Here is a 66,965-nt window from a genome sequence, read left to right as displayed (position 1 = left end):
ATACTGTACTGCCCCTCTGTAACTAAATATGACACAGCACCCTGTACTGCCCCCTCTGTAACTAAATATGACACAGCACCCTGTACTGCCCCCTCTGTAACTAAATATGACACATATACTGTACTGCCCCCTCTGTAACTAAATATGACACATATACTGTACTGCCCCCTCTGTAACTAAATAGACACAGCACCCTGTACTGCCCCTCTGTAACTAAATATGGACACATATACTGTACTGCCCTCTGTAACTAAATATGACACAGCACCCTGTACTGCCCCTCTGTAACTAAATATGACACATATACTGTACTGCCCCTCTGTAACTAAATATGACACAGCACCCTGTACTGCCCTCAGTTACTAAATATGACACAGCACCCTGTACTGCCCCTCTGTAACTAAATATGACACATATACTGTACTGCCCCCTCTGTAACTAAATATGACACATATACTTATGTACCCCCTCTGTAACAATATGACACAGCACCCTGTAATGCCCCTCTGTAACTAAATATGACACAGCACCCTGTACTGCCCCTCTGTAACTAAATATGACACATATACTGTACTGCCCCCTCTGTAACTAAATATGACACAGCACCCTGTACTGCCCCTCTGTAACTAAATATGACACATATACTGTAATGCCCCTCTGTAACTAAATATGACACATATACTGTACTGCCCCCTCTGTAACTAAATATGACACAGCACCCTGTACTGCCCCTCTGTAACTAAATATGACACATATACTGTACTGCCCCCTCTGTAACTAAATATGACACAGCACCCTGTACTGCCCCTCTGTAACTAAATATGACACATATACTGTACTGCCCCTCTGTAACTAAATATGACACATATACTGTACTGCCCCCTCTGTAACTAAATATGACACAGCACCCTGTAATGCCCCTCTGTAACTAAATATGACACATATACTGTACTGCCCCTCTGTAACTAAATATGACACATATACTGTAATGCCCCCTCTGTAACTAAATATGAACACAGCACCCTGTAATGCCCCTCTGTAACTAAATATGACACATATACTGTACTGCCCCCTCTGTAACTAAATATGACACAGCACCCTGTACTGCCCCTCTGTAACTAAATATGACACATATACTGTACTGCCCCCTCTGTAACTAAATATGACACAGCACCCTGTACTGCCCCTCTGTAACTAAATATGACACAGCACCCTGTACTGCCCCTCTGTAACTAAATATGACACATATACTGTACTGCCCCCTCTGTAACTAAATATGACACAGCACCTGTACTGCCCCTCTGTAACTAAATATGACACATATACTGTACTGCCCCTCTGTAACTAAATATGACACATATACTGTACTGCCCCCTCTGTAACTAAATATGACACAGCACCCTGTACTGCCCCTCTGTAACTAAATATGACACAGCACCCTGTACTGCCCCTCTGTAACTAAATATGACACATATACTGTACTGCCCCCTCTGTAACTAAATATGACACAGCACCCTGTACTGCCCCTCTGTAACTAAATATGACACAGCACCCTGTACTGCCCCTCTGTAACTAAATATGACACATATACTGTACTGCCCCCTCTGTAACTAAATATGACACAGCACCCTGTAATGCCCCTCTGTAACTAAATATGACACATATACTGTACTGCCCCCTCTGTAACTAAATATGACACAGCACCCTGTACTGCCCCTCTGTAACTAAATATGACACATATACTGTACTGCCCCCCTCTGAAACTAAATATGACACAGCACCCTGTACTGCCCCTCTGTAACTAAATATGACACATATACTGTACTGCCCCCTCTGTAACTAAATATGACACATATACTGTACTGCCCCTCTGTAACTAAATATGACACATATACTGTACTGCCCCTCTGTAACTAAATATGACACAGCACCCTGTACTGCCCCTCAGTTACTAAATATGACACAGCACCCTGTACTGCCCCTCTGTAACTAAATATGACACATATACTGTACTGCCCCCTCTGTAACTAAATATGACACATATACTGTACTGCCCCCCTCTGTAACTAAATATGACACAGCACCCTGTAATGCCCCTCTGTAACTAAATATGACACAGCACCCTGTACTGCCCCCTCTGTAACTAAATATGACACATATACTGTACTGCCCCCTCTGTAACTAAATATGACACAGCACCCTGTACTGCCCCTCTGTAACTAAATATGACACATATACTGTACTGCCCCCTCTGTAACTAAATATGACACAGCACCCTGTACTGCCCCCTCTGTAACTAAATATGACACAGCACCCTGTACTGCCCCTCTAACTAAATATGACACATATACTGTACTGCCCCCTCTGTAACTAAATATGACACATATACTGTACTGCCCCCCTCTGTAACTAAATATGACACAGCACCCTGTACTGCCCCTCTGTAACTAAATATGACACAGCACCCTGTACTGCCCCTCTGTAACTAAATATGACACATATACTGTACTGCCCCCTCTGTAACTAAATATGACACAGCACCCTGTAATGCCCCTCTGTAACTAAATATGACACATATACTGTACTGCCCCCTCTGTAACTAAATATGACACAGCACCCTGTACTGCCCCTCTGTAACTAAATATGACACAGCACCCTGTACTGCCCCCTCTGTAACTAAATATGACACAGCACCCTGTAATGCCCCTCTGTAACTAAATATGACACAGCACCCTGTACTGCCCCTCTGTAACTAAATATGACACAGCACCCTGTACTGCCCCTCTGTAACTAAATATGACACATATACTGTACTGCCCCCTCTGTAACTAAATATGACACAGCACCCTGTACTGCCCCTCTGTAACTAAATATGACACATATACTGTACTGCCCCCTCTGTAACTAAATATGACACAGCACCCTGTACTGCCCCTCTGTAACTAAATATGACACATATACTGCACTGCCCCCTCTGTAACTAAATATGACACAGCACCCTGTACTGCCCCTCTGTAACTAAATATGACACATATACTGTACTGCCCCCTCTGTAACTAAATATGACACAGCACCCTGTAATGCCCCTCTGTAACTAAATATGACACAGCACCCTGTACTGCCCCTCTGTAACTAAATATGACACAGCACCCTGTACTGCCCCTCTGTAACTAAATATGACACAGCACCCTGTACTGCCCCCTCTGTAACTAAATATGACACAGCACCCTGTACTGCCCCTCTGTAACTAAATATGACACATATACTGTACTGCCCCCTCTGTAACTAAATATGACACAGCACCCTGTACTGCCCCTCTGTAACTAAATATGACACATATACTGTACTGCCCCTCTGTAACTAAATATGACACAGCACCCTGTAATGCCCCTCTGTAACTAAATATGACACATATACTGTACTGCCCCCTCTGTAACTAAATATGACACATATACTGTACTGCCCCCTCTGTAACTAAATATGACACAGCACCCTGTAATGCCCCTCTGTAACTAAATATGACACAGCACCCTGTACTGCCCCCTCTGTAACTAAATATGACACATATACTGTACTGCCCCCTCTGTAACTAAATATGACACAGCACCCTATACTGCCCCTCTGTAACTAAATATGACACATATACTGTACTGCCCCCTCTGTAACTAAATATGACACAGCACCCTGTACTGCCCCCTCTGTAACTAAATATGACACAGCACCCTGTACTGCCCCTCTGTAACTAAATATGACACATATACTGTACTGCCCCCTCTGTAACTAAATATGACACATATACTGTACTGCCCCCTCTGTAACTAAATATGACACAGCACCCTGTACTGCCCCTCTGTAACTAAATATGACACAGCACCCTGTACTGCCCCTCTGTAACTAAATATGACACAGCACCCTGTACTGCCCCCTCTGTAACTAAATATGACACAGCACCCTGTACTGCCCCTCTGTAACTAAATATGACACAGCACCCTGTACTGCCCCTCTGTAACTAAATATGACACATATACTGTACTGCCCCTCTGTAACTAAATATGACACAGCACCCTGTACTGCCCCTCTGTAACTAAATATGACACAGCACCCTGTACTGCCCCTCTGTAACTAAATATGACACATATACTGTACTGCCCCCTCTGTAACTAAATATGACACATATACTGTACTGCCCCCTCTGTAACTAAATATGACACATATACTGTACTGCCCCCTCTGTAACTAAATATGACACAGCACCCTGTACTGCCCCTCTGTAACTAAATATGACACATATACTGTACTGCCCCCTCTGTAACTAAATATGACACAGCACCCTGTAATGCCCCTCTGTAACTAAATATGACACATATACTGTACTGCCCCCTCTGTAACTAAATATGACACAGCACCCTGTACTGCCCCTCTGTAACTAAATATGACACAGCACCCTGTACTGCCCCCTCTGTAACTAAATATGACACAGCACCCTGTAATGCCCCTCTGTAACTAAATATGACACATATACTGTACTGCCCCCTCTGTAACTAAATATGACACAGCACCCTGTACTGCCCCTCTGTAACTAAATATGACACAGCACCCTGTACTGCCCCTCTGTAACTAAATATGACACAGCACCCTGTACTGCCCCCTCTAACTAAATATGACACAGCACCCTGTACTGCCCCTCTGTAACTAAATATGACACATATACTGTACTGCCCCCTCTGTAACTAAATATGACACATATACTGTACTGCCCCCTCTGTAACTAAATATGACACATATACTGTACTGCCCCCTCTGTAACTAAATATGACACAGCACCCTGTAATGCCCCTCTGTAACTAAATATGACACATATACTGTAATGCCCCCTCTGTAACTAAATATGACACAGCACCCTGTAATGCCCCTCTGTAACTAAATATGACACATATACTGTACTGCCCCCTCTGTAACTAAATATGACACATATACTGTACTGCCCCCTCTGTAACTAAATATGACACAGCACCCTGTACTGCCCCTCTGTAACTAAATATGACACATATACTGTACTGCCCCCTCTGTAACTAAATATGACACAGCACCCTGTACTGCCCCTCTGTAACTAAATATGACACATATACTGTACTGCCCCCTCTGTAACTAAATATGACACAGCACCCTGTACTGCCCCTCTGTAACTAAATATGACACATATACTGTACTGCCCCTCTGTAACTAAATATGACACATATACTGTACTGCCCCCTCTGTAACTAAATATGACACAGCACCCTGTAATGCCCCTCTGTAACTAAATATGACACATATACTGTACTGCCCCCTCTGTAACTAAATATGACACATATACTGTAATGCCCCCTCTGTAACTAAATATGACACAGCACCCTGTAATGCCCCTCTGTAACTAAATATGACACATATACTGTACTGCCCCCTCTGTAACTAAATATGACACAGCACCCTGTACTGCCCCTCTGTAACTAAATATGACACATATACTGTACTGCCCCCTCTGTAACTAAATATGACACAGCACCCTGTACTGCCCCTCTGTAACTAAATATGACACAGCACCCTGTACTGCCCCTCTGTAACTAAATATGACACATATACTGTACTGCCCCCTCTGTAACTAAATATGACACAGCACCCTGTACTGCCCCTCTGTAACTAAATATGACACATATACTGTACTGCCCCTCTGTAACTAAATATGACACATATACTGTACTGCCCCCTCTGTAACTAAATATGACACAGCACCCTGTACTGCCCCTCTGTAACTAAATATGACACAGCACCCTGTACTGCCCCTCTGTAACTAAATATGACACATATACTGTACTGCCCCCTCTGTAACTAAATATGACACAGCACCCTGTACTGCCCCTCTGTAACTAAATATGACACATATACTGTACTGCCCCTCTGTAACTAAATATGACACATATACTGTACTGCCCCCTCTGTAACTAAATATGACACAGCACCCTGTAATGCCCCTCTGTAACTAAATATGACACATATACTGTACTGCCCCCTCTGTAACTAAATATGACACAGCACCCTGTACTGCCCCTCTGTAACTAAATATGACACATATACTGTACTGCCCCCTCTGTAACTAAATATGACACATATACTGTACTGCCCCTCTGTAACTAAATATGACACATATACTGTACTGCCCCTCTGTAACTAAATATGACACAGCACCCTGTACTGCCCCTCAGTTACTAAATATGACACAGCACCCTGTACTGCCCCTCTGTAACTAAATATGACACATATACTGTACTGCCCCCTCTGTAACTAAATATGACACATATACTGTACTGCCCCCTCTGTAACTAAATATGACACAGCACCCTGTAATGCCCCTCTGTAACTAAATATGACACAGCACCCTGTACTGCCCCCTCTGTAACTAAATATGACACATATACTGTACTGCCCCCTCTGTAACTAAATATGACACAGCACCCTGTACTGCCCCTCTGTAACTAAATATGACACATATACTGTACTGCCCCCTCTGTAACTAAATATGACACAGCACCCTGTACTGCCCCCTCTGTAACTAAATATGACACAGCACCCTGTACTGCCCCTCAGTTACTAAATATGACACAGCACCCTGTACTGCCCCTCTGTAACTAAATATGACACATATACTGTACTGCCCCCTCTGTAACTAAATATGACACATATACTGTACTGCCCCTCTGTAACTAAATATGACACAGCACCCTGTACTGCCCCTCAGTTACTAAATATGACACAGCACCCTGTACTGCCCCTCTGTAACTAAATATGACACATATACTGTACTGCCCCCTCTGTAACTAAATATGACACATATACTGTACTGCCCCCTCTGTAACTAAATATGACACAGCACCCTGTAATGCCCCTCTGTAACTAAATATGACACAGCACCCTGTACTGCCCCTCTGTAACTAAATATGACACATATACTGTACTGCCCCCTCTGTAACTAAATATGACACAGCACCCTGTACTGCCCCTCTGTAACTAAATATGACACATATACTGTACTGCCCCTCTGTAACTAAATATGACACATATACTGTACTGCCCCCTCTGTAACTAAATATGACACAGCACCCTGTAATGCCCCTCTGTAACTAAATATGACACATATACTGTACTGCCCCCTCTGTAACTAAATATGACACAGCACCCTGTACTGCCCCTCTGTAACTAAATATGACACATATACTGTACTGCCCCCTCTGTAACTAAATATGACACATATACTGTACTGCCCCTCTGTAACTAAATATGACACATATACTGTACTGCCCCTCTGTAACTAAATATGACACAGCACCCTGTACTGCCCATCAGTTACTAAATATGACACAGCACCCTGTACTGCCCCTCTGTAACTAAATATGACACATATACTGTACTGCCCCCTCTGTAACTAAATATGACACATATACTGTACTGCCCCCTCTGTAACTAAATATGACACAGCACCCTGTAATGCCCCTCTGTAACTAAATATGACACAGCACCCTGTACTGCCCCCTCTGTAACTAAATATGACACATATACTGTACTGCCCCCTCTGTAACTAAATATGACACAGCACCCTGTACTGCCCCTCTGTAACTAAATATGACACATATACTGTACTGCCCCCTCTGTAACTAAATATGACACAGCACCCTGTACTGCCCCCTCTGTAACTAAATATGACACAGCACCCTGTACTGCCCCTCAGTTACTAAATATGACACAGCACCCTGTACTGCCCCTCTGTAACTAAATATGACACATATACTGTACTGCCCCCTCTGTAACTAAATATGACACATATACTGTACTGCCCCTCTGTAACTAAATATGACACAGCACCCTGTACTGCCCCTCAGTTACTAAATATGACACAGCACCCTGTACTGCCCCTCTGTAACTAAATATGACACATATACTGTACTGCCCCCTCTGTAACTAAATATGACACATATACTGTACTGCCCCCTCTGTAACTAAATATGACACAGCACCCTGTAATGCCCCTCTGTAACTAAATATGACACAGCACCCTGTACTGCCCCTCTGTAACTAAATATGACACATATACTGTACTGCCCCCTCTGTAACTAAATATGACACAGCACCCTGTACTGCCCCTCTGTAACTAAATATGACACATATACTGTAATGCCCCCTCTGTAACTAAATATGACACAGCACCCTGTAATGCCCCTCTGTAACTAAATATGACACATATACTGTACTGCCCCCTCTGTAACTAAATATGACACATATACTGTACTGCCCCCTCTGTAACTAAATATGACACAGCACCCTGTACTGCCCCTCTGTAACTAAATATGACACATATACTGTACTGCCCCCTCTGTAACTAAATATGACACAGCACCCTGTACTGCCCCTCTGTAACTAAATATGACACAGCACCCTGTACTGCCCCTCTGTAACTAAATATGACACATATACTGTACTGCCCCTCTGTAACTAAATATGACACATATACTGTACTGCCCCCTCTGTAACTAAATATGACACAGCACCCTGTAATGCCCCTCTGTAACTAAATATGACACATATACTGTAATGCCCCCTCTGTAACTAAATATGACACATATACTGTAATGCCCCCTCTGTAACTAAATATGACACAGCACCCTGTAATGCCCCTCTGTAACTAAATATGACACATATACTGTACTGCCCCCTCTGTAACTAAATATGACACAGCACCCTGTACTGCCCCTCTGTAACTAAATATGACACATATACTGTACTGCCCCCTCTGTAACTAAATATGACACAGCACCCTGTACTGCCCCTCTGTAACTAAATATGACACAGCACCCTGTACTGCCCCTCTGTAACTAAATATGACACATATACTGTACTGCCCCCTCTGTAACTAAATATGACACAGCACCCTGTACTGCCCCTCTGTAACTAAATATGACACATATACTGTACTGCCCCTCTGTAACTAAATATGACACATATACTGTACTGCCCCCTCTGTAACTAAATATGACACAGCACCCTGTACTGCCCCTCTGTAACTAAATATGACACAGCACCCTGTACTGCCCCTCTGTAACTAAATATGACACATATACTGTACTGCCCCCTCTGTAACTAAATATGACACAGCACCCTGTACTGCCCCTCTGTAACTAAATATGACACATATACTGTACTGCCCCCTCTGTAACTAAATATGACACATATACTGTACTGCCCCTCTGTAACTAAATATGACACATATACTGTACTGCCCCTCTGTAACTAAATATGACACAGCACCCTGTACTGCCCCTCAGTTACTAAATATGACACAGCACCCTGTACTGCCCCTCTGTAACTAAATATGACACATATACTGTACTGCCCCCTCTGTAACTAAATATGACACATATACTGTACTGCCCCCTCTGTAACTAAATATGACACAGCACCCTGTAATGCCCCTCTGTAACTAAATATGACACAGCACCCTGTACTGCCCCTCTGTAACTAAATATGACACATATACTGTACTGCCCCCTCTGTAACTAAATATGACACAGCACCCTGTAATGCCCCTCTGTAACTAAATATGACACATATACTGTACTGCCCCCTCTGTAACTAAATATGACACAGCACCCTGTAATGCCCCTCTGTAACTAAATATGACACAGCACCCTGTACTGCCCCTCTGTAACTAAATATGACACAGCACCCTGTAATGCCCCCTCTGTAACTAAATATGACACAGCACCCTGTAATGCCCCTCTGTAACTAAATATGACACATATACTGTACTGCCCCCTCTGTAACTAAATATGACACAGCACCCTGTACTGCCCCTCTGTAACTAAATATGACACAGCACCCTGTACTGCCCCCTCTGTAACTAAATATGACACAGCACCCTGTAATGCCCCTCTGTAACTAAATATGACACAGCACCCTGTACTGCCCCTCTGTAACTAAATATGACACATATACTGTACTGCCCCCTCTGTAACTAAATATGACACAGCACCCTGTACTGCCCCTCTGTAACTAAATATGACACAGCACCCTGTACTGCCCCCTCTGTAACTAAATATGACACAGCACCCTGTACTGCCCCTCTGTAACTAAATATGACACAGCACCCTGTACTGCCCCTCTGTAACTAAATATGACACATATACTGTACTGCCCCCTCTGTAACTAAATATGACACAGCACCCTGTACTGCCCCTCTGTAACTAAATATGACACATATACTGTACTGCCCCCTCTGTAACTAAATATGACACAGCACCCTGTACTGCCCCTCTGTAACTAAATATGACACAGCACCCTGTACTGCCCCCTCTGTAACTAAATATGACACAGCACCCTGTACTGCCCCTCTGTAACTAAATATGACACAGCACCCTGTACTGCCCCTCTGTAACTAAATATGACACATATACTGTACTGCCCCCTCTGTAACTAAATATGACACAGCACCCTGTACTGCCCCTCTGTAACTAAATATGACACAGCACCCTGTACTGCCCCTCTGTAACTAAATATGACACATATACTGTACTGCCCCCTCTGTAACTAAATATGACACAGCACCCTGTAATGCCCCTCTGTAACTAAATATGACACAGCACCCTGTACTGCCCCCTCTGTAACTAAATATGACACAGCACCCTGTACTGCCCCCTCTGTAACTAAATATGACACATATACTGTACTGCCCCTCTGTAACTAAATATGACACATATACTGTACTGCCCCTCTGTAACTAAATATGACACATATACTGTACTGCCCCTCTGTAACTAAATATGACACATATACTGTACTGCCCCTCTGTAACTAAATATGACACATATACTGTAATGCCCCTCAGTTACTAAATATGACACAGCACCCTGTACTGCCCCCTCTGTAACTAAATATGACACAGCACCCTGTACTGCCCCTCTGTAACTAAATATGACACATATACTGTACTGCCCCTCTGTAACTAAATATGACACAGCACCCTGTACTGCCCCCTCTGTAACTAAATATGACACAGCACCCTGTACTGCCCCTCTGTAACTAAATATGACACAGCACCCTGTACTGCCCCTCTGTAACTAAATATGACACAGCACCCTGTACTGCCCCTCTGTAACTAAATATGACACAGCACCCTGTACTGCCCCTCTGTAACTAAATATGACACATATACTGTACTGCCCCCTCTGTAACTAAATATGACACAGCACCCTGTACTGCCCCTCTGTAACTAAATATGACACATATACTGTACTGCCCCCTCTGTAACTAAATATGACACATATACTGTACTGCCCCCTCTGTAACTAAATATGACACATATACTGTACTGCCCCTCTGTAACTAAATATGACACAGCACCCTGTACTCCCCCTCTGTAACTAAATATGACACATATACTGTACTGCCCCTCTGTAACTAAATATGACACATATACTGTACTGCCCCTCTGTAACTAAATATGACACATATACTGTACTGCCCCTCTGTAACTAAATATGACACATATACTGTACTGCCCCTCTGTAACTAAATATGACACATATACTGTACTGCCCCCTCTGTAACTAAATATGACACAGCACCCTGTACTGCCCCTCTGTAACTAAATATGACACATATACTGTACTGCCCCTCTGTAACTAAATATGACACATATACTGTACTGCCCCCTCTGTAACTAAATATGACACATATACTGTACTGCTCCTCAGTTACTAAATATGACACAGCACCCTGTACTGCCCCTCTGTAACTAAATATGACACATATACTGTACTGCTCCTCAGTTAATAAATATGACACAGCACCCTGTACTGCCCCTCAGTTAATAAATATGACACAGCACCCTGTACTGCCCCTCAGTTAATAAATATGACACAGCACCCTGTACTGCTCCTCTGTAACTAAATATGACACAGCACCCTGTAATGCCCCTCTGTAACTAAATATGACACAGCACCCTGTACTGCCCCTCAGTAACTAAATATGACACAGCACCCTGTACTGCCCCTCAGTTACTAAATATGACACAGCACCCTGTACTGCCCCTCAGTTACTAAATATGACACAGCACCCTGTACTGCCCCTCAGTTACTAAATATGACACAGCACCCTGTAATGCCCCTCTGTAACTAAATATGACACAGCACCCTGTACTGCCCCTCAGTAACTAAATATGACACAGCACCCTGTACTGCCCCTCAGTTACTAAATATGACACAGCACCCTGTAATGCCCCTCTGTAACTAAATATGACACAGCACCCTGTAATGCCCCTCTGTAACTAAATATGACACAGCACCCTGTACTGCCCCTCAGTAACTAAATATGACACAGCACCCTGTACTGCCCCTCAGTTACTAAATATGACACAGCACCCTGTACTGCCCCTCAGTTACTAAATATGACACAGCACCCTGTACTGCCCCTCAGTTACTAAATATGACACAGCACCCTGTACTGCCCCTCAGTTACTAAATATGACACAGCACCCTGTAATGCCCCTCAGTTACTAAATATGACACAGCACCCTGTACTGCCCCTCTGTAACTAAACATGACACAGCACCCTGTACTGCCCCTCAGTTACTAAATATGACACAGCACCCTGTAATGCCCCTTAGTACCATCAGGGTGTCCTGTCACATTCTGCTCACCGTATCCGACAGTGGGCAGTCCCAGGTGCTTCATGCGGTTCTTAACCAGCTCAGACAGCTCCTGTCTCTCTGAGCGCCGGTACAGGTTGAGGCGCTGCTGTGAGAACCGCTCGGAGCGGCTTGGAGGTTTGGTGTTCTTACGGCTCAGACGCCGCGCCCACTGGAGGCTCTTCTTCCTCAGTAACGGGTGTTCTGATTCGCTGGTGGTGGACATCCGGTGTGTTCTGGTCTTCTCCTTCCATGACTCGCGTCTGTTGTCCCTCTGATCGTCACCGCCGGTGTCCTCTACATTGATGGAGACTTGAGACTAGGGGGAGGGTGAAGGGTTAATACCATATCAACTGTGATGAGAGTACAGGGAAGGTGAAGGGTTAATACCATATCAACTGTGATGAGAGTACAGGGAGGGTGAAGGGTTAATACCATATCAACTGTGATGAGACTAGGGGGAGGGTGAAGGGTTAATACCATATCAACTGTGATGAGACTAGGGGGAGGGTGAAGGGTTAATACCATATCAACTGTGTGGACAGTATGAGACTAGGGGGAGGGTGAAGGGTTAATACCATATCAACTGTGTGGACAGTATGAGACTAGGGGGAGGGTGAAGGGTTAATACCATATCAACTGTGTGGACAGTATGAGGATCCAATAGGATGTTTTGTTAACACTTTCCATCAGCGATAGAAGTTCTATAAACTGGAAGCATTTATAATGCATTATGAATAAGCACTTGGGTGACAGAGTGTTTAATGCTGTGTTTAATGCTGAAGAAAACAGAATAGCTACATGTATGCTGTTCTTTTTTGATGCACTGCACATTTCAGCAGATAATGACAGTTATGTGACCATAATGCCATCTTACCTGTGGGTACCCATCCTTTAACTAGGAATGAGACAGACCAAACAAACAAAAACACACCATGGATGAAATAAAAAAAAATGAACAGAGTAGCATTGACAATAGTAAATATCATTTACTTGACCAAGAATGTTTGTGTGTGTGAATTGCAGCACCAAATAACTAATTGACGCGTATGAAGCATCATTACAATGAATAGCAGCACAATTATAGCACAAATATATTGGCCATAATCTATGGATGACTCAGAGGCGGGCTTGTTCAAATACTTTTTCAGAATGAATCCTTCCTTTTTTCTCACCCTTGAGACAATCACTGATCATTATGTCATTTGACAAGTGAAAGCAAGGTTACTATCCCTATTGCTTTCACTTACCTCAACAAGGAAGGGAGAAAATAAGGGATACTTGGGGATTTTGGCAACCAGGCCCTTTATCTACTTCCCCAGAGTCAGATCAACTGGTAGATACCATATTTATGTCTCTGTGTTCAGTATGAACAAATCCTGAAGTATCCTTCTAAGGCCAAAAAGGAAGAAAGAAAGAAAGAAAGAAAGAAAGAAAGGAAGGAATTAAGGTAGGAAGGAAGGAATTTAGGAAGGAATGAAGGAAGGTAGGAAGGAATGAAGAAAGGCAGAACGGAAGGAAGGATGCATCTTTAAAGTATTTGAACAGGGTCTGTGTCCATTCTGTCTTACCTCAGAGGAGGAGAACATGTGAGACTCTGTACGGTAGATGCCTATAGGAATCTCAGCACTGGAGGAACACAGCTTCTGGAACAACCTGCCATACGTCCTGATCCACAGGTCCTCCTCTGTCACCTTCATCTGGGGAAGAGCAGGGAAGTAGACACATTCAGTGTATAGACACACACACACACACACACACACACACACACACACACACACACACACACACACACACACACACACACACACACACACACACACACACACACTCGCACGCACACACACATGGCACAAACTCGCACGCATGCATGGATGCGCACGCACGCACCCACACACTTACAGTACACACATCCTAACATACTGTAGATATCCATACTTACTGCACACAGGTAACCCGACCCTGGCGTGGTGTCCAGGCCTAGTAGAAGTCTTGCTATGGGAATCATATAGTCCTTCACAAATGACTGTAAAAAACAAGAGAATGCATTAACAAACAGGAGGAACCATAGACTGAAAATACTCATTTCTAGTCCGAGGAAACATTATAGAGTAGGGGTAAGAAACTACTGAATGATCACATAGCTCTTAAACATACGGTAGGTCTCTCTCTCTCTATTTTTCTGAATAGTATTGCCTTGAGACACTGATCTAAGATCAGTTTTGAGGTTCTCCACCTAATAGTTCAGATTTAGAGAAGGTAAGCTGATCATAGATCTGTGCCTAAGGGAGAGATTAAGCTGATCATAGATCTGTGCCTAAGGGAGAGACTAAGCTGATCATAGACCTGTGCCTAAGGGAGAGACTAAGCTGATCATAGATCTGTGCCTAAGGGAGAGACTAAGCTGATCATAGATCTGTGCCTAAGGGAGAGACTAAGCTGATCATAGATCTGTGCCTACGGGAGAGACTAAGCTGATCATAGATCTGTGCCTACGGGAGAGACTAAGCTGATCATAGATCTGTGCCTAAGGGAGAGACTAAGCTGATCATAGATCTGTGCCTAAGGGAGAGACTAAGCTGATCATAGATCTGTGCCTACGGGAGAGACTAAGCTGATCATAGATCTGTGCCTAAGGGAGAGACTAAGCTGATCATAGATCTGTGCCTACGGGAGAGACTAAGCTGATCATAGATCTGTGCCTAAGGGAGAGACTAAGCTGATCATAGATCTGTGCCTACGGGAGAGACTAAGCTGCTCAAACAGTCCATTTACACTCTGCTGGCTGAGACAAGGTGACACACCGCGGACAAACTCCCAAGCTAAGTCCCAAATGGTATCCTATTCCCTACATATTCAGAAATGTCTTCAGTCCCTATGGGCCCTGGTCAAACGTAATGCACTACATATCGAAAAGGTTGGGGATATAACCCCTAATACCCACCTGGTAGAGCAGCGTATCCAGCATACTGATACTGAACACTCTGCCTGCAGCGAACGGCAGACGGAACATGAAGGCCAGGTTGGAACCCTTATCACGCTCTATCTGTAAGGGGGAGAGGGAGGAGAGAGCAGAGAGAGATAGGGAGGGAAGGAGAGAGAAAGGGAGGGAGAAGAGAGAGAGAGTGGGAGGATAGAGCAGATAGGGGAGAGGGAGGAGATAGAGGGGGGGGAGAGGAGAGAGGGGAGAGGGAGGAGATAGAGAATGAGAGAAAGAGGGAAGGGAGAGAGAGCACATGAACTGTCATCAGCTGGCTTGTTAACCCAGTCCAGAGCTTTATATCTTCATGTCTGAGTCTGTGTAACAGAGTTCACCTCCCACATGACATCCACACAGACAGAGAGTCAGTAATGAGGGCTGAAGCCTCAGATCTAAAGATGGAGGAGTTACATGCCCCCACGCTGAACTCACCTTCTCTAGTTTGGAGAGAGCCAGAGAGTAGCAGTCCTTAGCTCTGAACTGCATAAATCTCATGTTGGAGGGGTGGGTCAGCTCAGTGATGATACTAAGACTGGGGAACAGCCTGGAGGGATAGATGGTTAGATAGAGAGGGAGAGGGTGGAGGAAGAGGAGAGAGAGAGAGAGAGTAGGAAGGAAGGAAGGAGTCAAAGAGATTCCATGCTTTGGGCTCATGGGTAAGTACCAATCTAGCAGTGATGCATGGTTTCAGTTTTGGGATGTTGAATGAAACTTTTCTACCCTGATAGATGCTCTGATAGATGCTGTTTAATATAGTTTCACCCAATGGTTTATTAATTTTACTTTCATGAAAAACAACAACATCTGACACTTTCATCTGACTGTCATCTAACACCTTCATCTGACACTTCATCTGACACTTTCATCTGACTGTCATCTAACACCTTCATCTGACACTTAATCTGACACTTCATCTGACATTCATCTGACTGTCATCTGACACCTTCATCTGACACCTTCATCTGACACTTCATCTGACTGTCATCTGACACTTTCATCTGAGACTTTCATCTAACTTCTATAAAAAAAAATAAACTTTGATCTGAATTTCATGTGACTTTCATCTGATACTTTCATCTGATACTTTCATCTCATACTTTTATCGGAATATAGTCGGAATTTCAAATGACTTTGAATTTCCAGAGTGTATTTAATTGTTTAATGTCATGCTTGAAAAATGATTTTCCCTCTTGAATTTTAAAGACAGAGTATTTATAATGATTTACTATACTGCAAGTAGTCCACACTGTGCTGTAATACTGTACATCATTAAACATAGAAGCAGGCATCTCACAGCATACCTGAACATGGTCTGTACGTTGACTATGGTTTTGGCGTCTGCCATATAGTCTTCCTCAGCACTCATGGTGCTCTCCTTGTCCACCACCACCAGGTTATCAGCATAGATGATGCCACACTGCAGAAGATTGTCCAGGCTGCCACAAAGAGAACCCATCATAACACAACACATCGTGACAAGCTGCCACAAAGAGAACCCAACACAAAATATCATATTATGACATTCATGACTTTTACCTGCCCTATAATATGTCATTAATGACACTCGTTAATTGCAAATCCCCTGGATAGTAATGATATGTGATATAATATACAGTGCATTCGGAAAGTATACAGACCCCTTGACTTTTTCCACATTTTGTTACGTTATAGCCTTATTCTAAAATGGATGAAATAAAAATAATTCTCATCAATCTACACACAATACCCCTTAACATAAATAGAAAGCGAAAAAAGTTTTGGTCATCGTGTTTCCATTGATCATCCTTGAGATGCACACAGCCAAGACAACGCAGGAGTGGCTTTGGGACAAGTCTTTTAATGTCCTTGAGTGGCCCTGCCAGAGCCCGGACTTGAACCCGATCGAACTTCTCTGGAGAGACCTGAAAATAGCAGTGCAGCGATGCTCCCCATCCAACCTGACAGAGCTTGAGAGGATCTGCAGAGAAGAATGGGAGAAACTCCCTAAATACTGGTGTGCCAAGCTTGTAGCATCATACCAAAGAAGACTCAAGGCTGTAATCGCTGCCAAAGGTGCTTCAACAAAGTACTGAGTAAAGGGTCTGAATACTTATGTATATGTGATATTTTTTTTATTTAAAAAAAATAAATTTGCAACAATTTGTGTTTTTGCTTTGTCATTAGGGGATATTGTGTGTAGATTGATTCGGAAAAACAACAACTTCATCAATTTCAGAATAAGGCTGTAAAGTATACTCTCCAAATGCACTGTATAGCTAATTAATGTGTAAATGAGGGGGGCACTGCATAATGTCATTGGGATGTCATTGGAATTGACCAGGGTCATTGGAATTCTGTGAAGTGAGGCATTCCAGTAATGAAAGAGTAATGAACACCTACTTATCTATAGTTCCAGCCATGAAGTAGACCATTGGGAAACAGCAGATGGCTTCTAGGAAGTGGTTGTCAGGCCTGCAGGAATTACAACACTACATCAATAGGGTGTGGTAGAATTACAACATTATGTTAATCACATTACTTTTATATTAGAATGTATTCATATTAGTATTTTCACAATGTCTGTTCTTCTGAAATGAGTCTCTGAGGCTTAACGCTGACAGTTGATTTACGATGCCTTGGTGATAAAACCTAAGGGCTGCATTCCATTCCATGATTAGTGTCTGTGTGCCTGTCTGCCGGTGCCAGGCAGAACCTCCCTCCAGTTTATTTCTCCCACATGGCAGATGAATACTGGACTTCATAAATTAAGGGAAGGACCTAGTGTCCTATGTTGCATTAGTATTTTTGTATAATTTGTAGAAACAAGTAGTAAACGACCTAGAGACAGAAACCTGGTGCAATGTAAATCTTGCTGTCTATTGCATGAGAGCACAATGTACCTTAGTATAATTTCACAAATCTGTTGCTTGTCACGTATTCAGGTGGATGTGTCTTAACCATAAAATGCTGTGGCTTAGTTCTGCTCGTAGAGTTCTCAGTGATTACCTTAAGGATGGTTACCAACCAACTCCATTACTGCAGTAATGAAATAATAAAGTTTCATTGTTTTGAAGAAATCTAAAAGTCTCTCTCCTTTGATTCGAATAATTCCACGACAATTTGGCGACGAGGATGGGATGATAATCTTCATTTTGCTGTTTGTTCCCGGGGAAATCCAGGTTAACCGTGCTCGGGAGTTGCATTAGATGCAGCCGGGGAAGCCATACTCCACTAGACGGAGCAGATCGGATCCCCACCTGGCTGGGAGCATCAGCTGAATGGAAATGTCATTTTGAACAGAATTAGATTTAGGTTGAGACTGATTTCTTTCAATAATTGAACTTGAAAGTGCACAGAATAAATAGTACTAATTGAACATTAACGAACATTGTTAATGTTGAGTGGGCAGTTTAGGCGTAAATGTTGAACATTAATTGAACATTGTTAATGTTGAGTGGGCACTTTAGGCGAAAATATTGAGTGGGCAAAAAAAAATGTCACGTAGCTAATGATGTATTTTTCTTGAAAAACATGTTAGCCTTATCCTAGGTTGTGGGGTAGGTTGGAAAAGAGAAGTATAGTCTCTTATTTACCTAGGTAGGAAGTGGGCAGTTATGCGAAAAGGGTGTTCATTGTCTTTAAAGTATTCCTGAGGGACGTGGAGTAGGTTTGGAAAAGATAAATAAGTATCTTATTATGAACCCTAGGAATGTAGGCGCTCTTCAATTGAAGTTTATGAGAAATCCTGTTTGAAGAACAGGTTGCACATACCGGTGTGTTTGTATGATGTCTAGACATTCTATTTCGGCCAGTCTTTTAGGATGTGGTCCGGCCATTGTATCTCAGTGGGACGATCCTTGCAGGTTTCCCAAATTTGGAAACCTTAGAGGTGTTGGATTCGGGGTAAACTTTGAACATTGAATACTAAAGACTTGATAGATCTTGGAAACTAACAATGTCACTGAGGGAGAGAGGGTAATGTATAACGTTTACATTGTCAGGATATGTTATTTTTTGCCATCAGGGATACTCTGGGAGGAGAAGAGACACAGTCTGGTATCAATAACCATGGCAGCCTTGAGTTGGGGAGGTGTGAGCACTTTGGGGTAGAGGTCAGGTTGATGAAGTGAGGAAGAACAGATATCACTGATATTACAGATATCCCTGTTCTGTCTAGCAACAGAGATGCATTGGCTGTTCAGTTGTGGAGGAGGAGACTCAGCCTAGGAGAAAGGGTTAAATATCAGTGGTTGTGTGAAATGTTTTTTTTGTCTTCCCTTTGGGAAGAATTCAACTTGGTTAAGCTTCTCTAGTGTCAGTGAGTTATTTACTCTGAAAAATAAGAACCTAACAGAAGGAATTTATGATTATGGAAAAATTGGTTAGGGTAAAATTTTAATGTAATAGATTTGACATTCCAAATTTGGGCCTCGTTATAGAAGAAAATATTCCTGCAAGTTATACAAATATTGATTAAGTGTGTTTGGGAATAGCATTGTGTGAATGTGTTATCAGTTTGAAGTTTGGATAATAAGATACAGAAATGTGTATAATAAACTGATTTAAATATGGATAATAAGTTTAGCTATGTAGCATAATAGTTGGGTTCCGTACATCACTGCCCATCATAGAATATCACAGGGTGGTATTGAGAGCGGGATGTTATTTTATAAAGTAGAAGCAAGTCTATAGTTTCTGGGAGGCTAGACTTTGCCGTGGTTTCTGGGAGGTTAGAGACCCATTGAGGATCCCATGACACGCCGGGCAGCATTCGGGAAACTTGGGTTTTGGGTTCCGCTGGGAGTAGGGCGATGGAGAGTTGTTGGAAACGCACATGGAGTGGTTAATTCATGTGAGTACTTAAGATTTCTAATGTTCTATATGGATTCTGTGAATATACGAAAATATAATGAATGTTATGTAATCAATTACTAGAGAATTGATAAAGTAATAATTTGAATAATATTCATATAGTAACTTGCGCACCCAAAACGTAGATGTACGTCAGGGATGGGGGGAAAAATTACGTTTTCTGAGTTGGTCCCTTTTATGGATAATTTGATAAATATGAGGTTTAAGCATTTCTGACTGTCTACAAAGTCTGGGCAATAGTCTCAGAAACTGATTGGCGTATGTCCACTTTTGGTTAAAATATGGGAAATTGACCCTAACCGACGTAACTATAAAACTGCCCATAAGGCCTGCTTTTTTAAATTCATTTTTCACAGTATGAGAGGAGTTGCTATATTTATCGAATAAACCCTTTCCCCATAAAGTTACAGCGAATTAAGATGGAATCTCGACGTAACTTATAACATCGTACAAAGCCAAATTAGGGTTTCCATCAAACTAATTATCATTGCAGAGCTAATGTGATATAGTAAAGCAATTTAAATATGTTGCATGAGAAAAGATAATCCGCTTTTATTACAAGGCGCAAGATCTAGTTTTACATCAATGGATGTTGATTTTATTTATTTGACTACTATGACGGTGAATAAATCCCCTTTGTGCATGTGAAAATCTCTGCGGCGAAACACTTGGACGAACTGTAAGGCTATTTTCTGGGAATTGTGTCGTTATTATGTGCCAGATGTTAAGACTATAAACCATTACGCTTGGGTTATTTGCGGGATTTCTTTGTCATTTCAATAGCATCGGGTCTATGGTATTGACTTAATATTAATATTAATACTATGGATATGAATTGCCAGATGTTAAGACTACAAACCATTATGCTTGGGTTATTTTCAGGATTTCTTTGTCATTTCAATAGCATTGGGTCTATGGTATTGACAAAATATTAATACTATGGATATGAATTCTATATACGCTTGTCAAAAACAGCAAGTGTTTGTTTTATTACCTGTAGTCTAATCAGAATGGACTGTTACCTATATCTAATGCATTCCAATAATAGCAGATAGTGTGAGGTTCTGAGTTATACACTATAGCCCTTACCATATCATATGTGATGGAATATTATTTGCTGTTGGCTTGTGTGGATGTATGTGTTATGCAACATAGCTGACTTGAGACATTGTTAACAGTTTCAAGGCCATGGGCCTTTCTCATGATGGAAAAATACAAAATAACATGAAGACAGGAACTGTGCAATGAGTTGGGGGGGCACATTCAGAACGTAGTGTTGCGAGAACAAACGGTCTTTTGTTAGATAACAGGAGCCAGGTGCCTGATAACTGTATATTCTACACAACTACAACGACTGACCGCTGGAGCGCCCGGGGGCTGGTACCAGCTCGTGCGCCAACAATCAACGATAGGCTGGGTGAGTCTAAACCACGCCCAGTCTCTACTCTGTGACAGGCCGGCTCGGAAGCAGGAACTACCTCTGTCAGAGTATATTATAATATCTTTGTCAGGAACAAGTCAGTTCTCTGTTCTGCCCTGCGAGGTGATACAGAGAGCCCGTATATACGAAAATTGCATTTACCATTTATCGCTTGAGTTTAATAAAAATACTTAAAGTATATTCGGTGACTCTGAATCACATTTTGTCCTGATACCAGATTGAATTGACGCAAATCCCTTATATGGTGACCCCGACGTGATCTGGTGAAGGACAGCCAATTGACCATTGCTGTCGTCAGACGGTGTCTCACAACTACAGACCGGTCAACTAAAAAGGTAAGCAGAAACCTATTGTGGAAAAACTAAAGTTCTGCACATTGGCATTATCCAAATTTAGTGTTGTGAGACACCTGTTTGATGTAAGTAACCAAATTGTATTAGTTTATATTGGTAAAAAATCATAAGGAAGACATAGTGGTGAATGCAATTTTGACTGGCCAGGTATTCTATGATATAACGAATAAATGTGATGTACTGGGTGAGATGCCAAGCGTGAATGAATAATGGTGAGATGCCAAATGGGCTATATGCTCAAAAGTATGAATGAGGGTGGGGATTAATGCAACAGTGAATGAAGTGTATTAAGGTGAGATGCCAAGTTTGTATGAAGTAAGCTGAGACCTTACTGGCGTGAATGAAGATTTGTGAGACTCAAATCGTATGTATGAAATACACTTGATATTCAGTCGGGGACTAATATCGGTTTGAATGAGGTCAGGGACCTTCAGATGAGATGTCTACGTTGCATTAACTGAAACTGCCAAGCGATTGCAGTACATTAGGTATTTCAGTTGGAGCTGGTACCGGTGAGAATGTTTTGAAAAAGTCGCGGACTTGCAGATGAGACTTCTGCACAGAGTTATATCATTGAATATTGAGGAGGTGTGCATGAAAAACGAGAAGAGTTATACAGACAGTACGTTAAGATTGGCCCTGAATGTATACAATTTATACACTCCCTATTGTGTGTGACTGTGATTAATTTGAATACATATTTGATAACATTTCTTATATTAGGGATTGTTAATTAAATGTAGTAATAAGTACTATAGTTGAGTTTTTAATTTAAGAGAGCAAAAGTGTGAATGTATATCCATATGTAAACGCATACCCTGATTTGAACTGTACTAATCTATTTGATAAAATTACTAAACCTGTATATTCAACATTTGACAATAATTGCCAAATCCGTATATTTAACCACAACGTTGAATTTAGCAAAGGGTATTATACGGGGAACGGGATACAATTTGTACTTTCCCCACCGGGTGTGGCCGTAATAAATTATACAGAGAATGGACAGAAGAGGGCAGTATTGCCGCGCCCAAACGGGCTCCCAGTCGAAGGGGAGCCTGGTTGAATGCTGGTGACATAATGAAAAACATAAAACCAATTCGGAGTAGAGAGAATAAGGAGAATCCTCGCTGGGGGAAAGCTTGGACCTTTGAATTGTAATATTTTCTGGGAATTGTCTCGGTGTCGGAGTTTGCGAATACAGACAATTATAATAATATGCTTGTTGGCGGGGAAACTCAAGCATTTCAAAAGCGTTGGTGGTTCAGCGGTAAAGTTTTTGCCTTCAACGCGGGAGACTGGAGTTCGTATCTCAGCCTTGACATCGATAGACTAAAATTCATTCTGATTGTAATTCAAATATTTATAGGTTTTGCCCGGAAAGATACGGTTGTTAGTGTTTGTTCAAGATATGAACTGAACGTTTTAATAACTTGTTTAGGTTAAATTTAAAGACTAATGTTATTATTGTTATGGATTGACTGACATGCGATATAAATTTAGCGAGGTACATGGTGTTTTAAAAGCTTGCGATAGACTTAAAGGTTTGGTTGTTGCTAACTAACGTTGTGATATCATTGAGTTCTAACGTAAAACTGTTTCATAAAGTAGAATACACCATAACGGTATTCAAATTGATTTGACAGTTGTTCGGGTACAGCCGGTGGAGCTGATTTCATGTTAAAGGGACAGTTATAATTACTAGGTTTTGTTTGTAGTAAACGTTTGGGTTAGAGGGGATTCTAAATATCTTAAAGGGACACACTCGCATATGGAATATTTGAAGTTTTGTTTTCTGAGTTTTCATAAATACGTTTTTTTTTTAGATAAAGGGTTCTTTATTTTGTATAATATAATAAATAACACTTCTTTGAAGTGGTGGTATGGCTGATGGCTTCTGAGGTGATACAAAATTAATATTGTGGATATTGGTGGAGGATGAAAAGTCACTTGAGGGCGCCATTGGTCAACTTATGGAGGTTCATGTTATTGTTAGATAAAATACAGTAGACTCCTGAAGGAGATATTTCATTAGTACAGAAAGCATATGATATGGTTAGCATTCGTTTTGGCCTATTTGATCATAGTGTGAATAGTATAAAGTGGCGAGCTATCTGTGGTGATTCAGGATTATTGACAGGATCGAGATAACCTTATTTAACCTATGTAAGGACTTTAGAAATTGCCACCATAGACATGTATTTTTTTTTTTTTTTTTTGTAATTCCATGGGTTCAGATAACAGTGAGACACTTAGTTAATGTTTGGGACCAAGCTACAGACAGATAAGGGAAAGGGCAGACAGAGGGGCCCTCCCCACACTGCTGAGACCTTGAGGGTTGGAAGCAGAGAGATGGGAGTAACACAGACTGGGTCACGGTTACTGAGGGGAGACAGAGGGAATGAAAACTTAGTTGGTTTCAGGAACTAAGGGGCAGCACAGATAACTTTTAAAGTAGATAAGACACTTAACAGAGAATTGTTAGATTTGCGCCAGTATTGATTCAAGGGCGGGGCCATGTATCAAAAGGGGGATGGAATAGGATAATAATGGAGGACATTCTAGATAATCAGATAGAATAAATGAGAAATTGTTTGTTAACCTCTACTTCCTCAGAAACCCGAGTCCGGGAGCACCCCCCACCACCCCCACCAGTAAAAAAGCTGACTAGCATAGCTAGCATAGCGTCACAAGTAAATAGTAGCATCTAAATATCATTAAATCACAAGTCCAAGACACCAGATGAAAGATACACATCTTGGTAATCAAGCCATCATTTCTGATTTTTAAAATGTTTTACAGGGAAGACACAATATGTAAATCTATTAGCTAACCACGTTAGCAAAAGACACTTTTTTTTTTACTCCACCAGTTTTTGACTCCATCAGTAGCTATCACAAATTCGACCAAATAAAGATTGTAAATAGCCACTAACCAAGAAACAACCTCATCAGACGACAGTCTGATAACATATTTATTGTATAGCATAGGTTTTGTTAGAAAAATGTGCATATTTCAGGTATAAATCATAGTTTACCATTGCAGCCACCATCACAACTCGACTAGAATAACTACAGAGAGCAACGTGTATTACCTAATTACTCATCATAAAACATTTCTTAAAAATACACAGCGTACAGCAATTGAAAGACACAGATCTTGTGAATCCAGACAATATTTCAGATTTTCTAAGTGTTTTACAGCGAAAACACAATATAGCGTTATATTAGCTTAGCACAGTAGCAAACCAAACAACAGCATTGATTCCAGCCAAACAGTGATAACGTATTCACCACCAAAAATATTAATTTTCACTAACCTTCTCAGAATTCTTCAGATGACAGTCCTGTAACATCATATTACACAATGCATATAGAGTTTTTTCGAAAATGTGCATATTTAGCGGCACATATCGTGCTTATACAATGAGAAAAGTTGCCAAGCTGCCCAGAAAAATGTCGGTCGCCATCTTGGAGAGTCACCTAGTCTAATCAATAAATAATCATAAACTTGACTAAAAAATACAGGGTGGACAGCAATTGAAAGACAAATTAGTTCTTAATGCAATCGCTGAATTACATTTTTAAAATTAACCTTACTGCGCAATACTGGGTGCAATACAGGGTGCGATAGCGCAACGCTACACGGAAAATAATGGCGTCTTATACATTTTACTTTTTCAACAGAACAACGAATTATCAGCATAAATAGTACTTACTATTAGCTGAACTCCCATCAGAATCTTGGGAAAGGTGTCCGTTGGCCAAAATAATCGTTGCTGGGTTGGAGAATGTTTCCTTCGACGTTGCAATTAGCAGTACAGAATGGCATTCGAGAGAGAGATACCCAACTTCCTACAACGCCAGAAAATGAAATGCCCGAAAATCGCAATATACTGACATAAACTGATATAAATCGGTTTAAAATAACAAGATTATGATGTCTTTAAAGCCTATATCGAATAAAAACAGAGCCGGATATATCTAGTTTCTAAAACCAGAGCTTCTAAAAAGACATTCCAAGACCCTCTCTACGTCAGCGCGAAGGTCCAAAAGGGTGGACACCTCGGTTCCAATCAATTTATCAACTTTCTGAACTACGTAGAGACTCCATTTCAACTCTCCCTATTCGCTAACAACCAGGGGAAGGCGTATGCAGTGCATCTCAACCAATAGAAGACAGTCAGGGTTATCTACAGATCTGGGAACAGCAAGCAGATTTCACCATTTTCAAATCCTCATAGGAGAATTGCTCTAAGTCGAGTTCTGTTTCACTTACAGACATAATTCAAACGGTTTTAGAAACTAGAGAGTGTTTTCTATCCAATAGTAATAATAATATGCATATTGTACGAGCAAGAATTGAGTACGAGGCAGTTTAATTTGGCTACGAATTTGTGCTATGTCGAAATGGCACCCCCCTAGTGGCAAGAAGTTAACCAAACCTGTATGTCCAAGATTTTATGCACTACAGGTGAATTACAGGAGAATAGGTGGAATGCAGCCATGTTGGGAGGGGCCAGACCAAGTATTCCTGGTGACAGCCTTTGCGGTGAGAATAGCTGAAAGAGCTACCTGGGGGCATATCACACTTGTAGGAGGGTAAGACACACTGACACTGTCGAACAACCACAGGGGTAGGAGCAGAACCAGAACCAACAGGGTACTGGGGGCCAACTCCTACTGAAGATTCCCTTATACCCGACATTTCCCCGCTGTGAGCGTTCATAGAAGTGAAAGTGTGGCTTGGCCTCTGGCTGATGATGTGTTCTCTGGGAGAGGGTGGGGCTTTACAGGACTGCTGGTCGTTCTGAGCTATCTGATTTAATAAAAATACTTAAAGTATATTCGGTGACTCTGAATCACATTTTGTCCTGATACCAGATTGAATTGACGCAAATCCCTTATAATAGGCAATTGCAATAGAGCTGTGACCATGATCATAATTGATAACTAAACATGGGTATTCATTATTGCACGATAATAGGCTACAACAGCAATGTATTGATGTTGTGGGCAGAAAGAGGCTCCAGCATTGTGAACTATTTGAGTTCCCTCCGAAATGTATCTTCTTCCTTAAGTATTTTATAAATTTGGCGCATTACATGTTAATTTTAAAGTCTTGGTCATTTAATAAGTGTGAAGCCGAAAGGGAAGAGAAAGCTGTTAAGTTTGTTTTCACCTTACGATAGAGATATACACAGCATGTTGTTTGAGACTGGTTTATTTAAAATATATATATATACTGGTAAGAATAGAAGAGTTTCCCAGTTTTAGTCCGCGGGTGTAAGCGACTGGTGCTCGCTGAACTCGAGCGGGCTGTAAGGGACGAAGTGGGTTAATTTTGTTGAATGCAGAGATGTTCTTTGACAATTTCTAATTATTATTACTCAATTCTATAGTTTGGGTAACACCAGTGATTTAAGAGAACAGTTAATGTATTCTAAAACGATAATCTGTTTACATGACGTGGAACAGTGTAAAGTAATTGAAGTGGATTGCAGTTAGTTTTGACTATTATGTTGATAAGATATCACCAACTTTTTGAAGGTTCTAGATTTGTTAAACAATAGGTTTATATTTTACTACATCAATGCAACAGGTTGCAATGATAAGATCACCAGAAAGGGGTTCTGGGTTTAGAAGGTGTTTATTCTGCTTAAAGGGACGCTGTATCATCTAATGTGTTTTAAGTTTACCCTATGGTTTGCAAATACCCACACACAACACACTTGTTATGAATATTTGTTAGTGGTGTTAATACCGTGTTTGACTTATTGTGTGGGGTCATTTCATTTGGTTTAGTGGGTTTTTCACGGGTTAGACAGACTGCACCTTAAAGGGGCACACACAGAATTTTCTTAAGTTTTTATTTTGTGAGTTTTAATTCAACATGTGAATTATTTTGATAATGACCTGGATAAACATACTGCAAACCTGGGATATTAAATATATTAAATATTTGACTGTTTTTCAATTATTAGTCTAAAATAGAAATAAACACTTAATTGAAGGGTTTGTATGACCTCTGACCTCCTAGTGTGGTTTGATCGCCCTCACTGGAAAGCTGAGAGACATTGGATGATGATTTAAAGGTCATATGTAATACTGATTTGAAGGTAATTTGTAATACTGATAATCATGGAGAAGTTTATAATTAATAGTTATATGTGTGATTCGGACCATTAGAAGGATAGACCTGTCTCTAGTCTATTTTTCTATTCCTTGAATCAAGTATGGGTCCAATTTTTTATTTAAGGAGTTATTAAGGATAGTGATTCTAACTCAATTTGTTATTTTACATTGTTTGATTTTTATTTAACCAGCAGTGGTGTTGTTTGTTTTACACATTAATCACGTTGGGAGTCGTGTCAAAATGGGGGAATTACCAGTCCTCCAAAGGTTTTTGTATTGAAGTTTATACCCCTCCAGTGATATGTAGGATTGCATGGAGTGATATATGAAGGAGTGTATTGTTGTGTTGTTTATGCTGTTTTGTTAGATATAAATCTCACCAGATTGGGTCTGCTGGATGATCGAGATTAGCAGTCTAACTTTCTGATACTGTGACTCTGCAATGAGGTCGACAGTGTGATAGGGGAGTATAAGCCAATATGAAAAACAGAATGTCTAGTTTTTTTAAACTTTTGTTTTAGAAATTTGTATTAAGAATAATTGGTAAAAGTAATAATTTGTCATACAGTCAATGCTTGTCTGGATTTCCTGAATCAGACATGCCCTGAACTAAACTGTTGTTCTGATCTGTCCTCTCTCAAGGTTATAGTGAAGGTGACTACAAATGGTGTCTTGATGCATGGCAGGGATAATTCGGTCCAAGAACGATGTGAACCTCAAAACCTCCTCTGACCAGCTGAAGAAGAAAATGGCATTCAATACGGCCCTGTCCGCACCACTTCTACCGAGAGACCGGAGTCAGAGCCAGCAACCTGTACACTGCATCCAATCGAAGCTATCAACTGCTTTTTCTCTCAGGCCTTTTCTCCCAGGAGTGTGACAGGAGTCCACGTGGAGTGAGGATGGAGAGAGATCTGTTCCAAACTTCTCTCATGTTGCTGGTATACTGGTTGGCAAATGAACAAGACATAATGGGTGGTAGAGGTGGTGGTGGTTCAGGTTAGACATTGAGCTTGGGACATTATCATGTGCCATCCACTTTGAACTGTAAAGCTATCTGAAGAAGAAAATGAAGAGATGCCAGAAGATTGAGTGCCGGGAAAGGAAGGAGTTGGTCAACTGTTGCTGTAATTGATTTAGCCTTGTCCAAAATTGTTTATTTGGGGTATCAGGTTGATTGTGGAGGTCTATACACTGCTAAATGTATAGTAATTTAGAATAAGAATACATTGAGATACTGATCTGTAATTATAATCGTGATGAGAAAGTTGATACTACAATTATGGATAATTATACTGTATGTTAATATAAATTTACATTCTGCCTGTTTATGTGTGTTAAAGTTTTAACTTTGAGTGATAGAACCAAAGAGAATCACTGAAGCATTGTCATTCTAAATTTGGGTTGGATAATTCATTGAGTTTTGATTATGATTTGGAAGCTGAATGATTTTTTGAAAACTGACTAATTGATTTGAGTAAGTTTTTAGTATGATAATAACTATAAGTGGATTGTTTTTGATTGTTGTTTTACTAATTGTGACATGAGTAAAGAAGTTGTGTACTAAAGATGTTGACACTATTCTCAGCATGCCTTGGTGAATGGAGAGAGTGAAACTGATCCTAATCTATTTGATTACATTTTTGATGATACTGATAATACTCAGGAACTATAGCAGGTTTAAGCTAATGGGAACATAGAGTCCATAGGCACTGCCTTATAAATAGTGAGATCATGATGCTTGTCCTGGGTCATGTTCATTAGGCACTAAACTGAATAAATTGTAATTAAACCAGGAGTCACTACCTGGATTTGTCCAACAATATATGCTAATTTTAGTTTCTACAGATGGGGATAGAAATAGTTATTTCCACTATGCTGACCAATGGGAGTGTGCTCAGTATCAACATGAGGATTGTGTTTCGTACTGATGGTAAAATGTACTCCGATTTAGATTGCTGAGAATTTCTTAACGATATTTTAATGTTTATATTATTCCCAATGAAGGATAATTTTATGTTGAGGTTGAAAAACTCAATGAACTAACGGATGGTAATTTACAATGGTAGTATACTAGTGCAAGGATTATTTTCCTATATGTTTGAGTTAGAGGTTTGATATTTTATTTTTATTCATGTATTTTTTAAAAAGTTGTAATTATCTTTTAAGTTGCGACTAAGTCTCAAAATGGGGGAATGTGGTAGAATTACAACAATATGTTAATAACATTACTTTTATATTAGAATGTATTCATATTAGTATTTTCACAATGTCTGTTCTTCTGAAATGAGTCTCTGAGGCTTAACGCTGACAGTTGATTTACGATGCCTTGGTGATAAAACCTAAGGGCTGCATTCCATTCCATGATTAGTGTCTGTGTGCCTGTCTGCCGGTGCCAGGCAGAACCTCCCTCCAGTTTATTTCTCCCACATGGCAGATGAATACTGGACTTCATAAATTAAGGGAAGGACCTAGTGTCCTATGTTGCGTTAGTATTTTTGTATAACAAAGTAGTAAATGACCTAGAGACAGAAACCTGGTGCAATGTAAATGTTGCATGAGAGCACAAAGTACCTTTGTATAATTTCACAAATCTGTTGTTTGTCACATATTCAGGAGAATATGTCTTAACTATGAAATGCTGTGGCTTAGTTCTGCTCGTAGAGTTCTCAGTGATTACCTTAAGGGTGGTTACCAACCAACTCTATTAGTGCAGTAATTAAATTGTAAAGTTGCGTTGTTTTGAAGAAATCTAAAAGTCTCTCTCCTTTGATTAGAATAATTCCATGACAATGGACAGGACATAGACAACTGCAACCACACATAAAGTACAGTACATACACACGAATGGGTATTAGACTATTAGAAGCCATAGCAAATTTTGCAGCCAAACAATTTTCCTTTGGCTATGCATTAAATTACATAATGTCCTAAAATACTGTACATATGCAGCAAATATGTATTCTGTTAATAGTTTTTTGATTCTGCGACAAAATACTGCTTCCTGATAACTCCTCCAGATATGCAATATAGCCTGTTGCCATGGTAACTCCTCAGGAAGTAGGTAGCTGTATAGTGGGACTAGGAAAGATACGCAGACAGTGTGAGATGTTAGTCTCTGCCCCAGACTATATGGGATTACAGAGCTCCATGGCTTTCTGTTTAGCTACACACGCTTCCCTGGAGGGTGCTCTGAAGTTACTGTAATGAAATCCACACTGAATTATTATAGGCAAAAACATAACACACAAACACACACCCCTGAAGCTTCCCGGAGCTCCATTTATCCAACAGAGAGGCACAGCCAGCGATATGAATAATGCAGAAATGATTTCTCATCCTGCAGCAGTTAAGTTAACTTCAGGCTGCAGCTGTATAATCACCTTTCTCTCTCTACAATTACTTTATGTCACTAGATTTCATTAATCTTCATGCAGCCCAACACTAAATCTTGGCAAAACTTTATATTACAATAACCATCTGAGTGTAATGCATTGAAGTCCTATACCAAGTCCTATAACAAGTCATATACCATAGCATATACCAAGTCCTATACCAAGTCATATACCACATCCTATACCAAGTCATATACCAAGTCCTATACCAAGTCATATACCAAGTCCTAAACCAAGTCATATACCAAGTCATATACCAAGTCATATACCACATCCTATAGCAAGTCCTATACCACATCATATACCAAGTCATATACCAAGTCATATACCACATCCTATACCAAGTCCTATACCACGTCATACACCACGTCATATACCAAGTCCTAAACCAAGTCATATACCAAGTCATATACCACATCCTAGAGCAAGTCCTATACCACATCATATACCAAGTCATATACCAAGTCATATACCACATCCTATACCAAGTCATTTACCAAGTCATATACCACATCCTATACCAAGTCCTATACCAAGTCCTATACCAAGTCCTAAACCAAGTCATATACCACATCCTATACCAAGTCCTATACCACGTCATACACCACGTCATATAGCTTTTCAAGTCTTAAACAGCAAGTGTAATGCATTATGAAAACATGTATAGGTGTTATTATGCATTTAGTCTGTTTACATGCATTAAACACAGGTGGATACATGATATGTTATCTAAAACCATTATAAAGAGGCACAGACCAGTCATGTGGTTGCTTATGGGGTAACCTCACCCTCAAGCTATTGCGCCCAGTGCAGTCCGGTGCGTGAAACTACTTACGGGTAGTCTAATAGCAGGACGATAGGGTTGAGCTCTTTCCTGGGGCGGTAGTAGGCCCGCAGAGGGACGATGAAGTTATAGAGGCCGTTCCCTGCCATCTCTGCAGATACTATAATCAGCTTGTTCTTAAAACCATAGGCCTTGGCATCCTCAAAACTGTTGTGCCTGCAACCCTGGATGTCATGGAAAGTTAAGTAAAAGGTAATTATGTTTCAGGTTTGTTATAATGACTTAAATGTTTGTCAGTGTTACTGAGTGAAGTCTAAGGCAAGTTTTTTTGTCCATAAACATATGATATTCCATGAACTATTGTGACAACACTAAACAGTTAGGTTTGTCTGCTGTATTCTATAATTCAAAGATACATACACTTTCTATTCATACAGTCAAGTTTACAAAGAGGAGCTAATGTACAATACAATTGTTAAGACATGGTGCAACCAACACAGCTCAACACAATAAGATATAATAAATTGTTTGCTGTCTTTGGAACAAGACTGTGTGGCTTAATAATTACTACATGAGAGAACAAAACCATCCTTGTCTCTACTCACCTTGTCCAGACGAAGGCAGCAGAACGAGGCTTTCTGGGGTAAGAGATGGCACAGGGTTGGAGAGCTGCCAATGTAGGGCGAGTTGGGAGGATATCCTTTCACAAAACTGAGGTGAAAAATGTAAATGAACAACAAATACACACACGTTCAGTCAGAGAGACTTCAGAAGAGGCAATGAACCAAAAACTTTAGCGACAAGGCAATCTATTGAATAATGTATCAATGTCAATCATTGACACCGTCTATTTGTCATTGTGTCATTGACACAGCTATTCGTCATTGTAAAGTATTGCACACATGTTGAAGGTTAACACAAAGGATTGATGGATTGTTACATACAGTAGTATCGAGACCGAGTGTAGCCTTTTCTCAAAGGCTTGTATTTCATGACCACACAGGGGCACTGTGGGACTCCAAGAGATGACTGTATGGCTCATAACCAGAACACATTATACAATTCTCTCTCTCTGTCTCTCTCTCTCTTCCAGGCAGCAGTCTGGCATACCACAGTGTGTTACTTATGTAACTGTTGTCTAAGGGCTTCAATGGTATGCATTGAAAGATGTAAAGAAAGGGAGAAAGAAATAGAGAGAGAGAAAATAATAAAAGAAAGAAAGGATCCACTCTAACCCCTCCCACACATCTTCTCTTTCCTTTGGTGATGGAATGGATAGAGTAGCTGTGTGACTCAACATTTAGCTGAACAGACATTATAAAAGCCGACTAGACATTATCATATTGACTGTCAGTTAATGAAAACAATAATTCTAGCTACAGCCCAGCCATAAGCCATGGCCTGTAGCGTAGAAACCAGCGAGTCCTGATCCACCATTTCGGAAACACTGCCCAAGCCCTTCCAACTTCCCTTTGCCCTCCTCTACATCTCTGATTGGACACTCACTCGGACACCGACGAGCTCTCCTCGTCTGATTGGTTGGTCTCGTCCTCTGATTGGTCACTGAGCAGGTCGCAGGGCAGGATGGAGGAGGAGTCAGCGATCTCCAAGACGGGGGCGATGCTGGGCCGTCTGCTTCCAGACCCGTTCTCTGTGGGCAGGGTTAGCTTGCTGCTGTCCTCTGGGGGGTCCGTCGGGTTCTGGAGGTCGATGGCTACCGTCCCTGAAAGAGGTGGTTGAATGGTTGGTAAGATAGTTGGTCGGTAAGACAATGGGGCGGGATTGGGCACCACAGATAAGTTGCTGTAATTGTTTACAGAAACCTTAAGTTGATATACTATGATTTCCTATGAATACTCTATACTCTATATTGCAGTGTAAGCACATTTTATGTTGCCTTGCATGATTCATTATCTAATCATCTTTTCGTGTGAAATGAGCCAGTACAGCTGACGTGCTAACTGCACTGTCATTGCTTCTGTGTGAATTAGTAAAGTCCCTTAGTCTTTTGTCCTTTCCCAAAGCAGCACACTCATCCATCAAACTCATGTGTCCTCAATGCACTGAATTTTATTAGACTTTACAGACGAATGTCCTCAATGTTATCTTTTCAACACTATCCGATCTACCACCCATCTAATTGAACAAAAAGTACATGTATCCATATATGACAGCTGTACTATACAGTACCTGGACAAAAAGTACATGTATCCATACATGACAGCTGTACTATACAGTACCTGGACAAAAAGTACATGTATCCATATATGACAGCTGTAATATACAGTACCTGGACAAAGAGCAGTTGAATACAACATGTTTTTAATAGATTGTGTCTGTCACGGCCGTCAAATGAAGAGGACCAAAGCGCAGCGTGGTGAGCGTACATATTCCTTTTTATTAGGATGATGCCGACAAAAACAATAAACAATACAAAAACGACCATGAAGCTTAAGGCTATAGTGCCACAAACAAAGACAACTTCCCACACTGAAAGGAGGGAAAAGGGATACCTAAGTATGGTTCCCAATCAGAGACAACGATAGACAGCTGTCCCTGATTGAGAACCATACCCGGCCAAAACATAGAAATACAAAATCATAGAAAACAAAAACATAGAATGCCCACCCCAAATCACACTCTGACCAAACCAAATAGAGACATAAAAAGGCTCTCTAAGGTCAGGGCGTGACAGTGTCAACTGAATGAATGTCCTTGAGGTTATTGTCCTCATGGTAAATGACATATTCTAAAGCCTTCCATCCATTTAGATGTGTCTACCTTGTATCTCATTTCTGAAAGGTTAAACATCGGGCATATCTTAATCTTGTTGTAATGGGAAGTAGCAGCATCCAACGCAAGTACAAGTACATTAAATGCATTTTTGATAAACAGAACTAAAACGATGCAAAACTATGTGCAAAAACCCTGCAAAGAACTAATTAACAGCAAATCACAGGAGGTTGGTGGCACCTTAATTGGGGAGGACGGGCTTGTGATAATGTCTGGAGCGGAATAGCTGGAATGGCATCAAATACAGCAAACACATGGTTTGATGCCATTCCATTGGCTCTGTTCCAGCCATTATTATGAGCCGTCCTCCCCTCAGCAGCCTCCACTGCAACACATTTACGGAAAACATCAAGCCTATACCAATACAACAGAACAGCTGTGTTGACAGAAATCCTTCACCAACTACACTACGGTGTTGCCTTACAACAGGACAATTCAATAGTAGCAACATGCACAAACTTACCATACGAAGTGGCCTGATCAACTTTAACACGTCGTAGTAAAACAACAACAACAAAAACAACAACAACAACAGAAACCAAGTCAGCCCAGAAAAGGAAAAAAGCCAATAGAGTCAGACAAGAACACATGCATGAAGTCACATACAAAACAACCATCACCACCAACATGTCAATGGCAACATTGCACTGTGAAAGGTAACATTGCACTGTGAAAGGTAACATTGCACTGTGAAAGGTAACATTGCACTGTGAAAGGTAACATTGCACTGTGAAAGTTAGCATTGCACTGTGAAAGGTAACATTGCACTGTGAAAGGTAACATTGCACTGTGAAAGGTAACATTGCACTGTGAAAGGTAACATTGCACTGTGAAAGGTAACATTGCACTGTGAAAGGTAACATTGCACTGTGAAAGATAGCAATGCACTGTGAAAGGTAGCGTTGCACTGTGAAAGTTAGCGTTGCACTGTGAAAGGTCGCATTGCACTGTGAAAGTTAGCAAATACATAGCAGTGACAAGTGAAGAATCCCTCCTCGCTCCCATTCTCTCACGCCCTTGCAACACTGGGCTCACTCCTCTGATTTTCCCTCCCTCTGTCTGATCTTTATAAGACTCTGCCATCCCTCCCTCCCTCCCTCCCTCCCTCCCTCCCTCCCTCCCTCCCTTCCGATCATTTTAAGACTCTGCCATTCATCCTCCCTCCCTCCCCTCTCCATCCCTCTAACACTCTGATCTTTATAAGACTCTGCCCTCCCTCCCTCCCTCCCTCCCTCCCTCCCTCCCTCCCTCCCTCCAACACTCTGATCTTTATAAGACTCTGCCATTCCTCCTCACTCCCCTTCTCCCTGATCTTTATAAGACTTTGCCGTTCCTCCTCACTCCCCTTCTCCCTGATCTTTATAACCCTACTCTGAAAATATAGTTTACCAAGCTACCAATTACTTTACACTGGAATAAGTTAAGCTACAATAAAGCTACCCTTAAGAAAAATAATCAAAAATGTCATAGACTAAAAATTGCAAGAACAGATCACTCTGTAGTCAGATGTCAACATAATGTGTGATTTAGCCTAAAAAACACAGGAAGTGAGAATTAGGCAGCCCCGATGCCAAGAAAAGTTGTGTGTAGTTAGCTACACCACTACATGGCAAAACAAGTTATTCATTACTGAACAAAACTCTACAAAGATTAGAATTTAGATCAACTACAACCAAGCTAGTGCAAAATGTACTGTAATTCAATTACTAGTTGTTACATTACATGTAGTTCATTACCTCCCAACACTGAGGCTCCCCCATCCCTCCTCCCTCTCACCTTCTCCCCTTTACTAAGCTATCCCTCCCTCCCTTCCCTTCGTTCCTCACCCATACTGGCGATGATGCTGTGTACAGGCAGCCTGGAGGGGGCGTCGTACAGCCCGGCCACCGGCAGGCCCTTGTTGTCCTTCTCCTCCTGTTTAAAGATGAAGGCGCTGTTCTCCTCCTTGGTGATGTTGATGTAGTAGCAGGTGTCTGGGGCGGCCATGATGTGGCGAGGACCAGGGTTCAGCAGGATGCTCTTGTTGTCCTCCCTCTTCACCCCGATCAGACACACACCATACCTGAGGGGAGACGGAGCACAGCCATCTGGTATGCTGTGCTTAGTGTAATCCAGTGGTGCATAACTCTGGTTCTAAAGGGCTTCTGGCTACAGGCTATGCCGGTTTGCCTTGGTTTGACAGAGAGTGATTAACCTCGAAGCCATGAACCAAGAGACAAATACCTAGGGAGCCTATCTAATCGAAACCCAAGAATATGCCACATATTTACAGATGTATTAATCAAGTGCCAGGGGAAACGGACACTAAGACTGCTGTCCTCAAGGTTTGCAGAGAGTCAGAGAACAGCAAGAAGGTCTTATACAAGCCATGGCAGGAAGTCTACTCACTTCTTGTGTGCGTGGAAGGAGGCATAGGTGAAACTCTTCCCATCATACTCCCCAAAGAACTTGCTGTCACAGAGGCGGATATGGTAGACCTCGTTCCCCGAGCACCGTCCGTACGTCCTCTGCCACTGTTCTGGAGACAGCTGGCCTTCCCTGTAGTCAAAAACAGAAGAAGTGGAGAAAACACATTGTGGCCTTATGTCCCAAAGGGGAGGAAGATGACTGATGACGTAAGGTGATGAAGATGACTGATGACGTAAGGTGATGATGATGACTGATGACGTAAGGTGAGGAAGATGACTGATGAAGTAAGGGGATGAAGATGACTGATGACGTAAGGGGATGAAGATGACTGATGAAGTAAGGTGATGAAGATGACTGATGATGTAAGGGGATGAAGATGACTGATGACGTAAGGGGATGAAGATGTTAAAGAAACGTGAAGGACTGTTAGAGCAATGTGAGGGCCTGTTAGGTCAATGTGAGGGCCTGTTAGGTCAATGTGAGGGCCTGTTAGGTCAATGTGAGGGCCTGTTAGGTCAATGTGAGGGCCTGTTAGGTCAATGTGAGGGCCTGTTAGGTCAATGTGAGGGCCTGTTAGAGCAATGTGAGGGCCTGTGACAGTGATGAACTACTAGCTATCATGAAGAGACTCTGATACCCTTTTCACATTACTGTCTCCACCTGAACCGTAATGTGCTGGTTGAGATATTTTATTTTCACATTGTTCTTTCCAGCACAGTTCCAGAAACTATAGTCAGAGAGGTCATGCCCATATGGGGCGTAGGGGCATGTGCCCCCTCAAATTTGTCCTGTTAAAAACGTTAATGTAAAAATATATATATATTTTGGTATAATTTTTTGTTGTTGTTTCTCTGTAATACTACAAGCCACGTATCAATTGTATGAAGTTGGCTTTAGCTAGCCCAGATTGGTTACCAATCTCCCAACCTCATAACTAGCTACCAAGAAGTCACTCTCACTCAGTTATCTCCCCTCTCATTGTAATTCCCTGACTTGATTTGCAACTCAGCACCTTTCCTTGTCTTGATTGACAGCTCCATCTGGCTAAACAAATTGTATCTGACCTTTTATGAGCTTGTAACTCCCGCCATCTAAATCTCCAACCAATAATTACCTTGTAAGGTCATCCCAACACAGCAATTACTCTCTCTCTCTCTCTCTCTCTCTCTCTCTCTCTCTCTCTCTCTCTCTCTCTCTCTCTCTCTCTCTCTCTCTCTCTCTCTCTCTCTCTCTCTCTCTCTCTTCTCTCTCTCTCTCTTCTCTCTCTCTCTCTTCTCTCTTCTCTCTCTACCTTTTAACCTTTTTAATCAATCTGATGACTTCAGAGAAAACGAATTTATTGGAGTTGTCTTTTCCCAAAAACCTGTCACCATGTAGGACATAGTGTCACGCCCTGACCTTAGTTATATATGTTTTCTGTATTATTTTGGTCAGGTCAGGGTGTGACGTGGGTGGGTATGCGTGTTTTGTATTGTCTAGGGTTTTTTGTAGATCTAGGGGTTTTTGTAAGTCTACGTTATTGTCGGTCTATGGTGGCCTGAATTGGTTCCCAATCAGAGGCAGCTGTTTATCGTTGTCTCTGATTGGGGATCCTATTTAGGTTGCCATTTTCCATTTAGGTTTTGTGGGTTATTGTCTATATGTAGTTGCATGTCAGCACTTGTTATATAATAGCTTCACGTTCGTTTTGTTATTTTGTTAGTTTGTTTAGTGTTTCTTCGTTTGATTAAAAAGTATGTATTCATATCACGCTGCGCCTTGGTCTCCTCACTACGACGAACGTGACAGAATAACCCATCAAACAAGGACCAAGCAGCGTGATAAGGAGGAACAGCGCTTAATGGGGAAATGGACCTGGGAGGAGATATTAGATGGAGCAGGACCCTGGACGCAGCCGGGGGAGTATCGCCGTCCTAAGGAGGAGATAGAGGCAGCGAAAGCGGAACGGCGATACTACGAGGATAAATACCGGAGAATAGAGGAACGGCGACAATATGAGGGTACACGGCTAGCACGGAAGCCCGAGAGGCAGCCCCAATAATTTTTTTGGGGGGGGGGCACACGAGGAGATTGGCTGAGTCAGGTAGGAGACCTGAGCCAACTCCTCGTGCTTACCGTGGGGAGCGTGTTACTGGTCAGGCACCGTGTTATGCGGTGGAGCGCACGGTGTCTCCAGTGCGTTATTCTAGCCCGTGCGCTCCATTCCAGCTCCTCGCATTGGCCGGGCTAGAATGGGCATCCAGCCAGGAAGGAGGGTGCCGGCTCAGCGCTCCTGGTCTCCAGTGTACCTCCTTGGACCAGGATATCCTGCGCCGGCTTTGCGTACTGTGTCTCCGGTGAGTCTGCACAGCCCAGTGCGTCCTGTGCCAGAGGGGCGAAAATAAACATCCAGCCAGGACGGGTTGTGTCAGCTCTACACTCCAGACCTCCAGTGCGCCTCCAGGGTCCAGTACACCCTTTTCCTCCTCCCCGCACTCGCCCTGAGGTGCGTGTCCCCAGCCCGGTATCACCAGTTCCGGCACCACGCACCAGGCCTACAGTCTATCTAATTATTTCCATAAAGAGGATAAGAATGGATTCTCTGCTGCGTCAAGCTGTTGATATTAGAACGATGCTGAAAAGATTGTATCACCTTGGCTTGGTGTTGATGGCAGTGCACAGTGAGATTGATGAGTGTGGAGGCCCATGGTAAAGTTTATGGCAACGCAGTAGAGTTCAGGGAGGAGTCATTAATTAGGTACATGCCTTAGACTAATGACAAATGTGCCTGTTGTTGTTGTCGTAGCAACTTGGGACTTGTTTACAAAGGAGGACACCTCAATCACAGGAGGTAGTGGCACCTTAATTGGGGAGGACGGGCTTGTGGTAATGGCTGGAGCGGTATGAGTGGCATGGTATCAAATACATTAAACACATGGTTTTCATGCATTTTATTTGTAGAACGCTTTCTCACAAACCCAAAGATTGAGATTTATGGTTTCAATAGTGATACCTCATTGTGGAGTTTTCAGTAGGAGGAGAGAATCATCAGTGTTTTAATGGGTGTACTCACTGTCCTCTGGACGTGTGCACCAGGAGTGTGACCAGGGTGGATGTGGCTGGACACACACAGTTCAGGGCCAGCATGGCATACTTGAATTCCTCCTCACAGACTACGTGATCTAACAAATAAAACAGAATACTGCAAGTCAGAGCAAATAGGTGATGTAACAACTTTGTTTTTGAAAGGAATGCAAAGAAGGAGAGAGGACGGACAGAGATGGAGAGCGGGAGCTGGGGATTGGGGGGACTGAGGGGAGGGAGCAAAACAGAGAGTTGGAGAAAGAGAGAGAGGGACAGGGAGACTGAGAGAAAGAGACAGAGAGGGACAGGGAGACTGATAGAAAGAGACAGAGAGGGACAGGGAGTGATAGAAAGAGACAGAGAGGGACAGGGGGACTGATAGAAAGAGACAGAGAGGGACAGGAAGACTGATAGAAAGAGAAAGAGGAACAGGGAGACTGATAGAAAGAGACAGCGAGGGACAGGGAGACTGATAGAAAGAGACAGAGAGGGACAGGGAGTGATAGAAAGAGACAGAGAGGGACTGATAGAAAGAGACAGAGAGGGACAGGGAGACTGATAGAAAGAGAAAGAGGAACAGGGAGACTGATAGAAAGAGACAGAGAGGGACAGGGAGACTGATAGAAAGATAAAGAGGAACAGGGAGACTGATAGAAAGAGACAGAGAGGGACAGGGAGACTGATAGAAAGAGTCAGAGAGGGACAGGGAGACTGATAGAAAGAGACAGAGAGGGACAGGGAGACTGATAGAAAGAGACAGAGAGGAACAGGGAGACTGATAGAAAGAGACAGAGAGGGACAGGGAGACTGATAGAAAGAGACAGAGAGGGACAGGGAGACTGATAGAAAGAGAAAGAGGAACAGGGAGACTGATAGAAAGAGACAGAGAGGGACAGGGAGACTGATAGAAAGAGAAAGAGGAACAGGGAGACTGATAGAAAGAGACAGAGAGGGACAGGGAGATTGATAGAAAGAGTCAGAGAGGGACAGGGAGACTGATAGAAAGAGACAGAGAGGGACAGGGAGACTGATAGAAAGAGAAAGAGGAACAGGGAGACTGATAGAAAGAGAAAGAGGAACAGGGAGACTGATAGAAAGAGACAGAGAGGGACAGGGAGACTGATAGAAAGAGACAGAGAGGGACAGGGAGACTGATAAAAGAAACAGAGAGGGTCAGGGAGACTGATAGAAAGAGACAGAGACGGACAGGGAGACTGATAGAAAGAGACAGAGAGGGACAGGGAGACTGATAAAAGAAACAGAGAGGGTAAGGGGAGACTGATAGAAAGAGACAGAGAGGGACAGGGAGACTGATAGAAAGAGACAGAGAGGGACAGGGAGACTGATAGAAAGAGACAGAGAGGGACAGGGAGACTGATAGAAAGAGACAGAGGGACAGGGAGACTGATAAAAGAAACAGAGAGGGACAGGGAGACTGATAGAAAGAGAGAGAGGGACAGGAAGACTGATAGAAAGAGAGAGAGGGACAGGAAGACTGATAGAAAAAGACAGAGACGGACAGGGAGACTGATAAAAGAAACAGAGAGGGACAGGGAGACTGATAGAAAGAGACAGAGACGGACAGGGAGACTGATAGAAAGAGACAGAGAGGGACTGATAGAAAGAGACAGAGAGGGTAAGGGGAGACTGATAGAAAGAGACAGAGAGGGACAGGGAGACTGATAAAAGAAACAGAGAGGGTAAGGGGAGACTGATAGAAAGAGACAGAGAGGGACAGGGAGACTGATAGAAAGAGACAGAGAGGTACAGGAAGACTGATAGAAAGAGACAGAGAGGTACAGGAAGACTGATAGAAAGAGACAGAGAGGGACAGGGAGACTGATAGAAAGAGACAGAGAGGGACAGGGAGACTGATAGAAAGAGACAGAGAGGGACAGGGAGACTGATAGAAAGAGACAGAGAGGGACAGGGAGACTGATAGAAAGAGACAGAGAGGTACAGGAAGACTGATAGAAAGAGACAGAGAGGGACAGGGAGACTGATAGAAAGAGACAGAGAGGGACAGGGAGACTGATAGAAAGAGACAGAGAGGGACAGGGAGACTGATAGAAAGAGACAGAGAGGGACAGGGAGACTGATAGAAAGAGAGAAAGGGACAGGGAGACTGATAGAAAGAGACAGAGAGGGACAGGGAGACTGATAGAAAGAGACAGCGACAAAGAGAGCAAGGAAAGCTCACCAGCAAACTTCACATGGAATTTGTTCTCTGGTTTGAGTATCTGGACATACAGGGGGCAGTTTGGGGCAAAGTCCTTCACAGCCCAGGCTCTGAGGATGGTCTGGTGGTCCTGCAGGACAAAATAGCATTCATTTCCATCTGCTACTTCTAACACTTTCACCCTCACTCAACCGGAAATGTAATTCCGATTTTATGAGTCCTGAGAATTGGCCAGCTGGACTGTTATGTGCACTCAATATGAGTTTATAAATCCAATACTTATTTTTCATTTCTGTCCATTTTGTAAAATCAGCCGAGTGGAAAAGTAAAATAGTTTTTAAGCCACAGGTCCAATACGCACAATCTCACTGAGTTACAGTGGAAAAATTCAGTTCATTGCAATCACAACTCAATGAATGTATTGAGTGATGATTGCAATGCGCTAAATATGAAGTCATGAGTCTGATAATGAACTTACAGCCGCAGTGCGGTCCACCTCATTCCTACTGCTCAGGATAAAACAGGCTTCTGCATCATCCATCCTGTAGGAAACAAACTGATTTAACAGAAATACACGCACGCACGCGCACACACACACACACACACACACACACACACACACACACACACACACACACACACACACACACACACACACACACACACACACACACACACACACACACACACACACACACACACACACACACACACACACACACACACACACACACACACACACACCAGGGCCAGGGAAGCTTCAGACAGGTAATATTAGTGAGAACTGTCCGAGATAAAAGCTAAGAGGCTAAAATCTGCATGCTGTTGTAATGTTCACCGTATTGTCACACTGTATTACTGTCATGGTTTTCATCAGAGTATTTTCATGTGTGAAAACGGCAGAGTGGAGGGGTGAGCTGCTGGGTGAATTTATGACTGTTATCACTGAACGACCATGCAGTGCTGTGCTGTAGTGGACAGGGTAAATTTCATGCCATCCCAGTTTCCTCTCATGGGGACAAGCAGTATTACCACAATTCAACCATCCATCACCACCCCTTAGCATCCACCCTACGACTACAATAAAATCAGAGCAGCTGCATATATCAATGGCTACCTGTATTGTGTTCCTGACAGGGCAGCCCCTGCCACTGCCAACACGGTTTGATATGATCGATCTCAGCTATGATTTGTGTTGATGCCTATGAACTTGGCTGTTGTGATGAGAGTGAGCCGTACTGAGAAAGCCCATTACACTGATATACTAGGAGAGGACAGCCAACTGAATTAACACCTTTGGCTGACCTTTCCTGACTTTACCACTCTCTTATCTGTCAGCAGCACAAGGTGCACAAACTCACTCATAGACTCTAGATTCATATCTGAGATCAGAAAGCCTATCAACCAGTAACTGAACTGTGAGGACTCAACAACAGGCTCATTAGAGGTTTGTTCTGATCTGCGATTACCAACTCAGGCATCTGTGACCTCAACTGATGGTGTTATGAACTTCTCTGATACCCCTTGCTTCCCTTTACACTCGTAGAAAAAAATTTGCTTTTTAGAACTTGAAAGGGTTCCTCGGCTGTCCTCATAGGAGAACCCTTTGAAGAACCCTTTTTGGTTCCAGGTAGAACCCTTTTGGTACCAGGTAGAACCCTTCTGAGTTCCATGGAGAACCCTTTACGCAGAGGGTTCGACATGGAACACAAAATAGTTACACCTGGAACCACAAAGGTTTCTAACTGGAACCAAAAAGTGTTCTCCTATGGGGACAGCCGAAGAACCCTTTTGGAACCCTCTTTTTGCAAATAAAAATGTTATAGAATGGAGCTGTCAAAGAGATGTGATATTTCTTTCTAACTATTCCACAACATGTTTCCCTGCGGAACACTGCCCTTCTCTCCCATTGAGACTCTTTAGGCCCAGTGGGCGGTGGGTCACTCACTTGGCCCTCATGAGGTCTGTGTCTTTGAGCGCTGATCCCTGGAGATAGATGACCCTTTGGGACCACAGGGGGATCTGGAGGACACGACGAACCTGGATGTCCATCTCCGTAGGGCACAGGATCACCACATAGTAGTCCTGCAGGGTAAACACCTGTTAGATACCTAACATCAGGAGAGCAGGGTAGATACCTGTTAGATACCTAACATCAGGAGAGCAGGGTAGATACCTGTTCGATATCTAACATCAGGAGAGCAGGGTAGACACCTGTTAGATACCTAACATCAGGAGAGTGTGGTAGATACCTGTTAGATACCTAACATCAGGAGAGTGTGGTAGATACCTGTTAGATACCTAACATCAGGAGAGTGTGGTAGATACCTGTTAGATACCTAACATCAGGAGAGCAGGGTAGACACCTGTTAGATACCTAACATCAGGAGAGCAGGGTAGATACCTGTTAGATACCTAACATCAGGAGAGCAGGGTAGATACCTGTTAGATACCTAACATCAGGAGAGTGTGGTAGATACCTGTTAGATACCTAACATCAGGAGAGTGTGGTAGATACCTGTTAGATACCTAACATCAGGAGAGCAGGGTAGACACCTGTTAGATACCTAACATCAGGAGAGCAGGGTAGATACCTGTTAGATACCTAACATCAGGAGAGCAGGGTAGATACCCTGTTATATACCTAACATCAGGAGAGTGTGGTAGATACCTGTTAGATACCTAACATCAGGAGAGCAGGGTAGACACCTGTTAGATACCTAACATCAGGAGAGCAGGGTAGACACCTGTTAGATACCTAACATCAGGAGAGCAGGGTAGATACCTGTTAGATACCTAACATCAGGAGAGCAGGGTAGATACCTGTTAGATACCTAACATCAGGAGAGCAGGGTAGATACCTGTTAGATACCTAACATCAGGAGAGCAGGGTAGACACCTGTTAGATACCTAACATCAGGAGAGCAGGGTAGATACCTGTTAGATACCTAACATCAGGAGAGCAGGGTAGATACCTGTTAGATACCTAACATCAGGAGAGCAGGGTAGATACCTGTTAGATACCTAACATCAGGAGAGCAGGGTAGACACCTGTTAGATACCTAACATCAGGAGAGCAGGGTAGATACCTGTTAGATACCTAACATCAGGAGAGCAGGGTAGATACATGTTAGATACCTAACATCAGGAGAGCAGGGTAGATACCTGTTAGATACCTAACATCAGGAGAGCAGGGTAGATACCTGTTAGATACCTAACATCAGGAGAGTGTGGTAGATACCTGTTAGATACCTAACATCAGGAGAGCAGGGTAGATACCTGTTAGATACCTAACATCAGGAGAGCAGGGTAGATACCTGTTAGATACCTAACATCAGGAGAGCAGGGTAGATACCTGTTAGATACCTAACATCAGGAGAGCAGGGTAGATACCTGTTAGATACCTAACATCAGGAGAGCAGGGTAGATACCCTGTTATATACCTAACATCAGGAGAGCAGGGTAGATACCCTGTTATATACCTAACATCAGGAGAGCAGGGTAGACACCTGTTAGATACCTAACATCAGGAGAGCAGGGTAGATACCTGTTAGATACCTAACATCAGGAGAGCAGGGTAGATACCTGTTAGATACCTAACATCAGGAGAGCAGGGTAGATACCTGTTAGATACCTAACATCAGGAGAGCAGGGTAGATACCCTGTTATATACCTAACATCAGGAGAGCAGGGTAGATACCTGTTAGATACCTAACATCAGGAGAGCAGGGTAGATACCTGTTAGATACCTAACATCAGGAGAGCAGGGTAGATACCTGTTATATACCTAACATCAGGAGAGCAGGGTAGATGCCCTGTTATATACCTAACATCAGGAGACCAGGAGAGATACCTGTTAGATGCCTAACATCAGGAGAGCAGGGTAGATACCCTGTTAGATACCTAACATCAGGAGAGCAGGAGAGATACCTGTTAGATGCCTAACATCAGGAGAGCAGGGTAGATACCTGTTAGATACCTAACATCAGGAGAGCAGGGTAGATACCTGTTATATACCTAACATCAGGAGAGCAGGGTAGATACCTGTTAGATACCTAACATCAGGAGAGCAGGGTAGATACCCTGTTATATACCTAACATCAGGAGAGCAGGGTAGATACCCTGTTATATACCTAACATCAGGAGAGCAGGGTAGATACCCTGTTATATACCTAACATCAGGAGACCAGGAGAAATACCTGTTAGATGCCTAACATCTACACTGAAGGTTTGCATATTTTATTATATTTTGCAAGCTAAATGCACATTTTGTTAGGAACCAGAGTGGATTGTCTAAATGACTTGTGCGCTAAATAAAACATCAATATTGAGGTCTGTCCTTTAGCGCTGTCTTTGGAGTACACACCAAATAACATAGTCCTGAACAAGGGCTCTATTCCTGTAGAGACCTACCAAATATCATAGCCTTCCTCTATTCCTGTAGAGACCTACCAATATCATAGCCTTCCTCTATTCCTATAGAGACCTACCAAATATCATAGCCTTCCTCAATTCCTGTAGAGACCTACCAATATCATAGCCTTCCTCAATTACTGTAGAGACGTACCAAATAACATTGCCTTCTTCTATTTCTGTAGACCAACCTGTAATCTAGGATGAGCGTAGAACTCATTGAGGAAGTCCATGAGCAAGTCTATCTTCAGAGAGCTGACACACAGGACGGCGTGTTTCTCTGTCTGGGCACGGTGTCTGCTGTAGTTCCCTCCTGACTTCTGACGCTCCATCCACAGATAGGCCAACTCCTCAAACTGACACACACACACACACACACACACACACACACACACACACACACACACACACACACACACACACACACACACACACACACACACACACACACACACACACACACACACACGAGGTTACAACAACCTACTGTACGCTTTGTAATACACTTACGGCATAACATGTTAGGAGGGTGACAGAGTTAGGAGGGTGACAGAGTTAGGAAGGTGACAGAAAGAGAAGGGTGAGAGAGTGGGGAAGGTGACAGAAAGAGAAGGGTGACAGAGTGGGGAGTTAAACTGCTGATGCTGCAGGAAGGTTCATCAAATGGATTTCTATGGATTCTATTCATCAGTTCATTTATACTGTGGGCATTTAGTCCACATACTGTATAAAACGGTTTAATGAGGAGGGCTGCTGCTGGAACTAAGATATAGGAGGATAACTAACAAGGTGTTGTTGTGCCTCACTCTCAGCGAGAACAAAGCTTTGAGTTGTGTTCTCATTACTGACGATGGACGGTGCATATGAGGTCGGAGCATGACAAGCAAATTATGTTCATTCTCAGAAAGTGTTTGCCGTCATACGTTGGCATTGTTTACACCTGACGTCTACGTCTGTTTGTTCTCGAACATGAAGTTTGTTCAAGCAGTCTTAGCATTGAGGATGTTACCTCATGACTGGTTACTACTACAGGTATACATCTATCATTTCAAAACACTTCTTATCAGGCCATTCTTTTTTTTACCTTTATTTAACTAGGCCAGTCAGTTAAGAACTAATTCTTATATTTAATGACAGCCTAGGAACAGTGGGTTAACTGCCTTGTTCAGGGGCAGAACAACACATATTAACCTTGTCAGCTCGGGGATTCGATCTTGCAACCTTTCGGATACTAGTCCAACGCTCTAACCACGAGGCTACCTGCCGCCCCGACCTTTCTAGTCCAGAACAGACTATGGGAGGCACACAGTACTACCTAGAGCATGGAATTCTATTCCATATCAGGTAACTGAGGGAAGCAGTAGACTCAGATAAAAAAAGATAAAAATACACCTTATGGAACAGCAGCGACTGTGAAGAGACACACACAGGAACAGACACACGCATACGCACACACACGCTAGCACCCACACTCTACACACACGTTCATTGTAATATTGTTGTATGGTGGTATTATACCTTTTGTATTGTAGATATGTAGTGGTGTAATAATGTTATATGATTTATCTTGTGTTTTATAAGTAATGTAAGTGCCTTAATGCGTTTGGACCCCAGGAAGAGTAGCTGCTGCCTTGGCAGGAACTAATGGAGATCTATAATAAACCCCAGGAAGAGTAGCTGCTGCCTTGGCAGGAACTAATGGAGATCTATAATAAACCCCAGGAAGAGTAGCTGCTGCCTTGGCAGGAACTAATGGAGATCTATAATAAACCCCAGGAAGAGTAGCTGCTGCCTTGGCAGGAACTAATGGAGATCTATAATAAACCCCAGGAAGAGTAGCTGCTGCCTTGGCAGGAACTAATGGAGATCTATAAGAAACCCCAGGAAGAGTAGCTGCTGCCTTGGCAGGAACTAATGGAGATCTATAATAAACCCCAGGAAGAGTAGCTGCTGCCTTGGCAGGAACTAATGGAGATCTATAAGAAACCCCAGGAAGAGTAGCTGCTGCCTTGGCAGGAACTAATGGAGATCTATAATAAACCCCAGGAAGAGTAGCTGCTGCCTTGGCAGGAACTAATGGAGATCTATAAGAAACCCCAGGAAGAGTAGCTGCTGCCTTGGCAGGAACTAATGGAGATCTATAATAAACCCCAGGAAGAGTAGCTGCTGCCTTGGCAGGAACTAATGGAGATCCCTAATAGATACAAACACAAATGAAATCTTGTGATAACGTGTCTGAGATTCTTTTCAGCCTCAATTATCCTTGGAAAACGGCTGTGGTAATAGGCTATTGTGTAAGCACTGTTATATACAGTGTCATACCTGTAGCGGGAGGACCACGAGGGCCACACAGATGAGAATAACCACCAGCAGCTGAGAGGGCCAGATATGAGGTGTGACGTCACCGTAGCCCACGGTAGAGAAGGTGACGATGCAGAAATACAGAGAGTTGAACAGAGTCAGGTTCTGATTGGATGCTCTCTCAAGATGCTGGATACCACACGCCCTGGAAGGAAGAGAGGGATTTCACATTTAGGGGTGACATTTTGCACAAGGTAGTCTCGCGAGCATAGACGATTGACATCGTACGTTGCTGATTTTGCATTATGGAGAACCACTATAATGCCGGAACTCAGAGCTTCAGATGTCGGATCTTAACTTGATCGATCCTTTTGTCACAGGGAATTTTCCAGATGCAATTCTAAATGAGCTCCGTGCGTGGCTGAAAATGAACATTTCTCTTTCTCTCCATGCGGGGGCAGTCGAGTCATTGGGATCAGGGTTTGCTATCAAAATTATGTTCTCTCTCCCTCGCTCAAACGCTAACCCTAGCTAGCTCCTAATACTGCAACATTCAAACGTATAAAATCTATCTGAAACACAGCCATACACATCAACAACCGTCGTTTCATATACAGTGTCAAGTGTATCTTAAAGTTACGAATGACCTGTCAAAATGTAGTTCAATTGTGGCCTGGGGTGGTCTAGCAGTTAGGGCTGCTGCCTTCAGTGCGAACATATAGGCCTACTGTGTCGGCGTGGGTTTGATTCTGGCCCACGGGCCTTCTGGCACAAATAACTCAATCCCCAGATAGACTTGATGTAGTTACACATTTCAAATATGGACAGTCCAGGGTTATTTTACCCTAGATCTTGATAAGAAATGACCATATCAGACACTGTTGGGTAACTTAAATAGGGAACGAATAGAATGATAAGAGTCAGTAGGCTACACCAACATTAGTTTCCTTTCACACAAAGTGTTAAAATGATTGCCCAGAACCAGGCGTGAACTTCTGATACTCAGCACTGAAGCTTGCTGCTCAGAACACTGCACTATGTCAGGTCACAATGCTCTAGCAAGCCTTGAGAATACTGGATGGTATGAGGTCGGTTGGTTAGCGGAGCCTTCCCCGAACCATAGCCCCCTAGGTACGCTACTGCATTGTATGGCCTACAAACACTGCTTCCAGTTGCCCCCTGGCTGTGATTATACTTTTAAAATATTTATTCAAATCCTCCTGCAGCAGGATTATTTTCCTCCTGTGAGGAAGATCCGATATCTGTATGCATGAGAAAAGAGCAGTGAGCTTATTTGAATAAGGTTCAATTAAAACATGGACACATTGAATGATCAATGGCTCCCGAGTGGCACAGCGGTCTAAGGCACTGCATCTCAGTGCTTGAGGCGTCACTACAGACACCCTGGTTTGAATCCAGGCTGTATCACAACCGGCTGTGACTGGGAGTCCCATAGGGTGGCGCACAATTGGTCCAGCATCTTCTGGGTTTGGCCGGTGTAGGCCGTCATTGTAAAAAATAATTTGTTCTTAACTTACTTGCCTAGTTAAATAAAGGTGAAATAAAATTAAAAAGTCTAAGAGAAAGGTGAATTATACATGATGATGATCCAATGTAACCTAACTTACTGTTACAACTTGGTCTGAGTCCTACTGATCTCATCACTTGTGATATTTAAACAGACAGTTTGACATACATATACTATCCACATTGAAATTCAGCCTGGCAGATTAAGGATCAAAACCCTACATTCCCAACGATCGATGCACCACAACACTTCTGCTCTGACCTGTTGAATCAGTGAGAATCACACCATTGATTCTGCTCTCTGTTCTGCCTGACTTCCTCAGTTCATTTCCTGTATTGGATAATGAGGAGTCAAAATGTCAGTGGATGGAGGAGAGGGTCCCAGGGAGCACCAGGGATGAAGGGGGGAGATCAGGGGCTGTATTTCATTCCAGAAAGTTGTTTCCTCCTAGATGCCCTTGTTCACTCCCCTTCACAGATCTGAAACAACTGGGCATGAGAAAACTATCTGTGGGCCAAGCTGGTTGTTGATGTTGTCATTACAACCAAGTCCACCTCCTTTTTTCAATGTTGCTTACCCTTAACCAGATTCTATCAGATCTGTGAGTGGGAATGAAAAAGGGCAGATGGCAGGGAACAGCTTTGTGGAATGAGTTGCAGCCAATGGGCCCAGATTTAGGGATCTCCAGGGAAGAGAGGCTGAGATCAGAGGACACATACCCAGTGAAGACCAGACAGAGTAGGGTGCAGATGAGGATGAGAACCTGGTTGAACATGGCCGAGTGGGTCCTCTGAATGGCACGATGGAGATCATTCTGAGGATAAAGAGGGGGGAGGGATAGAAGCAGAGCGAGGGAAGGAGAGATACAGAAAGAGGGTTATGGTTCATGTTAAATCGGTTGGTCAGTCAGTTGGTCTGCTGTGCCGGTTAGTCTGTCAGTCTGTCAGTCTGTCAGTCTGTCTGCTCCATCTACTGCACCATCTATCTGTCTATTTATCTCGCTTTAAAACCTATCTGCCTTGCTGGTTACTTTGATACTGATGCGGTCAACCTTTCATACAGCATACAAGCAGTGAACGAACATGCGGTCCATGTCACACCTTGTTAATGTTTCTGATTGGCTGAAGCCCCGCTTCAGTCTCTTCAAGCTACCTACCCACCATGTCCCTTGATAATGTTTCTGATTGGCTGAAGCCCCACTTCAGTCTCTTCAAGCTACCTACCCACCATGTCCCTTGATAATGTTTCTGATTGGCTGAACCCCCACTTCAGTCTCTTCAAGCTACCTACCCACCATGTCCCTTGATAATGTTTCTGATTGGTTGAAGCCCCACTTCAGTCTCTTCAAGCTACCTACCCACCATGTCCCTTGATAATGTTTCTGATTGGCTGAACCCCCACTTCAGTCTCTTCAAGCTACCTACCCACCATGTCCCTTGATAATGTTTCTGATTGGCTGAAGCCCCACTTCAGTCTCTTCAAGCTACCTACCCACCATGTCCCTTGATAATGTTTCTGATTGGCTGAACCCCCACTTCAGTCTCTTCAAGCTACCTACCCACCATGTCCCTTGATAATGTTTCTGATTGGCTGAACCCCCACTTCAGTCTCTTCACGCTACCTACCCACCATGTCCCTTGATAATGTTTCTGTTTGGCTGAAGCCTCCCCTTCAACCTCTCCAGGCTGGACCTGTTCTCCCCCTCAGAACTGGTCTCCTTAGCCCTGGACCTAACCATCTGTCCACACAGATACATGCAGGCTCTGGCTCAAATCTATACTCATTGATGGTCTGCCTTCCTAAAACATTTTTTTTTAACTGACAGGGAATCTACAGACTATTCATAACCAGGGAATTCTTACCAGGGTTCTTCTACACCCACACAATGCAGAGTTAAGTTATTCTATAGCAACTATTCTGCAAGCAGGCTATATACAGCATAATCTGAGAGCTGGAACATTTTAATAGGAAGAACCCATGTATTCCCTGCCAACAAAACTACATAATTATGACATCATTGCAACCAGTTCTGTCCAGTTTTGACTGCTGCGTTATGGCTATAGCATATACTCACAATCATATTCTCCAGGGCACACTTGGCTAACCAGCAGTTGAGAAACACTGGGATGAAGATGTTTCTCAATGGAGGCCAGAAGATCTGAAGAGACAATTGGATTCATTCATATGCACAGTGTGCAGTGTACGCTCCCATCATCGAGTTTCACCACTCACAGTCTCACATTACCATACTCCCAGGTCTCTAGAGCTATACTCATAATATAAAACATAAACATTGCAAAAGTCATATGTTGTCTTCTACCCCCAAGCCATAAGACTGTTGAAAAATTAATCAAATGTCCCCCCCCCCTTTTTGTTTTTACACTGCTACTACTCGCTTTTTATTATCCATGCAGTCACTCTACCCCTACCTACATGTGCAAATTACATTGACTCAGTACCGGTACCCCCTGTATATAGCCTCGGTATTGTTATTTTATTGTGTTACTATTTATTTTATTTTTTACTTTAGTTTATTTAGTAAATATTTTCTTAACACTATTTATTGAACTGTATTGTTGGTTAAGGGCTTGTAAGTAAGCATTTCACAGTCAGGTCTACACCTGTTGTATTCAGCACATGTGACAAAAACAATTTGATTTGATTTGATGTTCACTAATTGGCCTCGTTTGCTTTGTGGAATATGGTTTGAGCCACTGAAATGAATCTATTTGTCAGCACCACATTCCTCATGGTGTATCCTGTCACCTTTCTCTGTTGGACGTTGTGGGCCTGCTGCTTGATGAATACACAATGTCAGAGGGACGCCACACACTGTGAATTCACAAAGACCAGAGCCATTCCAATACCAATATAAATGTATTATCAGCATGCCTGAAGCCCATTCATATTACAAGGTATCTAGACTATTTGAAATAATTTAATATGGCACAGATGGAAAACAAGGTGTGTGTGTGTGTGTGTGTGTGTGTGTGTGTGTGTGTGTGTGTGTGTGTGTGTGTGTGTGTGTGTGTGTGTGTGTGTGTGTGTGTGTGTGTGTGTGGGTGTGTGTGTGAGATCAGGTGGAAGAAGACTCACAGTGATTATAAACGGCACGGTATTGATCATCTCCAGGATGAAGGAGATCTGGAACATCTGCTCCCAGATATTCCCCTGAAAGAGAGAAACACAATCAATGTGTGAGTCAAGGTAATAAGCTACTGGCTCATTGTAATTAGTCTGCGGACTAATTACAATGATAGTGATATGATACGAATCCCCCAAAAACGAGGTCAATATTGTTGGAATAATCAGACCTCGGTTCTAAGTGTGCCTGGCACAATGGAACTAATTCTGCAAATCCCGCCCATCTGGCGCTCCAGGCAGGCGAGAACATAATGACAGGATTCGTTAAAACAATTGGGGATCTGCCAAAACGAAGCAAAACAAAAAACACACTGTCTTCCTAAAGTAAAAGTAAAACAGCCTAATTAATCAAAGGGAAGTAGCACTGCAGCACTAATGAGTTATTTAAGGAAAGAGCCCAATTTAAAGAAAAAAGTAGGACGGACACCTCATCTTTTATTCATTTGTAAAGTGTATTAATGACCTGTTCTTCTGGCTCAGGCTAGAGCTGAGGCTCGCGGTTAAACCATATGCCAGAAAGTTCGGCAATTAATTGCAATCTCACACAGACACGCCACACGACTCTGCCTGATAGAATGAATGAAATGACTTCCTTTGTGGCGTTGATTTTTTTCTGTGATCAGTGTGAAAGGAGTAGAGCTGAGGTGTCTTACTTTGTAGCTGAGATATGTAAGGAGCATCGCTTCCAGGAAACTGATTAAGGCCACGATCACCTGGAGCAGAGCAGAGTGGAGGCACACACATTACCAGGGCTGCAATCTGGCCACATAACCTCTCAGGCAATCTACATATCACTGGGGAAAATATGTGCTGTAAAGTGTCTTCTGTTGTCAAATATTTTCATATGGGATGCTGTGAGTGTTAATATGTCTTGTTTTTCTAATGTATTGGCCACAGGGGAAGGGGGAGATTGTCAATGAAATGTTCACTTGTTTGACCCATAGTGGCTACTGTTGAATGGAAGACTTGAGAAGCCAGTACTGTATTACCAAAGCAGTGTTAGTGAATCTCAGTCTTCTTTTACCTGTATCGCCCATACAGGAACCCTTCTGTTCACCCAGAAAATCAAATCCCTTTCACAAGACAAAACAATGATATTGATTATACTCTATATATTGATTATTTGACAAAGATGATTCCAAATAACACAAGATAGCTATGAGATTAACAACTCCCTTTCAAAAGACAAAACAGTGTTATTGATGATGAATCACACTGTATGGGTTAGACAAGAGTCATTTCAAACACCACCTGATAGCTATGAGATGAACACAATCAAAAACACATTCGAAGCCCGGGACAGCACGTCAATGTTAGACCCTCATAACTCACCAGTTGATTTCTGTGCTTTCTGTAGATTCTGCTGTGGTGCTTGTTCGGTTGTGACAGTTCACACTGCAGAGGAAATCCACAGCAAAGGGAAGTCGTTCAGACAGAATGTGTGGTGAAATATATACCCTGTGGCTAATAGGCACCTTCACTCACTCTGCATGTTGCCATGGTGACGGACGGGAGGCAGAGGGACAATTTCTTTAAGAGCTGCCGGTGGCATTGTATACAATAAAATCCATATGCTGCTTCCATATCACTACACTGAGAGAGAATGCCCCTTCACCATCGCCACTGCTCTTTAAAGCCTTTTGTGTCTCAGACAGATACAAAATTAATTCCAAACTCTGGATCTATCTTATCTTGACCAAATGCAATTTTATTTTCAACTTTGGGTAAAAGTTAGAGGTAGATTCTCTGACTCATACAATACCTGAATAGATACCATCTTTTTAGAATTGATCTGACTACTGAACAAAAATATCAACGCAACATGTAAAGTGTTGGTCCCATCTTTCATGAGCTAAAATAAAATAACCCAGAAATATTCCATTGGCACAAAAAGCATATTTCTCTAAAATGTTGAGCACACATTTGTTTACATTCCTGTTAGTGAGCATTTTTCCTTTGTTAAGGTAATCCATCCACAGGTGTGGCACATCAAGAAGCTGATTAAACAGCATGATCATTATACAGGTGCACCTTGTGCTGGGGACATTAAAATGTGCAGTTTTGTCATACAACACAATGCCACAGATGTCTCAAGTTTTGAGGGAGCGTGCAATTGGAATGCTGACTGTCTAACAGAGCTGTTGCCAGAGAATTTGCCAGAGAATGTTAATTTCTCTATGTCACGCCCTGACCATAGAGAGCCCTCGGTTCTCTATGGTGTTTAGGTCAGAGCGTGACTGGGGGGGTTATCTAGTTTATAGATTTCTAGGTTGGTGGTTTGTGTGGTTCCCAATTAGGTAGGCTTTTTCCCCACCTGCATTTGTGGGATATTGTTAATTTATTTCAGTTGATTTCCTTATATGAATTGTAACTCAGTAAAATCTTTGAAATTGTTTCATATTGCGTTTATATTTTTGTTCAGTATATATCAATATATCAGAGAAATGTTTTATTTCCATATTATTGTCCATATTCTAATACGAGATGCTGATGTGCTTATTCTGCCCTCAATCTCAAACACCCAAATTAGAAATCACAGTTTAACAAATGCTACGGTCACTAGTAAGACATGAAATAACAGGACTTTATCAGGAGGTTACATTAGCAGTTACTCACCATACACCAGTGACCTGTTCGGGGTCGTCCAGAGACACTCTGAGGACGTATAGGGCACACGTCAACAGCTTCAAGGAGAAGTTAAACAGACGGATCCTCAGGCCTGCATGGAAACAAACGCAATAGAGAACACTAAAGGCCAGATTTACTAAGTAATTACATTGGGAGTAAATCTTAACCTGTTTCCCATTGAACAATTATAGTTGACAAAGGTCAAATAAAGCTTATGGGAAGGAATAACATACCATGGTAAAGTAAAGAGTAACTGAATTTGTGCTGAATTATCTTGAAAAACAAATCTGTTTAATCAGGCTCATATGAGTAAATGTTTGCAGTCATGTTTTTGTAATGCAAGACACATTGGTATGGGAATGTCTAGAAAGTTTGTTTTTAACTGCCCAGAAACGGAACTTATCGCAGACCAATGAAATGAGCAGGCTAGTGAGTCTGACAGGTAAAGCATCTCTCCTCAGAACTGGTGTTTCTCCCCTACACCGGACATCTCTCCTCAGAACTGGTCTCTACCCTACACCAGACATCTCTACTCAGAACTGGTGTCTCTACCCTACACCGGACATCTCTCCTCAGAACTGGTGTCTCTACCCTACACCGGACATCTCTCCTCAGAACTGGTGTCTCTACCCTACACCAGACATCTCTACTCAGAACTGGTGTCTCTACCCTACACCAGACATCTCTACTCAGAACTGGTGTCTCTACCCTACACCGGACATCTCTACTCAGAACTGGTGTCTCTACCCTACACCTGACATCTCTCCTCAGAACTGGTGTCTCTACCCTACACCGGACATCTCTACTCAGAACTGGTGTCTCTACCCTACACCGGACATCTCTACTCAGAACTGGTCTCTACCCTACACCGGACATCTCTCCTCAGAACTGGTGTCTCTACCCTACAACAGACATCTCTACTCAGAACTGGTGTCTCTACCCTACACCGGACATCTCTACTCAGAACTGGTGTCTCTACCCTACACCAGACATCTCTACTCAGAACTGGTGGCTCTACCCTACACCAGACATCTCTACTCAGAACTGGTGTCTCTACCCTACACCAGACATCTCTCCTCAGAACTGGTGTCTCTACCCTACACCAGACATCTCTCCTCAGAACTGGTGTCTCTACCCTACACCAGACATCTCTACTCAGAACTGGTGTCTCTCCCCTACACCGGACATCTCTCCTCAGAACTGGTCTCTACCCTACACCAGACATCTCTACTCAGAACTGGTGTCTCTACCCTACACCGGACATCTCTACTCAGAACTGGTGTCTCTACCCTACACCAGACATCTCTACTCAGAACTGGTGTCTCTACCATACACCAGACATCTCTCCTCAGAACTGGTGTCTCTACCCTACACCAGACATCTCTCCTCAGAACTGGTGTCTCTACCCTACACCGGACATCTCTACTCAGAACTGGTGTCTCTCCCCTACACCAGACATCTCTACTCAGAACTGGTGTCTCTACCCTACACCAGACATCTCTCCTCAGAACTGGTGTCTCTACCCTACACCAGACATCTCTACTCAGAACTGGTGTCTCTACCCTACACCAGACATCTCTACTCAGAACTGGTGTCTCTACCCTACACCAGACATCTCTACTCAGAACTGGTGTCTCTACCCTACACCAGACATCTCTCCTCAGAACTGGTGTCTCTACCCTACACCAGACATCTCTACTCAGAACTGGTGTCTCTACCCTACACCAGACATCTCTCCTCAAAACTGGTGTCTCTACCCTACACCAGACATCTCTACTCAGAACTGGTGTCTCTACCCTACACCAGACATCTCTACTCAGAACTGGTGTCTCTACCCTACACCAGACATCTCTACTCAGAACTGGTGTCTCTACCCTACACCAGACATCTCTCCTCAGAACTGGTGTCTCTACCCTACACCAGACATCTCTACTCAGAACTGGTGTCTCTACCCTACACCGGACATCTCTCCTCAGAACTGGTGTCTCTACCCTACACCGGACATCTCTACTCAGAACTGGTGTCTCTACCCTACACCGGACATCTCTCCTCAGAACTGGTGTCTCTACCCTACACCGGACATCTCTACTCAGAACTGGTGTCTCTACCCTACACCAGACATCTCTACTCAGAACTGGTGTCTCTACCCTACACCAGACATCTCTACTCAGAACTGGTGTCTCTACCCTACACCGGACATCTCTCCTCAGAACTGGTGTCTCTACCCTACACCAGACATCTCTACTCGGAACTGGTGTCTCTACCCTACACCAGACATCTCTCCTCAGAACTGGTGTCTCTACCCTACACCAGACATCTCTCCTCAGAACTGGTGTCTCTACCCTACACCAGACATCTCTACTCAGAACTGGTGTCTCTACCCTACACCAGACATCTCTACTCAGAACTGCTGTCTCTACCCTACACCGGACATCTCTACTCAGAACTGGTGTCTCTACCCTACACCAGACATCTCTACTCAGAACTGGTGTCTCTATCCTACACCGGACATCTCTACTCAGAACGGGTGTCTCTACCCTACACCAGACATCTCTACTCAGAACTGGTGTCTCTACCCTACACCGGACATCTCTACTCAGAACTGGTGTCTCTACCGTACACCGGACATCTCTCCTCAGAACTGGTGTCTCTACCCTACACCGGACATCTCTACTCAGAACTGGTGTCTCTACCCTACACCGGACATCTCTACTCAGAACTGGTGTCTCTACCCTACACCAGACATCTCTACTCAGAACTGGTGTCTCTACCCTACACCGGACATCTCTACTCAGAACTGGTGTCTCTACCCTACACCAGACATCTCTACTCAGAACTGGTGTCTCTACCCTACACCAGACATCTCTACTCAGAACTGGTGTCTCTACCCTACACCGGACATCTCTCCTCAGAACTGGTGTCTCTACCCTACACCAGACATCTCTACTCAGAACTGGTGTCTCTACCCTACACCAGACATCTCTACTCAGAACTGGTGTCTCTACCCTACACCGGACATCTCTACTCAGAACTGGTGTCTCTACCCTACACCAGACATCTCTCCTCAGAACTGGTGTCTCTACCCTACACCGGACATCTCTACTCAGAACTGGTGTTTCTACCCTACACCGGACATCTCTACTCAGAACTGGTGTCTCTACCCTACACCAGACATCTCTACTCAGAACTGGTGTCTCTACCCTACACCAGACATCTCTACTCAGAACTGGTGTCTCTCCACTACACCAGACATCTCTACTCAGAACTGGTGTCTCTACCCTACACCAGACATCTCTACTCAGAACTGGTGTCTCTACCCTACACCAGACATCTCTCCTCAGAACTGGTGTCTCTACCCTACACCGGACATCTCTACTCAGAACTGGTGTCTCTACCCTACACCGGACATCTCTCCTCAGAACTGGTGTCTCTACCCTACACCAGACATCTCTACTCAGAACTGGTGTCTCTACCCTACACCAGACATCTCTACTCAGAACTGGTGTCTCTACCCTACACCGGACATCTCTACTCAGAACTGGTGTCTCTACCCTACACCAGACATCTCTACTCAGAACTGGTGTCTCTACCCTACACCAGACATCTCTCCTCAGAACTGGTGTCTCTACCCTACACCAGACATCTCTCCTCAGAACTGGTGTCTCTACCCTACACCGGACATCTCTACTCAGAACTGGTGTCTCTCCCCTACACCAGACATCTCTACTCAGAACTGGTGTCTCTACCCTACACCAGACACCTCTCCTTGGAACTGGTGTCTCTACCCTACACCAGACATCTCTACTCAGAACTGGTGTCTCTACCCTACACCAGACATCTCTACTCAGAACTGGTGTCTCTACCCTACACCAGACATCTCTACTCAGAACTGGTGTCTCTACCCTACACCAGACATCTCTCCTCAGAACTGGTGTCTCTACCCTACACCAGACATCTCTACTCAGAACTGGTGTCTCTACCCTACACCAGACATCTCTCCTCAAAACTGGTGTCTCTACCCTACACCAGACATCTCTACTCAGAACTGGTGTCTCTACCCTACACCAGACATCTCTACTCAGAACTGGTGTCTCTACCCTACACCAGACATCTCTACTCAGAACTGGTGTCTCTACCCTACACCAGACATCTCTCCTCAGAACTGGTGTCTCTACCCTACACCAGACATCTCTACTCAGAACTGGTGTCTCTACTCTACACCGGACATCTCTACTCAGAACTGGTGTCTCTACCCTACACCAGACATCTCTACTCAGAACTGGTGTCTCTACCCTACACCAGACATCTCTCCTCAGAACTGGTGTCTCTACCCTACACCGGACATCTCTCCTCAGAACTGGTGTCTCTACCCTACACCGGACATCTCTACTCAGAACTGGTGTCTCTACCCTACACCGGACATCTCTCCTCAGAACTGGTGTCTCTACCCTACACCGGACATCTCTACTCAGAACTGGTGTCTCTACCCTACACCAGACATCTCTACTCAGAACTGGTGTCTCTACCCTACACCAGACATCTCTACTCAGAACTGGTGTCTCTACCCTACACCGGACATCTCTCCTCAGAACTGGTGTCTCTACCCTACACCAGACATCTCTACTCGGAACTGGTGTCTCTACCCTACACCAGACATCTCTCCTCAGAACTGGTGTCTCTACCCTACACCAGACATCTCTCCTCAGAACTGGTGTCTCTACCCTACACCAGACATCTCTACTCAGAACTGGTGTCTCTACCCTACACCAGACATCTCTACTCAGAACTGGTGTCTCTACCCTACACCGGACATCTCTACTCAGAACTGGTGTCTCTACCCTACAACAGACATCTCTACTCAGAACTGGTGTCTCTACCCTACACCGGACATCTCTACTCAGAACGGGTGTCTCTACCCTACACCAGACATCTCTACTCAGAACTGGTGTCTCTACCCTACACCGGACATCTCTACTCAGAACTGGTGTTTCTACCCTACACCGGACATCTCTACTCAGAACTGGTGTCTCTACCCTACACCAGACATCTCTACTCAGAACTGGTGTCTCTACCCTACACCAGACATCTCTACTCAGAACTGGTGTCTCTCCACTACACCAGACATCTCTACTCAGAACTGGTGTCTCTACCCTACACCAGACATCTCTCCTCAGAACTGGTGTCTCTACCCTACACCGGACATCTCTACTCAGAACTGGTGTCTCTACCCTACACCGGACATCTCTCCTCAGAACTGGTGTCTCTACCCTACACCAGACATCTCTACTCAGAACTGGTGTCTCTACCCTACACCAGACATCTCTACTCAGAACTGGTGTCTCTACCCTACACCGGACATCTCTACTCAGAACTGGTGTCTCTACCCTACACCAGACATCTCTACTCAGAACTGGTGTCTCTACCCTACACCAGACATCTCTCCTCAGAACTGGTGTCTCTACCCTACACCAGACATCTCTCCTCAGAACTGGTGTCTCTACCCTACACCGGACATCTCTACTCAGAACTGGTGTCTCTCCCCTACACCAGACATCTCTACTCAGAACTGGTGTCTCTACCCTACACCAGACATCTCTCCTTGGAACTGGTGTCTCTACCCTACACCAGACATCTCTACTCAGAACTGGTGTCTCTACCCTACACCAGACATCTCTACTCAGAACTGGTGTCTCTACCCTACACCAGACATCTCTACTCAGAACTGGTGTCTCTACCCTACACCAGACATCTCTCCTCAGAACTGGTGTCTCTACCCTACATCAGACATCTCTACTCAGAACTGGTGTCTCTACCCTACACCAGACATCTCTCCTCAAAACTGGTGTCTCTACCCTACACCAGACATCTCTACTCAGAACTGGTGTCTCTACCCTACACCAGACATCTCTACTCAGAACTGGTGTCTCTACCCTACACCAGACATCTCTACTCAGAACTGGTGTCTCTACCCTACACCAGACATCTCTCCTCAGAACTGGTGTCTCTACCCTACACCAGACATCTCTACTCAGAACTGGTGTCTCTACTTTACACCGGACATCTCTACTCAGAACTGGTGTCTCTACCCTACACCAGACATCTCTACTCAGAACTGGTGTCTCTACCCTACACCAGACATCTCTCCTCAGAACTGGTGTCTCTACCCTACACCGGACATCTCTCCTCAGAACTGGTGTCTCTACCCTACACCGGACATCTCTACTCAGAACTGGTGTCTCTACCCTACACCGGACATCTCTCCTCAGAACTGGTGTCTCTACCCTACACCGGACATCTCTACTCAGAACTGGTGTCTCTACCCTACACCAGACATCTCTACTCAGAACTGGTGTCTCTACCCTACACCAGACATCTCTACTCAGAACTGGTGTCTCTACCCTACACCGGACATCTCTCCTCAGAACTGGTGTCTCTACCCTACACCAGACATCTCTACTCGGAACTGGTGTCTCTACCCTACACCAGACATCTCTCCTCAGAACTGGTGTCTCTACCCTACACCAGACATCTCTCCTCAGAATTGGTGTCTCTACCCTACACCAGACATCTCTACTCAGAACTGGTGTCTCTACCCTACACCAGACATCTCTACTCAGAACTGGTGTCTCTACCCTACACCGGACATCTCTACTCAGAACTGGTGTCTCTACCCTACAACAGACATCTCTACTCAGAACTGGTGTCTCTACCATACACCGGACATCTCTACTCAGAACTGGTGTCTCTACCCTACACCAGACATCTCTCCTCAGAACTGGTGTCTCTACCCTACACCGGACATCTCTACTCAGAACTGGTGTTTCTACCCTACACCGGACATCTCTACTCAGAACTGGTGTCTCTACCCTACACCAGACATCTCTACTCAGAACTGGTGTCTCTACCCTACACCAGACATCTCTACTCAGAACTGGTGTCTCTCCACTACACCAGACATCTCTACTCAGAACTGGTGTCTCTACCCTACACCAGACATCTCTCCTCAGAACTGGTGTCTCTACCCTACACCGGACATCTCTACTCAGAACTGGTGTCTCTACCCTACACCGGACATCTCTCCTCAGAACTGGTGTCTCTACCCTACACCAGACATCTCTACTCAGAACTGGTGTCTCTACCCTACACCAGACATCTCTACTCAGAACTGGTGTCTCTACCCTACACCGGACATCTCTACTCAGAACTGGTGTCTCTACCCTACACCAGACATCTCTACTCAGAACTGGTGTCTCTACCCTACACCAGACATCTCTCCTCAGAACTGGTGTCTCTACCCTACACCAGACATCTCTCCTCAGAACTGGTGTCTCTACCCTACACCGGACATCTCTACTCAGAACTGGTGTCTCTCCCCTACACCAGACATCTCTACTCAGAACTGGTGTCTCTACCCTACACCAGACATCTCTCCTTGGAACTGGTGTCTCTACCCTACACCAGACATCTCTACTCAGAACTGGTGTCTCTACCCTACACCAGACATCTCTACTCAGAACTGGTGTCTCTACCCTACACCAGACATCTCTACTCAGAACTGGTGTCTCTACCCTACACCAGACATCTCTCCTCAGAACTGGTGTCTCTACCCTACATCAGACATCTCTACTCAGAACTGGTGTCTCTACCCTACACCAGACATCTCTCCTCAAAACTGGTGTCTCTACCCTACACCAGACATCTCTACTCAGAACTGGTGTCTCTACCCTACACCAGACATCTCTACTCAGAACTGGTGTCTCTACCCTACACCAGACATCTCTACTCAGAACTGGTGTCTCTACCCTACACCAGACATCTCTCCTCAGAACTGGTGTCTCTACCCTACACCAGACATCTCTACTCAGAACTGGTGTCTCTACTTTACACCGGACATCTCTACTCAGAACTGGTGTCTCTACCCTACACCAGACATCTCTACTCAGAACTGGTGTCTCTACCCTACACCAGACATCTCTCCTCAGAACTGGTGTCTCTACCCTACACCGGACATCTCTCCTCAGAACTGGTGTCTCTACCCTACACCGGACATCTCTACTCAGAACTGGTGTCTCTACCCTACACCGGACATCTCTCCTCAGAACTGGTGTCTCTACCCTACACCGGACATCTCTACTCAGAACTGGTGTCTCTACCCTACACCAGACATCTCTACTCAGAACTGGTGTCTCTACCCTACACCAGACATCTCTACTCAGAACTGGTGTCTCTACCCTACACCGGACATCTCTCCTCAGAACTGGTGTCCTCTACCCTACACCAGACATCTCTACTCGGAACTGGTGTCTCTACCCTACACCAGACATCTCTCCTCAGAACTGGTGTCTCTACCCTACACCAGACATCTCTCCTCAGAATTGGTGTCTCTACCCTACACCAGACATCTCTACTCAGAACTGGTGTCTCTACCCTACACCAGACATCTCTACTCAGAACTGGTGTCTCTACCCTACACCGGACATCTCTACTCAGAACTGGTGTCTCTACCCTACAACAGACATCTCTACTCAGAACTGGTGTCTCTACCCTACACCGGACATCTCTACTCAGAACGGGTGTCTCTAATCAGAACTGTCTCTACCCTACACCAGACATCTCTACTCAGAACTGGTGTCTCTACCCTACACCAGACATCTCTACTCAGAACTGGTGTCTCTACCCTACACCAGACATCTCTACTCAGAACTGGTGTCTCTACCCTACACCGGACATCTCTACTCAGAACTGGTGTCTCTACCCTACACCAGACATCTCTACTCAGAACTGGTGTCTCTACCCTACACCGGACATCTCTACTCAGAACTGGTGTCTCTACCCTACACCAGACATCTCTACTCAGAACTGGTGTCTCTACCCTACACCAGACATCTCTACTCAGAACTGGTGTCTCTACCCTACACCAGACATCTCTACTCAGAACTGGTGTCTCTACCCTACACCAGACATCTCTACTCAGAACTGGTGTCTCTACCCTACACCAGACATCTCTACTCAGAACTGGTGTCCTCTACCCTACACCAGACATCTCTACTCAGAACTGGTGTCTCTACCCTACACCAGGACATCTCTACTCAGAACTGGTGTCTCTACCCTACACCAGACATCTCTACACTCAGAACTGGTGTCTCCTACCCTAACACCGACATCTCTACTTCATAACTGGTGTCCCTACCTAACCCAGACATCTCTCCTCAGAACTGGTGTCTCCTACCCTACACCGGAACACTCTACTCAGAACTGGTGTCTCTACCCTAAACCGGACATCTCCTACTCATAACTGTCTCTACCCTACACACGGACATCTCTCCTCAAACTGGTGTCCTCTACCCTAACAACAGACATCTCTACTCAAACTGGTGTCTCTACCTACAACCGACAGGATCTCTACTCAGAACTGGTGTCCTCTACCCACACCAGACATCTCTACTCAGAAATGGTGGCTCTACCCTACACCAACATCTCTACTCAGAACTGGTGTCTCACCCTACACCAGACATCTCTCCTCAGACTGGTGTCTCTACCCTACACCAACGCTCTCTCTCAAAACTGGTGTCTCTACCTACACCAGACATCTCCTACTCAGAACGGTGTCTCTCCCCTACACCGGACATCTCTCCTCAGAACTGGTCTCTAACCCTACACCAGACATCTCTACTCAGACTGGTGTCTCTACGCCTACACCGACATCTCTTCTCTACTCAAGAACTTGTGTCTCTACCCTACACATATCTCTACGTCATAACTGGTGTCCTCTACATACCCAGACATCCTCTCCCTCAGAACTGGTGTCTCTACCCCTACAGACCAGACATCTCTCCTCAGAACTGGTGTCTCTACCC

The 66,965-nt window shown here is 43.4% G+C and overlaps 1 protein-coding gene across 1 annotated transcript; it reads right to left on the bottom strand.

The window, feature by feature from the left end:
- Positions 1–12,694: 12,694 nt before the first annotated feature.
- Positions 12,695–57,199, bottom strand: LOC120036633 (potassium channel subfamily T member 1-like; the record flags this gene model as incomplete). Its single annotated transcript, XM_038983012.1, has 25 exons — positions 12,695–13,031; positions 14,284–14,412; positions 14,655–14,738; positions 15,657–15,758; positions 16,125–16,236; positions 16,994–17,128; positions 18,072–18,143; positions 32,702–32,874; positions 33,256–33,361; positions 34,157–34,373; positions 37,270–37,505; positions 37,832–37,981; positions 40,905–41,013; positions 43,116–43,224; positions 43,573–43,636; positions 45,043–45,179; positions 47,699–47,863; positions 49,830–50,013; positions 52,056–52,150; positions 53,411–53,494; positions 54,433–54,507; positions 55,134–55,193; positions 55,505–55,553; positions 56,673–56,683; positions 57,111–57,199. Coding segments are annotated over 25 exons (3,084 nt in total), but the record flags the coding sequence as incomplete, so codon positions are not given.
- Between the last annotated feature and the right edge of the window lie 9,766 nt (positions 57,200–66,965).

The sequence above is a fragment of the Salvelinus namaycush genome, unplaced genomic scaffold (assembly GCF_016432855.1).
Source record: "Salvelinus namaycush isolate Seneca unplaced genomic scaffold, SaNama_1.0 Scaffold1402, whole genome shotgun sequence".
NCBI lineage: Eukaryota > Metazoa > Chordata > Actinopteri > Salmoniformes > Salmonidae > Salvelinus > Salvelinus namaycush.
The sequence above is the reverse complement of the archived record's forward strand: the minus strand, read 5'-3'. Positions and strand labels throughout refer to the sequence as shown.